At 40.8% G+C, this 72089-nt stretch overlaps 3 protein-coding genes across 4 annotated transcripts in view; 1 reads left to right on the plus strand and 2 right to left on the minus strand.

The window, feature by feature from the left end:
• The first annotated feature begins 6304 nt into the window (after positions 1-6304).
• angptl2b (angiopoietin-like 2b) lies at positions 6305-10886 on the plus strand. Its single transcript, XM_034541862.1, has 4 exons — positions 6305-7184; positions 9177-9370; positions 10289-10559; positions 10687-10886. Exons 1-4 carry the CDS (start codon positions 6305-6307, stop codon positions 10884-10886), a joined length of 1545 nt encoding a protein of 514 aa, XP_034397753.1.
• A 13512-nt stretch (positions 10887-24398) lies between these two features.
• Positions 24399-34937, minus strand: zbtb34 (zinc finger and BTB domain containing 34). Its single transcript, XM_034542211.1, has 2 exons — positions 34650-34937; positions 24399-27646 (listed from the first exon to the last, which is right to left on the minus strand). The coding sequence occupies exons 1-2, from the start codon at positions 34665-34667 to the stop codon at positions 26087-26089; spliced, it is 1578 nt and encodes a 525-aa protein (XP_034398102.1). The 5' UTR covers positions 34668-34937; the 3' UTR covers positions 24399-26086.
• A 28315-nt stretch (positions 34938-63252) lies between these two features.
• lmx1bb (LIM homeobox transcription factor 1, beta b) overlaps positions 63253-72089 on the minus strand; it is a 42892-nt gene continuing 34055 nt past the window's right edge. Inside the window, exons 3-8 of one of the 2 annotated variants that reach the window (XM_034541939.1) lie at positions 69032-69264; positions 66872-67047; positions 66322-66399; positions 65878-65944; positions 64518-64679; positions 63253-63410 (exon numbers count right to left, since the gene is read on the minus strand). In XM_034541939.1, coding sequence (XP_034397830.1) covers positions 63253-63410; positions 64518-64679; positions 65878-65944; positions 66322-66399; positions 66872-67047; positions 69032-69264 — 874 coding nt within the window. Of the gene's footprint in view, positions 63411-64517; positions 64680-65826; positions 65945-66321; positions 66400-66871; positions 67048-69031; positions 69265-72089 lie in introns of both variants that reach the window. The other variant, XM_034541938.1, reaches the window with a different exon arrangement.

Here is a 72089-nt window from a genome sequence, read left to right on the forward strand (position 1 = left end):
TAGTACATTTTTTACCCCTTCCTTTTCTTTCTTTTTTATGCGTAGTTGACACTTGCAAAGTTTATAGTTGACGGACATAAAGTTAGTCGCCATCTGTAACATCTTGAATGTTTATACTTCAAAGGGGGGATCGCATATATTATTTGTTGTAAAACAAACTCAACAGCCACATTTAGAAATTTTATTTAACGCAAAGCTACAATAAAACACTGAAATAGTTCAAGCCTAAAATCAACAAAATAACAACTGATGGACATATTGCCCATTTTGTGTTACTCCAAGTTGGGTCTAGACAATTTAATTTCAATAGCTGACGAAGCAGTCAGTAGATTAAGAAATACTTTTTTTGTAGCTGCTAGTAAAGTTCTTAGGGAAATGCTACTGTGAAGTTTCTATATGCACTGACTATACAACTATTAAATAGTAATAATCTTAGTAGAAAAAGGAAACCCAATGATATCATTATTGGCTGAGTAACATAATAAATGTTATTGAAAACAGGAAAACAACACAAAAGCAACAGACCGCCACGGCAACAGTATCCACACAAGTCTTTGCTTGAGAAATGTATATTGTATTGTCCACAAGTTGACATGACAACGTGTTTCATATCCTTTTGTCTATCAACACACATGGACGAGTAAGCACAGCTCTGCTTTGGATGACGTTACGTAATTATCCTCCTGCACGCTGTAGTTCAAGTGCGTTGCTTTGTACTTAGATCGAGCCTGTTTCAGACATCTCAACTCCAGACTATAAACCAGGGACAGCTGTCGCTCACCCAGAACTGGTCTAGGTCAACACACCTGGATCTGCTTCCTATCTGTCATCCTCTTCCCATCTCTCTCGGGACCAGCTTTCATTCACAGCCAATCAGGATCTGATCAGTCTAACAACGCGGTTGTCCACCACTAAAAGAACCATGCAGTCAGAGACAGAAATAGTGGTTGTATTGAACCAGCGGCCAAGGGGCAGAGGGTTGGAAATTTGAGACATGGGTGTGTGTGTGTGTGTGTGTGTGTGTGTGGCTTGTGTTGTGCATGCTTGTGGATCTCCTTTGTGCCATGGGGAGGAGGGGTGGAGAAAGAAGGCTGTTGCTTTAAACAAGAATGTGTTCATTTTTAAGGGAGAGGGGGGAGGCTCTGAGCTCAATTTGTCTGCCTGGTGAAACACTGCAAGAGGATTTTTCATCATTTAAAAGCAGCGAGGAAGGATAAAAGAGAGAGAGAGAGAGAGAGAGAGAGAGAGAGAGAGAGAGAGAGAGAGAGAGAGAGGTGCAGTTGAGAGAGACAGCCTCTTAGGGCTGTGAGGCAGAAGTGATGGATTCAGCCCACAGAAAAGTGACAGTCTTCTCCTAACGGGCCACAGGCAGTACACATGCCGCCCTGGACTCTCACCATTTATGAGGAAACTATCTCCACCATCCAACTTAAGTTACCATTTGTTGAAAGTGCTCCAACTTTTTCCAGTGGATTTTTAAACAATCTATTCTACTGTTTGCTGACGAATTTCCGGCAAGTTAAACTGCGGTTGGGCTAATGACGGTCTTTTAATAATAGCCTTTAAAACACCACCACCCCTCCACGGTTGGAATGGACAGAGGTGACAAAGAGTAACTATACAGGCAGAGCGCAGAAAAAGGGGGAGAGGAGGACGCAGGGGAGCAGCTTTCTCACTTGGGATGACTTTCTACCGGGAGAAACTTCAATCAATTCTGCCAGGAGGGCAAGGCATCTGAGGGAGCCTCATCAATACTCTACAGTTATCTATCTCGTAAGCATTGAGTAACCTTTCACTTATTTATACATTCATCTTATTCATTGGTTTATTTATTTCACAGGGACAACACACATTTATATTACATTATATCAAGCATAGCTTCAATTCATTGCATTGATCAATTGTCTGTAACAAGTAATCTCTCAAAGCAAATGATGACCTTTGTTGGCTTGACAGAAGTTGTTAGTGAGCTCAGAATCATTCAGCCCTGTGGCATTTCTAACACAATGGCGAAGCAATTATTTTGTCATGAAGTTAAACTGAGTTGGACTGTTCACTTTCAAACTGCTTCACTTTACATACTGATTTAGTTTGATCTTGAATTCAGGAGTTGTCCTGCAGCATCTGTTATCTGACTCACTGTTTGGTACTTAAAGGTCATTTGACTTGCTTATGACTAACCGGACAGATGACTCTGATCAACTTGGTTGAGGAGGGTTAATTCAGCACAGGGGGATGCTGGAGAGCGGGCTCTCTGGGCTAAGTGCTTCTTCACTACTAATAAAACACTCCGCTTGTCAAAACACAGGACCCTAAAGAGGTCAAATAAAGCTATGGGTATTGAAGAGGGTGTGTAGAAGTTGTATCACACATATGCCTTGTATGATATGTGCTGGCAGATTTATTTGCTAATGTCTAAATAGTACCATTCATTTCTAAAAGAGAAGGGGAAAAAAACTGATAACCTGACTACCGGTGTGTCAAGCCGTCTGCAGCTTCAGGATGTTCCCCTAGGCTCAAGAGGACAGACGAGCAGGCGGTTGAATCCCGTCTTTGTTTCTGTTGCCAGGGTAGTGTTTGGATAAGGGGGCTTTGAGGTAGAATACTGGAACTTATCGAAACAATTCCCGAGACCCCCCCGCCTCTCTGTCTTACTCGGATCACAAGTGTGGTATGGAGGAACTCACCAAGCAGCATGAAACACAGAACAAAACCTAAATATGAACAAAAACTCAAACCTCTCCTGCTCCATGGAGAGTCAAAACAAATATTGTCCTATGCCATCAAGCTGAGCAGGTAGTTGAGGTTAATCATGTTCAAAATGTCATGTTTCATGCTAACAAGCATTACATGCTTAAGGAAAGAATGAGGTCACCCTCAAGTAAATGTAATAGTGCAGATTACCATGACAGAATTGAATTTGACTCTGATCCATCTGTCATGCAGGAGACTGCCAGTTCTCAGCAGAGTTGGCGCTAATTTGAACATGCTGCACAAAGCCGCCCTGCAAAGTGTCCGCTCCTTTTTTTGCTACCGACAAATTAGGTACTGTGTAGTCGTGTTGTGATCTCCTGTTGTGGGTGATGATGTGATTATGAGGCATTCATACAGAAAGTAGGACACTGGGAATGAATTGGGTCAGTAGATACAGTACGTCTTGTGGGCATGGAGGGGATAAGGGGAGTAGTGGTCCTGCGTCTGGAGGGTCGAGCCGTCTGCCACCACCATTGACTCTCCCTGTGTGTATGGCAGCTCACTCTAATGAGGTGACAAAGAATGTGAGGAATGCTATGCTCACACTGAAATGAGAAGGGCTGGGGTAAGACACATCAGCCAGTCTGCCCACCTTCTAATTAATATGTGCTGAGCATGACCAAAAAGGCTGGAGCGCAGCGCTGGTCAGAGAAACCCTGACCTGCCCGCTGCACTCGCCTATCACACTTGATTTAACACAGTACAATCCCGGAGGAGGAGTCGTGTAAACACAGACTTAACCACCTGAAGACAGTAAAACCAAAACATTTTGGTGTGAAGCAGACTTGAAGAAATCGCCCAAGAGAAGCTGCCAATCAAGTTACAATGAGAGGTGTTATCCCCTGCACACTGCACTTGTTCATCTTCAGGCCATTTGTGCAGAGGAGACATATGTGACACTTCTCAACAGCGGTTAATCATTGCAGCTATTTGCCACTCAATAGCAGCCTGTAAAGTGAACTGATGTTAGGACAATGTTGAAGGAGGAGGAGGCTTTCTGTTGTTCCCTCTGGCAGACTGGGGATGGGTTAATAACAGGTTGTCTCTGTCGGGGCAGATGGGACTCTCTGAGGTCCCTGGGATACTGAGCCCAGCAAGTGTTGTTATTTGAAAACACACATTATCGGAGAGGCACTCGCAGACACGCACATACCGCATTCACTCGCACAAAAACACACATTTCATCACAAGCTGCAAACATTTTCTACTCAGCTTTGAAGTGTAGTGAAGCCAAGAGCAGGAGATGCCGGGCTAACAACGTCCAACATGGGACTCCACAGCAGCAGCAGCAGGGGCAAATCACTCTGCATTTCTTAGAGACAGAGCTCATGGTCCGGGGGAGAAACCACAAGAGCCGCTGGCCAAATACAGTCATCAGCACATTACAAGGCACACTCTGGGCTGCTCTTTTATTGTGGTATGGGCTTACTCGTAAGCTATTATTAGTGATGTATTTAGGGCATGAAGACTTTTAGATCATTTAAATGATAATAAGTATCCTTTTGCAGGGCGTGAAAAACATTTATGACACCGAATCAATCGGCATATGTTGAGGTGACGTCATACAGCCGGACTTTGTGTGAAGCATCAGTACAATTAAAGACCTCCTACTGTGCTGATGCAAAACACTCAATCAAACTCAATTTGAAACAAAAACTACAGTCTTTATTGAGGTTTTTCTAGTCATATTTCAATGACTTTTAGGTTCTGTTTTCACACAATCCATGGGAGAAGCAGACTGTACATTCTTCTGCTACCATAAAAATGACCATCTAGTTATAGGAGCATACAGTGGGGTTTTTCCCGGGAAAGAAAAATGTTTTCACATTCTACTCTAGACAGATAAAACTGAAAGGGTCGAATGTGCCAAGGGTCATGTTCTTGGAAAGCGCTGCATTTCTCTTCTCCATGTCTCCTACCTAATGTGCTGGCAGCACGCCCGGATTAACAAGACAAAAACATTTCTGCTCTCTTCCCAAATTTGTGCTTACTATTAGAGGTAGATTATCTTTCACACCAAGATAGGCTGTAACAAAATGTGTGAGGAGTTGTAAGCCTAGCAATCCTAACGCAGATCTTCAAAACCAAGTCAATAAAGACCTCTCATCCCCAGCTTTCTGACTCTGAGGAGGTGTTCCACAGGACCCCTCTGTAATCCAATATGCAGCAGCTTTCAATTAAGCTGCCCCAGGAGTTCAAGGCCTTGTTATCCTTGCACAGGAGTTACATTCTCCTCAGCACTCAATGGCATCGCCTAATAACACCACCATCATCTACAAAAACTACCTGCACTTAATTTTCTCATTAAAAAAAGTCTACACTTTAAATTCTGGGGGTAACAGTTTAGTATCTCATTCTCATTAACTCTTGAGGAAATGTACGAATTGTGCCACAAGGTCTAGTTATAGAGGACACAGAATTTCAGAGATACTTTAATCTAGACAGGGTTATGTAGTATCTCAGATTAAACAAATAAATGCTATATGCTATTTTTGTATGCTAGATGGTTAATGTAAGCTTTTAGTCTGTTCAAACAGTTAAAACAGAGACACACGCGTTGAAAGTGGATACATAAATGACAATAAATTGCCTTTCAGCGTCTGAATGCAACTCATTTCCCTCTTTGGTAAAGGCTATGGACAGGACTGATGCAACACGGTCAATATTTAAACCAGTTCCATTAATAGCATTATCTGGTAGTGTCTCATATTTTCCATAAGCAGAGATGTCCAGGCCTGCAGAGGGGAGCAGATAGGAGTGTTCCTGTGTGTGTCAAGGACAAGCAGTGGCACTCGCCCAAAAAGAACCTGAGCCAGCACGGCAAACTAAACACTCCCTAACAGCAATGAAACGGACTGAAGAGATCAGCACATCATTAGACAAAAGAAATATTTTTCTTAGGGGCAGTGAGGTGATGAGTAACTTTCAAATATGCATGTTTTGCACACCCTCGATAGTGGAACGCTGATATAAACAAAGGATCAAGACCAGATGTTTTCAAGGAATAACACAAAAATACCGTGTTTGATCGTGCCAGTAGTGATACTTGTAGTGTAGCAACCATGACATTCTTGATTTAAATATTATACATGAATATCATTTGGTTGCTGTCATGGAAAGTCACAGCAGCCGCTGTGGCGCTCAGCAGGGCAAGTGAGCGATTTTCTTTCAGATCTTATCTTTTTCAGTAGCCCATTTTTTTTAAAGCTGTAATGACCTCCAGCCCTGACTAAGTATAGATGTGCATGCACAGGGCTTCTGTGACCAACTGCTCCGAGTAGGTAATGGAGGATAAGACCAGTGTAACCTGATGAGCAGCCTCCTTCGTGATCTCAATACACCTAGCTGTGAAGGACTCCATTGATGCCCCATCCTGAGGGGTCCATTCTAATAGTTAGGAAACAGTTTCAGAATAGGTATGCTAGTACAGTCTTCTGCTTACTAAGTAGAAAAGTGAGTCATTTAGGGCAGGTTTTTCCTCTCAAAAACAATGTAATGATGTTCTTTATTTCTTTCCTCATTTTCCTCAGGCGTTGGTGAGTTGGGACACATGGAGCCCTCTTCAATGGTCCTGCTGGGGCTCCTTTTTGTTCATGGACTACTAGCCTGTGGTGCCCAGCAGACTCATGGGAGTCCGTCAGACAGCAGCCATGGCAGGGAAAGGACCCATGAATTTGAGAGTAGTGAGGATGATTTGGAGAGAGAGTTTCTCTATGCTGGAAGGACCAAGCGTGCTCCAGCTGAGCAGCCGCAGGACAAGTGCTCCTACACTTTCATTGTGCCTCAACAAAAAGTGACCGGAGCCATCTGTGTCAACTCCAAGGAGCCAGAGGCAATGCTGGAGAATCGGGTCAACAAGCAGGAGTTAGAGCTGCTAAATGTGGAGCTACAGAAACAGAAGAGGCAGATCGAGACCCTGCAGCAGTTGGTAGAGGTCGACGGAGGTATTGTCAACGAGGTCAAGCTCCTGAGGAAGGAGAGCCGTAACATGAACTCCAGAGTCACTCAGCTGTACATGCAGCTGCTCCATGAGATCATCAGGAAGAGAGACAATGCCCTCGAATTGGCTCAGATGGAAAACAAGATCCTGAACCAAACCTCTGAGATGCAACAGCTCACCAGTCGATACAAGGATCTCGAGCACAAGTACCAGCACTTGGCTTCTTTGGCCACGAACCAATCAAGTCTTATTGCTCTGTTGGAGCAGCAGTGCCAGAGTCGCCCTCCCCCTCGTCCCGTGCCGGTCCCCCAGCCACGGTCTCAACCACCTCTACCATCACCTCCTCTCACCAAGCCTTACCAGCCACCTGTCCTTCCACGAATTAGCAAAACAATCAGCAACGAGATCCAGAGTGACCAAAAATCTATAGTGCCTCTGCCAACGATGCCCACTGGCACACACAGCCCCTCCACCACTAACAAGCCCTCTGGTGAGTCTAACAAAGTCCATTATGAACTTTTAAATGATGGCACTCCAAGTTATATTTGATGCATTCTTACCAAAACATTTGCCGTCCTTAACAAAGGATTGTGTGTCTGAATTAACTATGTTATAAACCTCGTAATCATTGATGACAAGCCACCACTAAATACCCATTCTTCCATTCAAAGCCAATTGGAATACGTCCCACACATTCCCAGGGTATAGGGCACTCAGTGAGAACAGCAATGCTGTTGTTACAGCCTTTTGAGATGCATATATTGTCATTCCCACGACTCAACCCAGACAAAAACACAAAGAACGTTAGCAGAGTAAATACATGTGCCTAAATGGATGTCTGGATCCAAGCCTATATGGGACTCTTCAACACATGTTAGTGAATGATAAAGCTTTAAATTGATGTGAATGGTGTTTTATGGTATCAGTTGCAGAGAGTGGTCTGTTGCCGTTCCCTTTCCCCACTTTAATTAGGAAACAGTTTTTAAATGGTGGAAAAAGGGAACAAACCATTCTCAACATGACTAGTGGGAGCTTTTTCCATTGACATTGTGTGCTACGGCTTGCCATTTTCACTCGGCTGCATGTGAACGGTAGCCTTTGTACAGAATGTTTGAAAGGAGGCAAGTAATTTCCTGCCCATGGCCATGCAACTAACACCCCAACATGTTACATAAACCCACAACACGAACAGAGAACTGCACACAATGCAGGAATAGAGAGGAAGGAAGAGAGAGAAACAAAGAGATGGCGTCAAAGAAAAAAAGGAGCGGGGGGAGGGGTAAAGTACGGACAGAAAGAGATACCGAGAGCCAGTGATGTCATTTGTTCCAGTTGCACCGGGCAAGAATCAGTCATATGTTCCACCAAAGCAGCAGACTTTATCAGGCAGAACCAAGAAGGGCAGGGCTCTCTGGCTTGTATCTGCTCAACAGACATTCCTGAGAGTAAATGGATGGCAGAGAGAGAGCCGAGAGACAGATATCATCCAAAAAACATGTTTCTGAGAGCCAAACTTCTCTTCTTTTGCAAACCGAACCACTCCCTCACCTCTACTCCTTTGCATGACCCCCTATTCTCTTTTCATTTGTTTCCATTGTATTTAAACACTTTGTAATCCGGGCCAGTTGGCAAACCACACAAGTGTGAAATCTTGAGACCTTAAACACTTTCACAGCCAATTGAAGCCGAGGAGCCAGTGGCCCCATTAGTGTTTTTCCATATTTACTAGGTTGGAAATTTGGGGTAAAATCATAATGGTACACAGACAGGCAAACCCTGTTTCACTGATTTGCACCATAATAAAACAATCTTGACCTTGCACACATTCTCCAAAACATTTGCAGAATTAATTATATTACTGCAGAAAACATTACTTTTCTTTGATTCAGAGAGTTTCTTTCAGTTTTAGATAAGAAATGTGTCTTCTTAACACGTTGTAGATGCCACACTGTTACGTCACATAACCTTTCGTCATATTGGAAAAACACTTACTGACAAGGGTTTACAAGCTGTCTGTAATTTATTGTAGTCCCAGAAATCCTTTCTTCTAAACATGACGTGAGGCTTAACATGCACGCCTCTAACTAGAATTATGTGTGCGTACATGTATCATAAAGTACAAAAACCTAAGTGAAAGAAACTAAAATAATATTACTCCTGCAGAGTAGAGAACTCCAGATGAGAGAACGTTTTTCTTGTGTTTCATCATTCAGTAGTCAGGATTCCCTTTGCCCTCATGCCAGTGTTTCTTTTGGCTGCACAGCCGGCAGCCATTTCCCCTGTGAGAGGAGCAGCCAAAGTCAATTCCACTGTTAAAATGAGAGCCTCTGCTGAAAAATGGGATTCCCTGTGACAGAGTATAAACGCTTTTTGTGTCACTATGGCTTTCTTTCCATTTCCCTTTCTCACCTTTTGAATTATTGTTTTAACTGACTCAATTTCACATGCTGTACATGCATTGTTGTCATCTTTCTTATTTTAGGGCCATTTAAAGATTGTCTGCAGGCTCTGGATGATGGCCACACTTCCAGCGGCATGTACCTGGTGAAGCCAGAGAATGCCAACCGCCTTATGCAGGTGTGGTGTGACCAGAGACATGACCCAGGCGGCTGGACCGTGATACAGAGGAGGGTGGACGGCTCTGTCAACTTTTTCAGGAACTGGGAGACATACAAGGTGCGACAACCTCACACTAAATCAAGGACCTCATAGTTGAGAGGAAAACAGGTGGCTTATGTTAGTTGTTTTACCGTTAACCATTACTGAATAGGTAATTGGTCAGCTCTTAAAGTGTCTGATGTAGTAACAGCCTTGGCTACTGCCAAAGCCATGAGTCATTCATTCCTGCAACATCCGTTGGTCTTTCTAAATGAGTTCACAGTCAAATAAAATTGTGGGAATAATGAACATCAATTGTTTGTGTCAGCATTCCTGATGTTCTGTACAAATAACCCTTATTTTCTGAATATTGCTTTACAATGTATATGATAATCAGGGCTGTGGAGTAGTTCAATTTGTACTCAGGGGAACTTCTTTAACTTTTGAAAGGGAAACCCCTCACCCAGGGAGAAGCCGTTCACTGTTTGCTGGCCCATCATCCACATGGGTCCTGGTTAAATCTCAGCTAAAGGCAACAATAGTGATATATCCAAGACTTTCACAAAAACCTTAAAACCACACAAGAGCTGAAGGGGTGTTTCCATGATCCAAAGCATGTGCAGGGTACGGGAGCCAGAACAAAGCAGTAAGACAGAATCCAGTATATATCTGATCTTGTGCTCTAGATATTTTTCCTGCTGTGATTTCATTAACAAAAAAATTAGTTGAAAACTGGGCACTCGATGCTAGCTTTACACTTGACTCAGAGGGTCCATTTATAATATTGCTCCTGGACAATAACCAACTTTATTTGAGAGATGACAGTGTAGACATTGGGGAAAGAGATAGAGGGATGCAAGGGCTGGAATGGAATCTGGGAGGTTGTTTAGCAGTAGCCCCCCCCCCCTCCTATTAACCCTTAGCATTTAGAAGTTCTGAATTCTGAATAATGATTTCACTATCTGATTGTGATCTTTTCATCACTGACCTTCACAGCAAGGTTTTGGCAACATTGATGGTGAGTACTGGCTGGGTCTGGAGAACATCTACTGGCTGACTAACCAGGCAAACTACAAATTGCTGGTCACGCTGGAGGACTGGTCCGGCAGGAAGGTGTTTGCAGAGTATGCCAGCTTCAGAGTGGAGCCTGAGGCCGACTTCTACAAGCTAAGGGTGGGCCGTTATCATGGCAACGCTGGAGACTCCCTCACCTGGCACAACGGCAAACAATTCACAACACTGGACAGAGACCATGATACATATACAGGTAAAAATAAATAAATAAAAAGCACAGTGTTAGAAAGTATTAAACTAGGCAAACTCGTAGCTTAACACCAATAATATGTTAATGCATGCAGCGTGACAGATTTGTTTATTTTTTCAATGTTTTCTAGGCAATTGTGCCCACTACCAGAAGGGAGGCTGGTGGTACAACTCTTGTGCCCATTCAAATTTGAATGGAGTTTGGTACAGAGGAGGACACTACCGCAGCCGCTACCAAGATGGAGTCTACTGGGCTGAGTTCAGGGGAGGAGCCTATTCACTCAAGAAAGTGGTCATGATGATCCGTCCAAACCCAAACACCTTCCACTAAGGATCCAAGGAACACATCCTGTACTGCGTCTCTAACTAAACACAAACCATGACAGCTCCTAAAACCCATACAATCTGTAGCCTTTTTTCTTTCAGTGGCACCACACCAAGCCGGGGGACAGAGAGACGGATGACGTTGAAAGTGCAATATCAAAACGAGCTGGTATACTGGTACCTCCTGCACTTTGTGCACCAGTACACAGTTGTCTGTAGCTTGTTCCCCTCTACGTATGACTGATTGCTCAGGAGTTGTATGACTGTCTTTGATGAAACCTGTTTAGCTGACAGTGTTCTCATTTGACCAGAGTGAGAAAAACAATAAGAACATAATTTAACATTAGAGAATAAAGCCAGACAATATATATTTAGTATGTATGTAAAGTTGTTTTTTGCAATAACAAGCAAATGAGGTTGACACAGGAAACGTATCCGGTGACTTTTAATTTCATTCTAAATACATTTTCCAAATGTGTAATTTAACAGTAACATTTATTGACTTGAATACAGGGTTGATATTCTGGCCAGTTTGATTTATTACAGCAAGATATAGTATTAAAAAACAGTGCCATTTTCTTTTGTAACAGAAAAGCACAACTGTTAATAGCAATACCTGAAGTTATAAACAGTTTGCCTATTTAACAGATAACATCAAAGAACAAAATCAACATTTGAGGTGGTGGCCCCATTTTCCTGCTTTTTATTTTCTCAAAGAAACTTATTTTGAAATCTTGAATTGCTTGAACAGGTATCCACCAATTTGCTTGTATGAATCAAGTACTGTATTTACTGTATAAATTTAGTTTGTTGATGTCAATAGATCCAACACATTGCGTTTGTACATAAAAGATATTTGTAATATAATGTATTAAAACCTTATTACACTGCAGTAAATATATGTACAGTTTGTGTGTTTTTCTTTTTTTTTGGCGTCTCTTGGTATAAAAAAGTACTTAGTTTAGTTAAGCAGCACTTTAATAACAACAGTCATATACATTTATAACATTGTATTCATATCATTTTTTGCAACTTATGTTGGTGTTATGCAAGCCTTATTTATGCATACCTCTAAACAGAGAGGCTTGACACTAAGATTTTACATTTTTGATATAGGTTTAGCACCCTGTGGTGACATTACGTGTTTAACCGTCAGGTATTTCTCATGAGAACAAGAGACAGACGATGAGCCAATATTGTGATCCATCACTTAATTATCCCTGTGGGGAAACTAGCTGTTAATATTAGCACTTTGCATGCAGAGCCACGTGCTTTTCTATGATTTAGTCGACATGTTCTGTCAAAAGCATGAAGGTAATCTCCTCAATGCATCATTTTAATGCTCAACTTGTTTCTGTTAATCCCCCTAAAGCCTACGTGTCCCTTAATATATCGAAGCATGCCAGAGGAAAGCTTATAGAATATAAACCCATAATAATTGTTCTGACTGTATCAAATATGCTATATTGTATATTATTCCTTGAAATCTTAATTGAGTAAATATTCATATATTTTCAATTTTATTAGATATAAATTATTAAGTGGAGTACTTACATTTTTAAGACAAATTTAGGGCAAAAAGTTTGGAGTAATGTGAATATGAATTCCAAAGATTATTGCTTTGTTCATATGGAAAGCGAAAAAGCTTACAGTGCATGCCTCCACCATGCAGTAACCACAACTTTTAGCAAATATGGTTTTAATTGTGTCCTATTGAGCAACACCTTCATTTGTTCCTTTAATTCGCAATGCAAACAAATGAAACAGAATGAAATTATTTCAGTACAGTAGAGTAAAAATGAACGTGCCATTATGAAAAACTGCATTAAGTGTTTCCAATCAGAAAGATCAAGTTGAGAGAAGTGGTTGCATACACACATGTTGTCTCAAACACCATCAGGCCCAGTGTTAGCGTAAAGAGTCGGCACACCAGGGACTGACAAATGAAATGTGACTGGCTCTTAAAACTAATGCATCCAGCAGTCCCCTTCCTTGACAGCAAAAAACACCTTTTCTTTATGCGTGTCAATGGGATTTCCAACAACAGCTGGAAAATGAGGCAAAAGTGACTTTACACTGCAATGAACCAAGCTCCATTAATGTCATATTTTGTAACCAGTCTTGAGCAGAGCAAGTTTTAGACAGTTTAGAGAGCATTTGAAATCAATTCAGTACAAATGCCTGTGACTGACAACTTCAGAGACAATCTGAGACCAATTATCAACAGAGCAAAACATGGTTTGTGTATTTACACGCCCTCGCTCCACATAAAAACTAACTCACCATGTTAGCACTATGTGATGCCAAAGTAAAGATGGCTGCTTATGTGATGGTAGCTAAAACACTTTTACTACATTACATCTACAAACACTGGCTGCTAGAAGAACAGAAAAGCTAAACAACCTTATTGCCCATAACAAAGAGGCTTTGGATGAGACAACGGAAGAGATTCATCATCACGACTGTCACTCTTGTCAGCTGAGTTTACACTAAAGATGGTTGGGACAGTAAACACACTGTATATTGATCTTCTGCCTTCCCAGATAGGTCAACACTTTTTTTTAATGTATAGCATTTGCATCTTAAAACCAGTTCATGCCTGTTTTGTCAATTAACCTTCTCGTGGTAAAACCGAGGACTGTGTTTCACCGTCTCCATAAACAGAGACGACAGACTCCTTGGAAGCCGTGTGTGTCTGAGGACTCACCGCGATGGAAAACCTTCAGTAAGGGTGGCCTCTGCAGCCCCCACTCCTCAACCAACATGGAAAACCATGAGCTGACACAGTGCTCACTCAGCACAAAAACAACCGCATTTCCTGGCCCTTCAAACCTGAGCCTTCAAACTGGCGTGTATTGTTGTTTCACATCTGTAAAAGTCCATGTCCTTGTACTATTAAATGGAACCATTTTTATTTTCCTGTGCTCCCACGAATCGTTTTCACTCCACCTTTTGAGTAAATGTAGTCCAGGAGAAACCACTGCACAAATGATTCACTTGGGACTTTAACCACCCACATTTCAGGTTTTTACTAGAAACAAATGCAGGCATCCCTAAAGAGATGCATCATAGCTTATAATGTATTGTTAATTATTTGGAAAGCTCTATCAAATATAATAAATTAATTGGGGTAGACATGATCGTCTAATTAAGGTCCGCGCTTGTGTTTAGGATTTGTTACATATCTAGTAGCACTAGGACAGGGCTGTGTGGGGGAGGTGGCTTTTCCATTGTATTCTTTGCCAATTTTCCAGTGGTTATGAACCGCGAATGCTACGATATGTTCATGCATGTTGCCAACAATACATCTTTAGAAACAAACACTAACTTTGAAACGGAATCCCTCCTCTTGTAAGGAAACAACAGTAATCATGAACTGTCTTCAAAGAGAATATGTCAATCCCCTTTTCTTCTCTTCAATGTGATCATGCTTATCATTATGTCATAACTAACCGCAGACTGAACACATACTGATGTACCACACCATGCAATCCGTCACTGTCACATCTCGACATTCCACTAAGGTGACAACACTCCTTCTTGAGCACAACCTATAATTGTCACACTTCAGCTTAATCCCAACTCTATGGAATGCTGTATAGTGAGATTCAACTAAATGTTGCACAATAAAAGATAACCGACTTCTTTTCCCAAGTAAACTATTCAAAAGGCTCCCCATTACTGCTGCAACATTATTGTGATGCATATGGGAGTTATTAAGAGGTGCTTAAAAGTAGGAACACATACTAATGTGGTGAGGCTTCTCTTAGGGAGAATAGTCACTTCATGGTTTATTACTTACATAGTGGAACTTTTTCTGTTTTCCAAAAGCTCAGCGTTTGAACACAATTCCAACAGTGGAGATGTGCAGCTTTGCTTATAACTTTAGGGCCACATGCTTTGGCCATTGATTCATGTTCTTCCAAAACGTCTGTGAGTACTCTGCAGGGAACTTGCAGGAAATCTCAAAAGGAGGGAGGATACAAATTTTCTTTAGCACAATGGAAATTTGTATTTTGTAAAGTATTACTGTGGCTGTTCCAGTGTTACAGCAGTCCACTTAGTCAACAGCATGTTGTTAGCGAAGTGTCCTTACTCTGAGACACAAATGTCAGCATGTGACCTTCAAGAACTCTCTGCATGTTCATTTCTCAGCTCTCTGTATCAACATACAAACTTAATCTGTAGCATAAGAAACACGCTGTTACGTTCACAAACGTTTCTGAGGGCAGTGGCAGAGACTCAGGAGCAGAGGAAAACACAGGAGTCGAGGTGAGGTGAAAAAACTCTCTTTACTAACAAAAGGTCACACGAGGACTTTCAGGGAACTCAGGCCGGAAGGCGAGGCAACACAGGCAAGGAACAAAAACGATGTGGCCCAGAACAAGGTGTAGACACAGACTAGATACACAGGGGAACGAGACACAGGTTGAAACAATGAGGGCGGGGCTTGCAATCATACAGGAGGCAGAGGAGTGGCTGAGGGCAGGTGAAGGGAATGAACAATTAGGGACAGGGCAGACGATCACAGGGACAGGAAGTGCAGGGAAACAGGAAGCACACAGGATGTTACACAAGCAGTGGTCTAACAGCGCAACACAGAAGCAGCCGTACACTAAGAGCCCCTAAATCTGTAGGCTACTTCTGTGAGTCAAAAAGACTGCAGCATGGATCAACTCCAGTATAAAAGATTGACTCAGCTTTAATAAAGGAAAATATGAATGACATGATAAAATGAGTGGTTTCTCAGAATCTGACAGATGTTCCTCTTGACAAAAATACAGATTTAATTTGTCACCATACTCTATGCTAAGAGTTGCTAATAATTTTATAAAATACCAGCATCCAACGATAACTATAAAGCGACCAGTGACATGCGTGAGGTTCAAGGCTGGTGAGGCACTGACTCTTACAGAGTCAGATTTACAACTATATGAACACAATAGAGTAGCTTAAATCACCATTCAATTGGCAGCGTGCACGTTGACTACTGGTTGTTTTTCATATTTCATATCAGCATGCTTTACACACACAAAGGAAAGGTACATATTTGATTCCACCAAGTTATAGCAGCTCAGAGAAAGAGTGCATTTCCTCTGCACCACTGTGTGCTTTTTAATTTGCCTTCAATTCCACAATTCATACTCATTCAATACAAATACAAATAGTCTATATAGCCTACTGCATTGTGTGCATGGTCTTACTACCTTCTGGACAAAAATATCTGTGACTTTGTTGTAAAAGTCCTCCTTATCTTCTTTTTGTTTCTAAAGTGTAGAAGAAGAGCAGCGGCAGAACAAGTGTAAACCCGTGGGCTCTCGCACGCCCCCTTGCTTAAGGCAGAGGTACTGCCCTTTGCTTTTTCATTGCGGTTTTGTCAGATCAGCAGGACTAAATAGGTTTTACACATACGTGAAATACACTACCTATTCTATGGAAAGAAAGGGTGTATAATAAAAGTGTCTACAAATATACAGTGGTGACAAACAATGAGAAAAGCAAAAGGCACAGTTTGTGAGTAAGTGCGCAATCTGAGGTGAAGCACAGCTCGTAGCTGCCTCACCTCGCTTGTCTCCTCTCGGTTTGAACAGGACATGCGCACATTCAGCGATTTTTATTATAAAATGCTTGAAATGCTTGGAATCCCACAGCAATTACATTTATAGCACAGATCAGTAGAGAAATAATAATATTTATTTGATTTGATTATTATTTGTTTTTTACTTTTCAGGATACCAGTGCCTCCCTGAAAGAGTAAAAGTAATACAGTGTAATAAAGATCACAGCAGTAGTAGACGGCATTGTATAAAAATGGCATTATATACACTTTTCCCTTGTGTTCTAAATAAAAAGCTCAATACTTTGGGTTACTGTTATACTGTTTTCACTGTTGTTGTTCACATGAATGTGATGCAAATTCTTATTGTGTCCACCCAGAAAAGTGCAGATATCAGCAGAAAAATTGCAAGAATCATGCAAGGTTATAAACTTGAGACAAAAATGTTAAACTGCTTCAAGTGCTACATTTAGCAACAATAAGAGACGAAGACCAAAAATATATTTGGTATATTAACAGGAGTGTTATGCCTGTGACGGAAGATGTGTTGAGTTGCTGGTGTCAATGGGGAGCTTAGGTTGCAGCAATAATAGAAATAATGAACTTAAAAGAAAACAGCAGATAAAACCAAAACAACAGACTAAAATGCAAAGAACAGTGATTTCCATATGGAAAGCATTCCAGTCTGGGGCCTCCAACAACAGCAAGATAGGCTGATGCCTAAATGTCTTGAGATGCTCAGAGTTTACTCCTCAGTAGCGTGGAGAACAAATCTTTGAACAAACAAAGGATTTATGAACTTCAGGAATAGCTCACTAAGATAAGGCGCTAAAACAAAAACCTGAGGTGAAAACCCAGCTCTGCTGAGGGGGAAAATCAGTGGGCTTTCACACAAGGATTTTTATAACCGCAATGTGCAGACGAAGCTGTCATACCGAAAGGTTGTTGCAAATTAATAGTTTTTCCAGAGTGATTGAGTTGGGTGGAAGTGGTCCAACACGCAAAATACATGAAGAGAATAGTTCTATGGGTGGTTAGAGCTCGGTTTGAAAGGCACCGACCGGGCCTGGGTTCAACTCCACCACGGAATTGGACATGGGAGTGCATCTCCTGGAGAGACAAGGTTATGGAACAGAGCCACAAACTTGGACACCCTCAGGTTTGGTACGGAAACTCTGCATTCATCTGGGGAAGAAAGAAGATGAACATCATAAGACATACCTAGACATGGAAGAATGCGACTATTTGAATAACTACTATAACAAGCATACTATACTGGTATTTATTACGTTTGTTATGACATACTATGACTTTTGAATGCTATTTTCATGGCATTGTATATACTTTTTTTGACAGACCACACTCATATGACATTTATTTGGCATACTATTAAATTTATTTTGTGTAGCCCAAATCAAAAATTAGCTTCAGAAGGTTTTACAATCTGTACAAATATGACACACACCACACTACTCTGATGGGGTTTGTGTTAGCTTCCAGCCTTTCCTTCGTTTGGCCTCCAGCTAACACCGTGATGTAATCTTGATTTCGGCTCAGGTTAATCTCTCACCTATCTTAGTGAAAGCACCGTTATGAATATTATATCCAAGGACTTCACTATAACGTAACATTAGCTAACGTTAGTGACTTCCCTGGCGTTACAGTTACTCAGTATCATTAGCAGGAAACATTCAGGTTAAATCAAACAAACCCATGTTGTCAATCTACAGCAGCTAACGTCAGCTAACAAGCAGCTAGATTCACAGACAAGCTAGTGGACACCATTCCTTGTTGGTTGCTTAACATCGCCAAAGGTCATGTTTTAAGTGAATACAGTTGCCTTAACTGTTACCTGTTGTGCTTTGTTGTCTTTTGCATTTGGTCACAGCCTTGATTGCAGCCACATGAGGCCTGTGCCCTGCAGCCATGGCACGCGGGGGATCAGGCTGTTGTTTGAGTGAGTCAGGCCGAGAGTCACTGTCAGACTTCCATAAATTGTCACTTTGCGTATTTCCTTATTTTATATTGCTTACGTTAGATGTATACACAGCTAACCATATTTTCGCATTACGGAAATTGGTTACTTTTGCACTCACGAACGTCAGTTGACAGATCTCGCAAGTCTGTTGCTGAGACCGCAAAAGGTCTCGAGCGAAGTGTTCTCCGGATATGTATGGAATGGAAGCCCATTTCTGACACTTTGATGAAAAGATTAAGATCTTCACAGAGGTGGAAATGGGCTTCCATAGATTTTGTCCGTCGGAAAAGTGCTAATCCTATTTTCAAAATGTTTGGAAGATATGTGGCTTGCCACAAGCTTTACATGAAAGAATCAGCCATAATCGGTATTCACATTCACTTCTCCCATTGGAGTTAATATACTCAGGACTTCTGAGGACCTGCCACAGGTCTCCTGAAGGGGCATGGCAGTGGTGATACCCATGTGACACATAAAATAGAGGAAAATGCCTTCTTTCTGAAATGTCTCTGTTCGCACTCTTTTGGTTGAGATGCAGTTTCCAGTGGCTTCTTAGAAGGAATCCCTCCATGAATAAACAAGCCTTCAAACCACAGGATTGTATTTTCATCTTGTGTAGGTGGGAACCCTCCACCTGTTTTCCTCTTCTTCCCCACAAGCTGCACTCCTAACTACCAAATCCATTGTAACGTGGCAGCATTATCTCATTCAGGGAGCAGAGAAATACAAAACTGTTAAGCAGGCCAATTATGCTCCATTGTCATATGATATGGTGGATTGTGATTATCCTTAATATGTCAGACACAATTTGATGAAGGAATTGTTTCCACATCAGCCCTATTACAATAATGTCAAATGGCATATATGGAAAAATATTTAAAGGCTCCATCTTTTTCAGAGACCACTCCAAATTATCCTAAAGGGAAAGTAAGTTATGGACAAACAGCTTGCTCCCATTTTGGATTTAATTAACTAATGGGTCACATTATCAAATTACAAGGCAGCAAGAGAACCTGCCTGCTACAGGGAATAAATGACACTTTCTTAACTGAGATGTGTGAGAAGGTTGGAGCTTTAGGACTTTGTGGCTGCATAAGACAAATGAAACAAAATTGAAGGATCCACCGGCCATGTCCTAGTTGCAAAACTGCAATAAGAAAACTAATCCTGATAATAAAAGTATCAATAATTAAGTAGATATTATCAGATGTTAATCTCACATCAGTCCAACTGTTAAAGTTCATTATAGAGAGCCCCAATACGTCATAACCATAGAATGCAGTTAAGGAATCATTGTGCAAATGTGACAACCTCAGGTTTCCTGGCCTTGTATTCTGTGGGTCTTTTTATACTCAAACTCTACGTAATTGAGCTCATTATTTTAGGATTATAATGCTTACATTAAAACAATTCCTTTATGTCATTACCAATTTCAGCAAAGAGTGATACTTATTTCCTATCACATGTTTCAAGTATTAGGTCGTTACTGATCAGCAAGTGACACAATATTTGACTAAATGTTTCGGTCTAAACACTGGAATATTTCTTAATAAACTCAGTGACAAACTGCAATATGCAGTCTGAAAGAATAGTTAGAAACTATTTCAAGAAAATGTCAGTGAAAATAAATAAAAAATGTCAGTCTCAAGAGAACTTTGAAATTGAAAAAGGTATTTTCAGACATCTGGTTGGTGATTATCATAAACAAAATGTGTATAGCTTCATTTTTAAACCAGTAACCTATCAATTAAAGCAGTTTGGTTTTCAGACATCTTGTTTACATTAAACTGCAGAGCTCTTGGCACTAAAGAGCAACCTTTCCAAGGTGTATTTATTAAGCTCCAGCTCCCTCTGGAGGGCCAAAGGTGCACATACATCAGATATTCCCCCAGATGGTAGTCATCTACCGTATGTCAGAAACACATTTGATATGTCTTGTTGTTAAACAGAATTAATGTTGTTGACAGAATTAATGACTGTCTTTTTTGTTTGTTTTTGCTTTGGCTCATTTGAGTTTGCAAGCACATGTAAATATATATAAGTAAATAAATACATTTTTGAGAAACACAAAAGACAAATCGGAGCCAAATGAGCGTCTTTATTTTACAAACGCATTATTATATTGACATTTTTTATATAATAAAAAAGCAATTTACAAGCTTAAAAACCAAAACAAAGCAGCACAGAATGATTATGAGTAAAATATATAATTTGAATAAATATATTTTATTTCATGCTATAAAATAAATTCATAAATGGCAATAGATACAACAAATCAGCTCGAGCTAGCTTTATTTACTTCATAGATGTACAAAACAGTAGAGTTCTGAGGTTCACAGTTGGGTTGTGAGGTTGTGTGTAGAGTGGACAAAACGGGTTGGGGCTTTTCTGCTATCATGGTTCAGTTCATGGTCTCCAGGGCTCCTCGAGCTTCAGCTCTGTGGAAAGTATGGGCTCATTGAGACATTGAGGCAGATTGTTTGGGAACCACTGACTGAGGAATTGTCTCCCCACCTGAAGAGAAGTGTACAATTATACTATGGACATAAGCAGTATGTCCAATGAGACCACTTTTAACACTATATACCCTGAGTTCTAAGTTGTTTTTTTGCCTTGTCACCAAATACATATGAGCCAGAAACATTATAGTGCAGAGTTTAGGGAGTTGTAAAAGTAAAAGGAACAATAGCTTGACTGAAAACGTCCCCCTTGACCAGAACAACTACAACTAGTCTCAGTGCCGTGGAGCCAAAGGAAACCAATGAACCCCGACATGACAACAGGTAGCCGGCTCCCAAACAGTGGCTATAGAGCCTAAAATCCCTTTCATTATCGGACAGAGCTGGAGGTGCAACTCTAAACAGTGCTACTGAGTTTGATGACTGAACCACACGCTCAGTCCTTGTGTTGCCGTTTACTGACTACCACTGGATTTTGATGAGCATTTAGAACACCAGCAAGCAACACCGCTTTTTATATTTATATGTTTTTCTGAAGAGGAAAGTCAACCTGTCCAAAGTTTCAGAAAATATATAAAAAATTAAATCAATATCAAATTGTCCTGGTCCTATTTCCATTCAACGGCTCCCTGACATTCAGTTTGTTTGATATACGACAGGCCAATATTTCAATAGGCTTGATGATTCCAATACACCACTTTTAAAAAGGTTATTGCTTTTTCTTATAATACACAGTGGACAGAAACTGACAGAAAAGCTATGGAAGACTTAAGATATTTTTTTCTAAGCCTGTATCAGTGTTTGTAAACTACCTGAAGTGAGTTTATTATAAAAAGAATAGGACGAGCTGCAATTTCAAAAAGTAGTCTGACAGCCTTCCCTGTAAACGCTTCCTTTTGATTACTTGTGGCCCACAATGCATCTCCTGTTCTTCTTAGAAGTGTGGAACTAAGAGGTGACAAAGTCGATTCGAGTGTGTCAAGTTCAGTTGGTTGTGTAGGTGTGTATCACATAAGTAACTATAGTTCATGAAAAGCATTAAAACAATTTCCCCTCTATTCACCTATGATGATTACATGGGTTTGTTTAAAAAAAAAATCGGACTAGTCTAAAAGCACCATTTAAGGGGAAAAGGTCCCTCCTAAAGTGGTTGAAGCCATTATAGCTGAATCTCTTAATTAAGGGTAACAGAGATAAACTGGACTTCCCGGATGGAATTGGTATTTACTATTAAAAAAATAATAATAAAAAAAACCTAAGTGCACAATTGATGACACAAATACAAAAATAAAGTTACAGAATTATCCATTGGTATTTTCATACAATTTTGTGATTGAGCAATGTGCAATTCAGCTACAGCATATGGGGGCTTGTTCTGTTTTTCTCCCCAAATATTCAGTTTATTATCTGCTAAATATGCAAGCAGCTGTTCCCCTGACAGATGCTCCGAGAGAACAGAGAGGAAGTAGATCTGTGTTTCTCATGCATCTCCTTCCTACATTGAAATGCCTTAAACTACCATACATTGTTAAGATTGTCCTCAGTGGTTGGCGAGGAGTGAAACAGTGTAGTCTCTGAACACGGGGCAACAGCTTGTGGGGAACAAGTCTGCCTCATTTGATTGTAATCAATTGCTACAAAATCAGTTAAACCTTAAAATCCATTCCGTGACAATAAACAAAACCAAAAAAACAGGTTGAATGATAAAAAGCAAAAATGAGGGAGCAGGACTTGAGCTGAAAAAAACAACATAATGGACAAGAATGACATGAATTAATTTCTATTCATCCTCAGTAACACCTCCATTACAAAATGAAAGAGGCACAGGAATCTAAGTGCCAGAATCTAAAATGTAAAGCTTGTGGCAAGGCACTAAGTTCAAGATGCCACTTTTTGTAAAGTATTTTCTCTCTTTTTTTGTTTACATTGGCTTTAAACAATTATAATACCTATTGCACACCTTTTATATCATCAGCTTTTGTATGGCTTAATATTAATATTATGTTATTTATGACTTCACTTCTTAATGTCTTCTTAGCAAATTGTTCAAATTTTACACAAGTGATTGTTATAAAGCTGGGAAACGTACATTCCTTACAAATAGCAATGAACTAGTCCTACATTAAATTAAGAACCTAGTCTTCCAAATGAGCATTCAATTATGCTGTACAGTCAAAATGTACGGTTAAAAATCAACTATTAGTCTTTGGTGTGAACTATTGGCACAAAGTCCTTTTAGCAGTTTGTACCCATTACTCACAAAACATAACTGACAAGGAGGTATGCATGTCATCCTTTTTTTCTAGGTGAAGGGCAAGAATCATCAGAGGCAGAATCAAGTTATTCAGCTACTGATGTTGGTGAGGTCAGATCAGCTGCCAAACCTGCAACATCAACATCAGCGGTTGACAGAAGAAAAATAAAAACATAGGAAACATTCTACTGTACAGGTTGACAGACTGTGGGAGTGAAGACCAAAAGTGTTGGTGTGATAAATCCTTACATACAAAGATAAAGAAAAGCTAGCTATACAGATTTTTGCAAAATTTCCCTATATTTTGGTTTGCTTTCTTTGCTGTCAATGAGTGAAGACAATGACCGCAGATTCAGTGGAATAAAAAGGGACTGCGCTCTCGACAATCGACATAAGCAACAAAACACAATAGTCACCTGCGAAACGCACACAAAGTAGAAAATTATATGGAAACTGTAAATTAATAAAAAAACAATTCATTGACACAAATTCAGCATGGACCAGGTGGGACAGAATACAAGCGTATAGCAGGTGCTCTTCAAAAAAAAGTATTAAACAGCTGGATGGCAGATAAGAAAGCAGGATAGCACAAAGAGGACCACCCAGCTGAGCTTTAAATTTCTTAAATATCACAAGATAACCATTCAGGCCTTCTAAGTGCCTTCTTTTGTATTTACTGTGAAAGCAGATTCCTTGAAATCTCAATGGAATTAAACCCATGTCTCTATTTACTAACAACACCCCCGTCCCTGATCCCCACGGTTCAAACAGTATCGCTAAAATGCTTTCCATGCATGACTTGAAGCTAATAGTTTTCATGTGATTGCAGTCTCATCAAAGTTCACAAAATGTTTACTCAGGAGCAAGATCACTACTGTGAAGCTAGTACTACTCTGATACTACTGCATTGGTATTAAGACAGAAATTGGCACATTTTCTCAATGGCACAACACCCATCTCGCCCACTAAACTCTGCAAAGTGCATCAATACTTTGGATCACCAGCTAGCGCTAACAACCTTTACCTATTAGCCTAGAGTGCGTTCACACCAAACGTGTTGCGAATATTCGCAACGCTTTACTCGCGTCAGTTTACTCGCCAGACAAGTTGTGTTCATTTGCGTCTTTCGCAACCAGTCGCGAAAAGGGGGCGTGGCTTATCTCCGTGGCTTGTCTCCGTAAAAACAGTTATAATTTCCGCCATTGACCACGGAAGAAATAACCACTAGTTCTGCTTTATACATGTTGTGGACATCCCATAAACTTCGGAACATCTAACGCCCTTGTGTCTGGGTTCATAATTTCCGCTTCCAGCGCTACTAGAGCAGCAGCAGCCAGGTGGGCGGAGCATCTCAACGCTGATTGGCTTTCACAACTTCGCGAGTTGCAAAGGTTTTGCCAAAGTTTAAATATTTAAACTCTGGCGAAAATTTCGCAACACGCCATTCGCATCTATCGCACCGCCCGGCGAAATTCACAACAATTCGCGTCTGTGCATTGACTTTGCATGGGTTCTACTCACGCGAAAAATTCGCAACACGTTTGGTGTGAACGTCCCATTAGCCTAGCTTTGGCCCATTTATGTCACCGTCATGAAGTAGGATCAACAAATGAGGATAACTTGTTCCAAGTCTGTATTTGACCACGACCGATGCAGAGAACAGATCAATCGTCCCATCATAAAAAGGTAGGACAGAAGGAAAAAAGGAGACAAACCAATAGCTCTTTCAAATAATGGAAGAAAAACCATGTCGAAATGGCTGAGATTCCTTTGTTCTTTCTATTTGCATATTATTCAGACTAGTATACTATATTGATATATGTGAACAGATACAGAGCTGTTCTTATTGTGCTGAGTTGACAATGAGTACTCCTGTCTCCGACAGACGCTGAGTATTAACCTAAAAGCCTACATCAGGACTAAACAATTTACACATACAATAATTCAGTATAAGTCTGCCATCAGAGTATAGAGGAATAAAATGACTTCACGGTTGGACGTAATTCATCCATTACATGGATGACAGTATCTAGAACCACCCTTTGGCTAACAGATAGAGATCTCCAGTAGTGATAAGAGACACACTTCTTGAGTGTTGTGTCGAACAAATGTTATAAGACAGCAAAACATATGCGGGCCATTTTCTTACTCTATTGTCTGCATTTGCGAAAAACAAACACAAGAAAGCTAGCAAATATTATGTACTCCAAACATAGCACCTTCTTAATCCTGGCTGACCATGAAATATTTTTCAGGAACTATGTCCCTGATCCATACAATCAGCAAGGAATATTTCCCCGAAGTATCAAGGCTTTGTGTTGAGAGAATATTCTTTACAGGGTTTGGCAATAAGATAATGCACATACAACCTAAAACGGATTTCAAACGGTAAACACATCTGTGCCTAGTAGGTTCTTGGCTATGAGGTAGAACCTGGTGAGTTTCATTTAAGTTAAAATACTGTCTCTTATGAGTATGTAGTTGCATCATGAGGTATTGAACGGATATGTCACACGAAGCTTTGCACTGGCAGAAAAATCATTCCTTGTGAGTAAGTGACCTCCTGTGGCCACATGTGCAAAAACAGGTCAGGTAAAAAGGTGATATGACAAGCATCTTACCAGAGCTTTCACATTATCAATTATTGCAACATGCCTATATAACTCTGTAAATATGTTTTAAAAAACATGGAAAGATAAAAAGATAAATCAATCAGGGGGTCTTGATTATTGGGACCTCCTCAAAAATAGTAAGTTGTTACTCCCTTTGCTTGAAAGAATCAAATTTCTATAAAGCACCCATTTACTCTCAGCATTCAACATCTAAATTTCACAAAATTGACAGGAACCCTTGACGCAAGAAATGTCTATAGTAGAGGGAGCTGATTTAAAAAGAAAAAAAGTCCTTTAGTTGAGTTAAGATAAACATTTCTTGAAGCTTCCTTAAGCTGAAGCAGGAGCTAAAAATCACATCTTGATGCTTGAGCCTCCTCTGGACTGCATTTTGAACTCTCCTCCATATTCGGGGCTGGTGCCTCTTCTGCATATTGCGCCTCAAAGGCCATCACCTCAGTCGTATCCTCTTGGTCCTTCTGATCTGCGCTTCCCTCCGTTATCTCTGGAGAGTCTATATGATTGCTCCCGTCTGTTGCTCCCATGTGCTTCTTCCTCAGGTGCTGGTTAAGGGTGCCCTGAAATGGGAAGCATTTGCCACATATCTGACAGTGGAAGGGCTTGTTGTCCGTGTGGCCACGGATGTGGTACTCCAGCTGGTCTTTCCTTGTGTACTTCTTGCCACAGAACTTACAAACAAATGGGGTGATTCCCATGTGCAGGCGCATGTGGCGATCCAGGCTCCCCTTCTGGTTGAAGGTCTTTCCACAGTAGATGCAAATGAGTCTCTCATTGTAGGGGTACCACTGGCTTCGCAAGCTACGCTCTCGCACATCATTCTCCAACCCTGTGGCTCCCACAGCTGATTCGGTGTCATCTGAGCCGGGTTTGATATGACTCAGCACTCCTGCTGGGATGGCCACTGGGCGCTTTGCCCTGGCTCGTCCACCTCTGTAGCCACTGAGCATGGAGCGGGAAGGACTGGAGTTGGTGAGGTTGACAAAGCACGGGGAGGACAGCCCTGAGTAAGAATAGGCAGCAGACTGGATGACAGGACCATAAGAACCCACACTGACAGCCAATACCTGCTCTCCATCTACCAACTCTGTATGGTAGCCATCATCACCGGCTGAGGAACTATCTGAGTAAGTGGGCCTGTCGGTCTTCTCTATCTTCACATGCACATCCGTTACTTGCCCATCTTTGCCGATCAGTTCCACTTGCTCTGTTTCTGCCTCCATGGGAGCATCATGCTCGGAGACACTATCACTACTGCCTCGGTCCGACTGGCCTTCCTCTTGCTGCTGTCGACCCCGGCCCAAGCTTTTTCCTGGCAGCTCAAAGCGCGCTTCGTGTCCTGCCTGAGGCTGCCGTGAGTAGTAAGGGGGGGAGATCTGGGTAGGGTTTACAAAGAGGTTGCTGTCATTGACCCCATTGCCGCTGGTCTGCAAGGCATCCTTCTCTGTGCTACAAACACCAGCTGGGAGGCTGATCTTGGAGTGGATGCTCTCCAGGATCTGGGTACACTTGTCAATGATGACCTGCATCTGCAGAAAGCTGGCAGCAGTGAGGAAACTGATAATATCCTTGAGCTGCAGGGACATGTGACCTGTGTAGCAAAACGAAAGGAGCTGCTCAAAAACCTCAGGGCTTTTGATGACTGAAATGGAAAGGCCACTCATGGTGTTGAGAGCTGAGTGGTCACGAAAATAGGGTGAACTTGCTGCCAGCACAGCCTTGTGGGCTCGAAATGGCTGGCCCTGAATGTGAACAATGATGTCACACAGCTTCCCTTGCAGCCGCAGCTCATTGAGCTGGGTCAGAACAGTGTTACTGAACTCCGGCACATCGAACTCGATGTAGCTGCCGTCGTCCATTTCTTGGATATGTTTCTCCAGTTTGGCTGCCTGATGAGAAAAAGAAAAAAACATTAGGTTTTGAAACATTTGCGATGCACTGCAGCATTTTTTTAATTTCACAGTTAACGAAAACTATTATATTGTATGATTAAGAAAGTTGTTTAAGATGACAAAATTACTTTTATATGGTACTGTATATGACCATTTATATGCCAAGCCTTTTATAGAGCACATCTGAGTAGCCTACAAAGTTCATCCTTAACTCAAGTCTGATATATTTAGTTGGAGTTACATTTAAATGAGTTCACATAATTTGTACCGGCTCAACGTGCACAAAGGCACTTCAAGGCTGACAAGATTATTAATGAACCTTTTACTAACATGAACCTTATTACCCACAAGGCTAACTGTGAGACCAGAATGGGCTGAAGCAAAGGTTGTCCAATCCCTGGTCACGATTACATGAGAGGCGCCCAGCCTGGGCACACAAGCCCAGCCTGTAGCTTTTCTAACATGCACGCAGCACTAACTTTGCTGTAAATGATAATAAAATTAGCTCTACAGGAGAAATGCTCAACTGTAGAATGACGTTGGACCTCAGCGAACTAAACAGCCTAAACTATGCTGTGTGCTGTCACATTAACAAACTTGACTGTCAACATTTTAGTGAACATATTATTCTGGCCGGGTATGCTGACTAATATGTATGTCGATGTGTGTTGCCTTTAGCGTAGGCTGTTTAAAACATAATATCAGATAGCTTACTGTGTAGTCAATAAATGAACAATTGTATTAGCAAAAGTAGGATAGATGAATATATACACTATCTCCAAGATCAGTATCAGGCCCAATAAAGACATTTTTTATATTGGCTATATTGAGCCCTATTCAATTCTTTGTGTTTATATTTTGAGTATTAAAAATTACATTAGGGATATCTGGAATGTTTTTTCAGTTTGGAATGACTGAAATTAAATTAGATAAAATCTGGGTTGTATAGATCTGAAGTGGAAGTTTGACTAGGAGATATATTGCACTCTGGATGTAAAAAATGAAAGTATGGATACTGTAGTTATTTTCCTACTTTCTAACTTAACTGGCTAAAAAGATACCAAGACACTCAATATCTGTATATTTTTGTCCAATGTGATATACCCCTGACTCTCTTGTTCCATTTGTAATCTGCCCACTGTATACTGCAATACACTGAAATCTGTGTTCTTTTGGGGAGAAACAACTAGTGCAAAATAATAGGATGCCGTGGGTTGGTTTCTCTTCTGTCCTATCAAATGTTTTGAATCACCAGTCGCCATTAAACTATTACCATTATTGCAACACAGGAAAACTGAGAAGTAAGTTGATGAAACAATTGAGAGTGGTGGAACCAGTCATATAACAGCGAAGCCATGAAAGGTAAAGGCAATGCCACATTTGGCAGCGAAAGAAGAAAATCTGGTTCTGTTTGGCAGTTGAGCATACATTAAGCGTTCTTAAAATGCATCTTACAAAGCCTTTTGTAAAAGCAAGTTTTATATTTACTATATTTACATAATATAGCCAACAACAAGAAGGAAACATTCAGGCAATCTCACACTAGCCAGCTGCCACCTTATTTCCTTTTTTCAGGCATTGCTCGACCATTGCAAGCGTTCAAAGTGATTAACAGGAATAAATAGAAACAGGGCGTCTGATAAGAGCTCAGCACAGAACGATCCACTGGACAGTGCTGCATCGCTCGTGGCAAGTTAGGACAAGGTTTCATGGACATAGTGCGCAAAATTAAATATTTGAATAGTTTTTTATTTTACAAATAGTCAAATGTTTTTTTGGGTACATTTTGACAGCCCTAATCATTAGTGACTGATGCAACCAGTTTGGTAAGTGCCTAATTGTGGCTAATGCTTGTCAGACTCTCCAACTGAAAACAGCCCATCCCTGCATTAAGAGATTTCATAGCACACCAACAATAACATTCACACTCTGACTGAAACATATTTCAAGACTAGATCCCCCGTGAAAGGCATTGCTGCACAAGTAGCTGCATATTACCCTCAAACAACAGTATGCTGATTTGTGCAGCTTCATCAACATTAATAGACATAGACCCTTCCTTCTCAGCAGAACTAATAACACTGTGAATCATATTTTACTGCACCTACTGTGTGATTCTGTGTTTGTAAGAGCAAATATTCCTGTGTTGCAAAACCATGTGTCAGTTCTCCAGCTTAACCCTCATCTCCCCCCACTCCATCTGCCCTTCTCTCCTTCTGCACCTCCTGCTCCCTCCCAACCCCAGCCTGGCAATTCAGCATGATCTTCTGCACAGAGTCCCTATCAGCACTTTGGTTACGTAAACACTTTCTCCAATTGCCAAAGCTTGCCAAGACACCTGTCTTACAAACCATATGTTCTCATCCTGGCACAGGAGAGGGAAAGATGTAGCAAAACAGAGAATCGCAAGAAGGTGTACAGTGTATTATTCTCACTCCCCCATTACCAGCCTTCAAATTCAACATGTTCAGACACTAAACACATCAGTAATGGCTGCCAACAGCATGCATACTAAATGGAGCCAAGTTGAAGGGCAGCCAAAGAATGTATGCTCAGTAGTGGAGATGCACATGCTGGGTGAGGGTCACATGCTTGGCTCACATGGGAAAAACTGAAAATGTTTAAACTCAGCAAGAAATATTCCATACAAGTTGCCTGCGTGGTAATAAACCTTCTTTTTTTTTTTACACAGCTGCTGGAGGTAGGCAGGTATAAAGAAAGCAGAGTACATTGTGATAGTTATGGTCAGCAAAACTCTCGCGGTAAGACATCAACTAAAGCCGATAACTTAAGCATGTCACTCAAAAAATGAAGAAAAAAAAAAACGTGAGTATAAAAATCTAAGTCAGCAAGCGGACATTGTATGCTTTCTTCAACATCAGCAGCATTTTACATACTTTAAAAAACAGCTTGAGGGGCAGAGCAGACCCAGAACAGAATTGCTTAACAAGCAAAGGTTGAGAGAGCAATTTTAAACAGATAGTTTAAAAAGATGAAAATAGACTAAATTCTGATACAAAAGGAAAAGGTATGATGTGAGGTACATTGCTGGTGTGAGGATAAAATGCAACTTGCATTGTGGAACTTGTTAAGCCACAGTGGGAGTCAAGTATTCAGAGCTAAATATTGTATGCTCAGCCTTTGGGTGAGTTTTCTTATTTTTACGTAAATAACGTTTTCATCTTTTATTTCAGCCTACTCACATGCTTAAAAACACAAGTGGAAGACATGAGGCCCTCCTTGTTTTCTTTATACTTTTCCAACATATTCATTCTCAATAGAATTACACAGTACGGTAGTGCGGTTAAGTGAATTAACTTTGCCATAATCACAAGATCGTGTCTTTCTTGGTTGTACTGTGTTGCTCAATGCTAAGAGATGGCACAATGGAATTAAGTGTATGAGAGTAACTAGTTCAAAGGGCATCTTGTTGATTCAAAATAGTAGTCTGACCCTGCCCGCCATAATTCACCCGGCAATATAACGGTAAATATTGTCAAAATTATATAAAATATATTGTTTACATTTTTCAATATAGTTTCTATCATGGTATCAAAAAGAGATGTCCGAACAGCGTTATGTGTGATAGGGTTATCGCAAGAAAGAATCCGCCATGTTTAAATGTGACGTCACGTTCTTGCTGTCCAAAAACGCAGTTGAAAGGGATCCGCAGTTGGCGGGAGAGAAGATTGTTTCGTTGTTTAAATGTTGATTTCACTTACGCTAAACTGGTTATGAAACCGTCTATATGTAACATTGATGCCTCTAAAGATTCAACTTCCCTATAGTCAGAGTTCCGGAGGGAGGTGGCGAGCTCAGCGCCAACAGCAACACCACACTGCTGGAAGCCCAAGCCATATTGCTGGCAGGAGGGAAGAAAGGCAAGGGAGAACCAGAACCAGGGACAGAGTATAGGACCCTAATCGAGTAAAAGGAGAAGTTTCCCAAAGGGGAACTGGTATTTGGAAACACTACTGCTTTTGTCCACATGAATGCCAAAATCAACACAAAATGAAAGATCCTTGTTGTAACCATAATATATAACTAAAGCTTAAACTTGATTCATGACTTTATTACATTAAAATAACCGTAAGCAAATTACACACTGCATTCAAATTAGCATGTCAACATGTCAAACAGAACTGCTAATGCAACCTTCCTCCAAGTGTAGAGATACAAGATTGCTCAGACTGCAAGGCTGCCTGCCGAATGTAAACACATGAACACAAACTCTGGTGAATACATACAAACTCTCTCAAGAGTTTTACACAAAACGGATTATTTCTAACCAAAACCATGAGAGAGCCAAGCTGGACCGAACGGTCAAACAAGAAGAGCTTGTACCTAAGTAGCGGCTTCTTCTGTTGTTTGACACCAAAAAGTCAGACGAAGAGCGGAAAACATTATTCTGCTAAGTTTGACACCTGCTGGTCTCCAACAAAGCACTATTTGCAGTGCAGGCAGTTCGTTGTTATCATTACATGTCATTTCTTTTTTCATATCAACCGACGAAACGTTACTTTTCTCCACTCTTCAACTTAAACAGACTACAGACTACGGTACACTGAAAAGTGTCAGCAGTGTTCTGTTTGTGGCTGCTTTTGTGGGAATAGTTTTATACCGTGCACACCCCAGATAACAGATAATTATTAAATGTATAGCAAACATTTTCAATTGGTATGAATGTTCACAATACATGTCCGAATACATTCTAACAACACCAAATTACCACAAAGTAGGTGTGAAATCTGTGCATAAAGCTACTCTCTACAGATAACGTTGGTTATTGTAACCAGTGGTAATATAAACAGTGAGGTTACAGAGAATATGCATCTTCCATGAAGTTGATTCAGACCAAGATATTATTACAATCATGTTACATTCATACACTGTAGACACAGCTACAGGGAACAATTCAGGGTTAAGTGTCTTGCTCAAGGACACAACGACTAGGGCAGGGATTGAACCGCAAACCCCCTGATTGAAAGAGGGACCTGCTAACCACTGACCCACAGTCGCCATATATATATATATATATATATATATACATATATATATATATACATATATATATATACATATATATATATATATATATATATATATATATATATATATATATATATATATATACACACACACACACACACACACACACACACACACACACACACACACTCACAACAGCTTTTTTCCTTCAGTTAGAAAACAGTAAATATCTATAACAATAATTAAGTGAGAAATATCCCATATCATAGACATGAAATATTTTTTTGGAAAGGTTGCAAGAAGAATATGAGGAAATTATGCATTTGCACATTTACAGTGTGGCCTGCTAACTGCTTCCGTCAAACTTTCCACAAACAATAACCTCTGACAGGTCCAGATTACCAGGATATTAAAAATGCTGTTGTCTCATCAATAGAAAGTTAATATGATCCAACACATATTTTTGCCCTGGCAATGTTATCCATTTTGCAGAGCTCTGATAGGTTGAGTAGTAAATTGGAAAATAGGAGCATGTTGAAACTCCTTTAATTTTCCTTGAGTTTTTCATGAATGTAAAATTAGTCAACTGGTCTCCAGGTTTTCCAGGATGTGTTGAAACTCTGACAAGAGTCCTGTTTTTACCAGAAATTACTGTATGCACCCGAGCATCTGCGTGTCTGGTTTTGTACAATAACTCATTTCACCTGGCGGTTCAAACTAAAATGGGACAGTACACATAGGGTTGAATGGTGCGAAGCCACAATGGTTGTTGATGCAAAAGCAGTAATTGGTTTGGCTCCACTGTGTTCCAACATGCCTTAAAGTGAACATATTTAGGCTAGTTTCAGATACAGTTGTCCTGGAATACAGATGCCCCTCCCTTTCAAACTGAACTTTAAACTTAGTGGATTGTTGGATTTCGAGCAAATAAATGTCACTGAAATAAGAATAAATAGTAAAGGTGACCTGGGTGAACCCAGTTGCACAGAATAACATGCCAGGTACCTGCACTTTGACCTTTCGTGCCATAATTCGCGTACAATTAGTTTACTTGCACAGTCATTGTTGGCAGACAGCATTACGAATAATGAATCTTTAATCTTTCGGCCGAACAAATGCCCTCCAAAAACGGGCCCGATGCCACCGCATTAATGTAGAGTGGGTTTACATTACATTTATTTTTTCGTACCTACTCACACACACGAAGACTCGCATTTACCCGTGTTACGGCCACTCAGACATAGTAGCATGTACTGTTGATCCCATAGTACGTACATATGCTGCCGATATCTCGGGGAGCAAATGTGGGGCGTCTCAAACTTTATTGCCAACCATTCCGTTACTAGTTAACGTTAGTTAAGCTAGCTGTTGGTGGTCGGGAGGGGGGCTACCCCACCGAGCTGAGCAGCAAATGTTAACGTTAGCTTGACAGTCACAGCCACCTGCTTTTGTTTGTCGTTTCCACCATGTTTCATGTATACGGTAACTTGTATGTAGACTAATGTCAGTTAAAAACCTGCATCGGTTCAAAGGGCCAAACCCGCAAACTATCAAAGCTAACTACAGCGTTAGCTCCACTAGCTCGTCCTCGATCGAGCAATTATTTCCGAAAAGAAACTTTCAGACAGACTTCACACTTTAACGCGCTGTGGATTGTTCTGCGGGCTGGTCATGCTTGTTTTCTTAGTTCGTTAAAAGTCTTTCCAGCATTGTCTGGTGTAGTAGATAAGTAACGTCGACGGCGGGGCGCAAACTATGTCGGCTGTCATGAAATAGCTGACGTTACTATGCTAGCTAGCTTATGCTAACAGTTAGCGCTAGTTTAGCTCGCAGCCGCCCTATCCCAGTCGGTGTGAGTAGCGGCTAACGCTAGATAGCCTACCACTGCTAGCGTACAGTCGCCGACAATGATGTCCCTTTTATGCTTTCACTGTCAGGGCAAAAACGCGCCGACGTTGCGAACGCATTACGGTCATAGGTCCAAGCAAAAGTAGAAGTCCATTAAACTCACCGTTTTGCAGATTAGCATTACACGTTGTCCATTCCCCTCAGTAGTTCGCTTACACTACAGCCAGGCCTCCCCCCCTCTCCAGTCCAGATGTGTCAGACAGTTGCTGCTGCAATTTTTGCATCAACAGGAAGTGTTCTTTTGGCTCTTTGCATTCATTCTATCGGTGTGTTTTACGGCAGCCCCTCCCTTGCTCATGTCAGTGTTATGCACTAAGACATCATGTTCCGAGTATACGACGTGATGGAGAACATACACGCGCATACATAAATGTGATGCACCCTACAGTCGGTTTACAATTTTTTTTTTCTACAGATAACGTGGCTATCGTATATTCATACTCTTATCTACTGACTACACCCGCGGAATGGTAGCATATAGTTCAGTCGTATCTGCTTCCACTTTACACTGACAGTGAGAGGGGCACACAATGTAGTTGGATTTAGTTAGGCGACATTGTTTGTTGTTGTTGCTTTCATGCCAATGAAAACAAAATGTATTAAATTTAATTTAGTATTTAGTGCATTTTTTTTGTTGTAAATGGTGTAGGGTACTTATTTGATCACTTACGTTTCTTCATTAAAATCTGAGATGACATTGGTCTATAACTTTCCAGCTGTGCACCTGTGCAGCTGTACCCCCCACCACCAAACACGCACGCACGCACGCACGAGAGAGAGAGCGAGAGATTGTTGGGTCACTATTACAACCTCAGAGACATTGGTCAAGTATACACCCATGACAAGCTTTCATCATCATATTCTAGTTGTCAAGCCATTTGAAGTGTTTTAGAAAAGTGTGGGGAATTAGTTGCACAATCTTTTTTCTGAACCGAAAATGAATGAAGTCTGTTCTGCATAGATACCACAGAGGGGCGCCAGAGACTAAATTGATGATGAAACAACATCTTTGCGTCCCATTCCTCTCTTTCATTATAATAGACAACTCTCAAAAGGTTGAGGTGGACCAGTATTATAAGGAAACTATGTTATCCAACCAATCAGATTGCATGATACAATAAATATATATATATTTTTTTTTTTACCACAATGATGACCCTATTGTACGGGTTTTCAGGTTCTGGTCTCAATTATGTATAATAACTAACTTTGCACTTTAGGATTGATTACGTATTTGCAAATGAGGAAAATGTTGGACCTACAGCAGGGTTTAATTAAGAACTTCATGAGAGAGACCAAGGTATTTCCTCAAGACAGTGGACAAATATTTCTGATCATCCGCAAGGTTTTTTTTTTCATTAATTGAATAAACTGCAAAAATAACACAATGGGAAATTATTGCAAGTGTAAACCTCAAGGAGGATCCTAAGAAAACAGAACTTAAATTGAGCTTCATGTTGTTTGGCCATCACCCAATGTATACAAATATAATTGTTTATTGTTGTCAGCACTTTCATGTAGACTGCAGACTGCTGTTGGAATATAATAATCAAGCACTACAAGTATAATTATTTGTAAGCACTTTGCACCTACACAAAAGCTGGGCGTGCAATATTGTATATTTCATAATTATGAATTTTGTTTATCAACTTTTATATATGTAAATGACAGATTGTATTGAATTGTGTATATTTTGACACCAACCAAAGATTAAAGTTCGTGGCTATATTTCACCTATTTTATTATAATAGCTGCTTGCAAACATGTGTATACAGTGGCTGTTTTTCTGTTGGTAAAATAGACAGGTAAAGTCCTGTCTGCTGTCTACTGTTAGGAGCACTAACATGAAATGAATGTGTGCTGTGTGTGTTTCTTTTTTTTATTGAGTGTGAGTGACAGGTTGGCGGCTCAGGTGAATATCTGACCTAATCTGTGTGCAGGTGGGTGATCAACATTGAGAAAGGAATCGCTTTGTCATTGCACGTGCTTCTTGTTAAACAAGTCACTCCTCTATTCTCCACCGTAATTTGCTTTTTTCCCCTTTTTTCTGGAGATTGATGCACAACTGAAGGTGCAGCCAAGGTATGGTGATTAGAGATGGTTTTGTTGATCCGCAGGAATGATCATGGTATTGATAACATTTCAAACAAACTCATAATCAAAGGGTTTCCTGTTGAAGTTGTAATCTTTTCTGAAATGGAGCTTTGTTAGCTCTGTGTCATTTGGTTGACCAGGAATTATTCAGCGGTAAGCTAATGGGGCTGGTACTTAGTGGTGCAGCGCCAGGGATCGTATAGGGGCTCCAGGTGGTGTGGCCTGGGGCTCTGATGTGCTGCTCCTTTTTAATCCCAGATGACATTGCAAAATCCCCAAACTCCCTGCCCCAGTATAAGACTGTATAGGAGCAGAGGCCAGATGATTTGTTTAAAGAGCACATATCATGTATCAAACTGAGGGAATAAGGACCTCCACTGTTTTATGTTAAGCCTGAGACCATAGGTTATGTTTAATATGAAAGATAGGTAGCTATTTTTGATCTGAAAAAAACATTTCTGTCATTCTTTTAATATACAATAGCCAAACAATACACATTTGTTTTTTCATAATTCTGATCTTTCCATTTCTCTAATTTTGTTCCATCAGTTGCAGTTGTATATATATACTGTATATATACTGTATATATATATATATATATATATATATATATATATATATATATATATATATATATATATAAATATATAAACATCATATGTGAGCTCTTTATTTGGAATATGCACTATTACAATATTAAAGCCATCAAACAATTCTGCTGCAATTAACAAATACCACTCTAACTGCAGTTTGTTTGGTAACGTTGAATAAGTAATCCAATTTTTAAGCTTAACATGAATAACACATTGTTTGCTATGTGTGCCAAGAGTCCCAGAATACCTTGGCTGTCAGTGCCGAGGAGAACAATGGTCTCCCAGTGCTCCTGTCCAGAAATAGTCTATAGCTCACTGATGGAGAACATATTTCCCAATAGCAGGTGTCTGAGTCAGTCAGTGCCTGATCCTCACCATGACTGTAAATGAAAGGGCCAGCTCGTCCAGGTGCGGAGCACCTCTTTGGTCCTCTCAGGTTTCTCCTTGATGGAGGAGCTTTTTGTGGAAGAATGAACAAGAGAAATATTGGCATTAAAGTATGTATATTACAATTAAAATGGTATACATCCTCTCCTTTAGCATTTTGAATATTCTATATAAGAGCTATCTACTCTAGATGATAGACAGCCTTTTATTAATCTAAGTCTTATTCTTGTTTTACAACACATAAGGTATATGAAGGTGTTACTCTTCAGTCCATGCTTTGTAGTGGACAAAAAGTACAAACAACATGCCTCACAATCATTTTGTGTTATTGGGAGTGTAGTATTAACCCAAACACAGCATACGCTTATGACATATTACACAATGATAGTCAGTTTGACATGTCTTCATTTAAAAAATCAGCTGGACTCCAACCAAAGCCATTCAAGACAAAACCTCCAAAGCTAAGAGAGTTTTACCAGTAAGTGCAATAATCACTTGCATTGCAAGGATAATGAGCTCTCATATGTGTCATATATTTTGCCTGAGAAATTAAGCCAATTTGTGAAAATGGTGGCCTGGGGTTGAGGGAATACAGACTGGCTTGTAAAGATGAGTGATATCTGGCACAGCATGAAGAGAATGAGAGGTGTGCTGCCCGGTGCTTAGCTCAAATGAAAGCTCTGATTAGTGGAGCAAAGATCAAAATGACAGAGCGGTGGAGGCTTCAGCTGGGCCTTTGTTATTGATAAGTCTGTCATCTCTGCTGATATTGGAGCAGTAATGGCAGCTGATGATTAGGCCACTCCTGAGCTATTAACTACATTTCTTATCCTTTTACTGGGGCCCAAGAGAGCCTGTTTGAGAGACAAAGGCGTCCTTTATGAGGCTGGCTCCTTAAACGGCATCCACCTGACCTAAAAGGCACAACTGTTACTGTCTTTCTGCCAGGCCAAAGAAGTCAGAGAAGAGATACATGTCAGAGGTCGCAGTGTGCCGCTGTTTGAAATGAAGGGGTTCTGAGTGAGTAAGCTGCTGAAAGACGGCTGCAGCAAAATTACAGAAAATTGGCTGTTTTGTCAACATTTCATCAGAAGATTTACAGAAAGCTGACCCCGACCCTTTCTCTCCCCCTCTTTCACAAGGCTAAGGAGATTGAGTGGGTCAGAATTGACTGACAAACAAATCTCTTCTTTATTTCTTTCTCGCTTTCTCTTTCCCGCTCGAGAAGTGATATTCAATATGATCTCCTTTTAATGATCCTAAGTGGCTGAAATTACATATACTCAACACATATTGTTGAGGTTGTATTAGCCTGATTCAGGGTCACACAAAAGGGCACAAAAAGCTGTCATCAAAATGTTTAAATTCTCCAAGGAAAATAATAATATGTATTATGATATCGTAGTGAACATAGATCCAGTAAGCCTACATTCATTTGAATATTTAGCTGCTAATATAAACGTACAGTATGATGGCATTGAATGATTACCATGTGTGACCTGGGAAAGGTAAGAAGGCTTTAAGATTAGGGATTCCCAACTACTTGTACTCCTACTGGTGCAAGGATGTACATTGGAAGATTGTAGAGAAGCATTACTAATAAAAAATGTTAAAAAAGACTGTTGATCAGAAAATATACCCGTAGTTGTAACACTTGATCACTACGTGCTGCAATTGAGATTGCATGAAAACTAGCAGGCTAAAGAATTACGAGAGCAGAGAAGCCTAAACAGTAAGAGGGATGGATGAAGGTTAAAATAGATAACTAGATAATCATAAACTGTTCACATATTTAGCTGAAAGTAATATATGAAAGTGAGAGACAAAGGTAAAGTATAAAGAGTTAAAATAAGTGATTGATCAAACAATGGATAGAAGGTTTAAATACTTAGCCTTAAGTAGGCTAATGGATAAAATAGAAAGACCAAGCTAAAAGTATAGGCTCATATATTGTAAAAGCTATTGAATGGTTATTATACACTGCAAATGGATAAATAGTTGGAATAACTGACCATAATGAATAAATGGTTTAAATTGTTTGCTAAAATGAATGAGTTAATAGTTATCTAAACTTAACTGATAACAGATAACATCCAGCATCTGCGTCTCCATTGTAGTAGTATGAATGCAGTTCAGTTAAATACAAACAATAGCTTACTTTAGCATTATCCACTTACATAATTAGACTAATAGCAGGCTATTAACATCCAGTTTAAATCCAGTTAATATTAACCTGTTTGGAACACGGCAGGTGGTGGCACTGATGGGTCAGGCTACATGTGACAGTGCTGTGGGAGTACATCTGACAAAAGAGATTTGGAACCACTGCACTAGATTGCCTACAAGCTTGTTTTGGGCGCAGCATTTCCATCTTCAGCTCCCTGCATTGTCTCTGACCTCTGCTCAGTCCACTCTCTGCCTTTGGTATTCCCCTACAAAGGCCAACAGGAATCCTAGGCTTGTTGATTTAGCCCCCAGTGGCTGGAGGCAAAGCATCTTTCATTAACGTCTAAAACCTCAGGAATGAGATACTGGCCTCACGATAAGATCTGGTAATGCAGTAACATGGAATTATGGAAAAAGAAAATTGCCATTTTGTATATAAGCACCTGTGATCTCCCATGAAAGCCCTCTGTTCCCCAGGTTGGGTCAGTCCCAGGAGAGGACAGGGTCCTGGAACCCAATCCATCCTGCAGAGGAGAGATTTTCAGGCTGAAGGCCTGGAGCCATTGAAGGTGCTGCTGTCTGTGGAAGGTTAGCTAAGAGCAGCAAGACAGTGATCCTGTGTGCCTGCTGGAGAAAATCATCTCCTACCCACAGGAGAAATGCCCCCGTTTGTAGTTCTGTTTGTAGTCAGCAAATGCTTTCAGGTCGATAGAAAGCATTTATGAGACACTCCAGAGGTATTGTCACAGTACTTTATCAGTTTACCAGTAAGTGTGGACAAATCAGAAAGGTGCTGTGAGAATATGGGAGTTCTTGTTTCTGTCTATGCTCTATGAAAGGTATGTCAGCCTTGCCGCTTTAAGACAAGTGTTTCTTTATCTGAGCCTCTGTAGAGGGAACATGTCAGGAACAATAGAGTTATGTGGCATTTTGACATTTTGAAGGAGTTGGATACTCTTTTACTTGTACGCCGAGGTCAAATTCAGAGTCCTCGGGAGAGCATGGAAAGAATGCAGGTGTTCTGCTTGCAGCAAACAGCCTGAAGAAGAAAAAGAAAAACTCCATTCACCATCCCTGAGTCTCCTTCAATCTGCAGTCTGCAAAGGAAAGCTGTTCACATGGCAATTGCAATGATGAAGTTCTCAATATCTCTGGTGTGCAATCTTGCCATGTAGAGCTTATTGGTCATTTACACATCGTTGTATCAGAGAACTATCCTATTGGAAGCTAAGCCAAGGATTTTTTCAATTCATCCAAACTGGGGGTCCGAAGGGATTTTACATAGAAAATTGTATCTGATTTTCCCAGGATTTCCAAATACACATAACCAACACCATACATTTGAATGGCCAGTTGTCTTGATATAAAAACACGTTCAAATGGCTGGCAATTAGTGTTCAGGGTAAACTGGAAAGAAGAAGCTGGAAAAAAGTGAAGGAAGGAAGAGACAAATCTTATTGTGGCAGAACTGATGTGTTTTTGTCTCCTCTGGATAGTTTCTTCATCACCTCTTTAAATTTTTAAAGCATTTGGCACGCAGCCTGTGGCAGGTTCCCTTGAGGAAGCAGCAAAGCAATGAGGGTCAATGGTGCCATAAATCTTAGACTGTCCACTTTGGAATCAGACGTGGACACTTGAGATATGCATATTTAATAGAATGTTCATGTCTATGTGACTTGAATGTCCAAGTCAAATGCATTTTATATAAGGGAACTGTTGCTAGACGCTAACAAGTGAGAGCAAGGCTGTTTTTTCCATTGGGATCCCGTGTTGCTGAGGGTTCTTTGTCTTGTGTGATTTCCTATGATGCAGAATGAATAACATGCATGAAATGCCACATAAGTCCGGCCTCTGGGTTTTGAAGAGCCTGAGGGGGAAGAGAGCTGGCAGCCATGTTTTTGCACCTCATTCCTGAGCAATGCAATAAGTGACATAACTTTGCCTTTAATGTCAGTATGAGACCTGCACTCGAAGACGAGTTTTCTCCCTTCAACCTTTGCCCACCTCCCCCACCTCAACTAGATCACAGCTCTAGGTTTACGTTCTGTATGCCCTCATGAGTTCAGCTTTATTGAATGCATATAAAAGCCATTTTAAGTAAAACATATTGGGGCCAAAACACAGCAGGTGTTTAGTTCAGTATAATAAAGTAAGAGTCTACTGACCTGCTTTGATTTTTTTGGATTAAGCCAGCATGCTCTTTTATCATACACAACATAAGAAGGACTCTACCATGTGGGGTTTATTCCTTCACAACCTACTAATTCTGTTATGGTTGCCTCAAAGACGTATGGTGCAAGAAAATACGGCCCAATTGTCTCGTTGATGAAGTAAAACAACTGTTCTCTGTACCAAAGCCTCAAACTAAATTGCAGTCGAAAGGAGAAACATTTTCATATAGAATGTAAATAGTTTCTGGCAACAGAGAGGGGTATAAGTTCAAGACAATATTTGGAGGCTAGGAGACTGACTGTAATTCAATTAGACAGGAATCCTCACCCGTTCTGTGGGTCAAAGTTATCCATGTTAATCAGTAGAGACCGGAGACATATAAGCTGCTGGTTTCCTGCTGGGGCTGCTCTGTCTGACTGTGCACTGTGACCAGGCTTTGCATTTAAAACGTGCGTCAATACAAACTCATTATTCACAATGGATTTTTTTAGTTACACCCGTAACCTTTCAAATACATTGACCAAGTAACTTGGCTATAATATTACTATTATTAGAGAATTTAAAAAAAGAACAATTGAGTAAATGTTGAATCACAAACTAAAGGCACTTTTAAGAGACATATCATAATAGGAAATTACCGTTTGGTAGTTTTAAATGCATGACATATCCTCCAAATTCTTTTGGATTCTTGTCTTCATAAATAATAGAAAATATGTATTAGATGGAAGAACATGGAAGTTATCTTGTTAGTAAGTTTATTTTGAATTATATGTTTGTAGGTAATCAATAAGAAAGGGCAACACATAATATGTTTTCCAATCTATCTGAAGAACAATATTCTCATTCCTTTGTGTACATTGAAACTGAAAATATTCCATCCTGCCGACAGTGTCAAATAAAAAAAATCTCTTCCTGTGCAATATTAATGTAAGAGATCGAGGACAAAACCCCAAACTGTGTCTTTATACACAATTTGAGAACTGTGGATTTCACAACTTCCACTGCGTTATGAAGAGCCAGTATGGAAAGTAGGAGCAATTACAGTGACACATACTAAATTTACACCTCGATATGTTTTAAGATTTTATTGAATAAATAGTTAACGTACCTGGTTTGATTTTATATAGATAGTTTTTATGTTGGCCGACATTAGTTATGTAATATATTGATAGATGAACAAATTAGCCATCCAATTCCTCCATATTCAACAATCAATTAACCATTTGTTACTATATTATTTTTTACCTGAAATAAAAATCAATAAAGTTACTTTTCTTTATTGCGACAGTCTCAGCTTTTCATTTCAGAATTTCTCAGGTAGTCCATAGTGTAAATGTGTTATTCAGCACTCCTGTTATGTCTCATTCACACCTAAAGATGTTATGTGCATAGCTGTTTTATATCTAATTTAACGGCACATTTAAATGAGGAGACTCCTTTAGACTCTGCCGGCTTGGTCGCACATTTCCTCTAATTACCCGCCTTGGTTGTGGCAAGTTGCGTCACAGTCTTGTTATTTTCATAGTGTAAAACCTTTCTAGCAGGGCTAAGCGGTTAGCTCGATAGCATTTAGCATTCATTGCAAACAGCTCCCCCTCTGTGACTGGGAAAGTGCCAAGAGTATTATCTGAACACATCTAGTGAGAAAGTGACACTGTGAATACAAAGATAGGGTTTCAAATGGTATCCTGAAGAGTCTCGTCGGGTACCAGAGCGATCTTTGAACATCAGAACGCCAGCTAAAGAATGCGGCTGGACGCTTTGCACCCTGGGAGATGTCTGCCAAAAAGTCATTACTTAAACCAGGGTGCTGTCGGCTGCTCGAAGCAAATTATATATTATCAAAATAATAATTAATTAATTTAAGCTCTATCCATTATTAAACAAACTATCCATCCATCCATCCATCCATTTTCAATACCGCTTATCCTCATTAGGGTCGCGGGGGCGCTGGAGCCTATCCCAGCTGACATAGGGCGAAGGCAGGGGACACCCTGGACAGGCCGCCAGTCCATCGAGGGCACATGTAGGGACATACAACCATTCACTCTCACATTCACACCTCTGGGACATTTAGAGATCAATTAACCTGCAGCATGTCTTTGGACTGTGGGAGGAAGCCGGAGAGCCTGGAGAGAACCCACGCTGCCACGGGGAGAACATGCAAACTCCACACAGAAGGACCGCTCCGACCGGGAATTGAACCCGCGGCCCTCTTGCTGTGAGGCGACAGTGCTAGCCACTACACCACCGTGCAGCCCCTAAACAAACTATAGTTTAGAAATAGGAATGGGGTATTGATAGTTTGTTATGCGTATTAACAACAATATTCAATTAGAGTAATCGAGTGTGAAGACCCCAGTTACTCCAAAAAATGATAAGTGCAGCCTCCCCACTCCGAGAACAGGTGGATGCTGTTGAAAACCGAAAAGAGCGAACACAAACACAGAGAGAGGACAAGAGCCAGAGCTGTCATCCTGACTTTCAGATGAAGTGGGGGATTAGGACGGAGGTGAAAGCATGCTGAGGACCATGGTGACAGCAGATGAAGCGGAGATAGCGCAAACTCTCGTGGAATTCACAAGCAATGGGCCGGTTTGGGGGGATTGAGGGTTGCTACGAGAGAGCAGAAGCATTTTGGTGATGTAAATGTCATCACAAAATGTCAATAGTAATGATTGACTTAGTTTTGGCTGCGGAGAAAATTACATTTTGAAAAGATCTGAAAGGTTAAATATGCTTTTCAGATGACAAAGTCCTCCAGGGAGCAAAACAGATTGTTGACGATGCCTCTCTGCTTTGAATTGTTATGAAATGTACCGTGTGTGTGTGTGTGTGTGTGTGTGTGTGTGTGTCCAGAAACCAGGAACACCACCAGTCGTCACCACTGTCAAACCCTGATATTAATACCAAAAATGATATGGTACAAATTACAGCTTGTGCTCTGGATATTCTTGTGTGTATGTATGCGTGTGTCTCATATGTCTTTTTCTAGTGTTATGGCTGTGCAGGAATGTGCTTCTCTGTGTGTTTCTTCTCCTGCTGGGTCTAGCTGCGGTGGTCCCGCAGCACCAGCCATTCGTCCTTCCACAGACACGCTGACTAGGCCAGCCTGAGCTCAGGTATCTCCACTAACCTCCCCTTTGTCCTGCTTTAAAATAGGCTCTTTTGTCTGCTGTTTTCTGCAGGTCATTGTGAGGAGCGCTTCTTAGTGTCAGCTTTAATTCACACTGTAACCCTAGCCGTGATGCCTCCCAACTATCCACGCTGCCTGCCTGGCATTCAGCTGGTCCTTAGAGAGCTGAGGCTGCATTACACACACCCCAATAACTGCACCCAAGGGACGACTTGCAAACTTTGTTGCTTAAATATTTAAATAGCCCTTTAATTGACATATGTCAGACCTCCCCCAAAGCTCCAACCTGAATGCTGCTCTGTGAACGTAAAATAAAATGCTGGTGCTGTATTTTTTTTAGTCATTGTCTCACCAGTGTTGTAGAGATTATATTATAAATAAATAATTATAACAATTCTTTTTTTCCAATATCAAAGATTGAATATCCAAAGCCACAATTCATCAGTGCACATTGATTGGTGTCTTATTTGTTACAGTCCTGTTTAATGGTAACAGGAAAAAGGTTTGCTTCTTTTCACTTCACTAAATGAAACTATATGCAAGTTGCATTGACAGTATTCTCATAACCTCTGATTAAAAAGCTTAGACTAAAGGAACCTCAGTGCAAATTACAACAACAAAATCATGGGATGAAAATGACAGAAATGCACAAAAAGAGTCAACAACGGTGATATTTGTTCTAGTCGGAGCTTAACCCAAGGTCTCAGCCCCCAGGCTCTGTCTGCCTGTCTAACCTTGGAGAGGAGAAGAAACAACAGGAGAAAAGAGAAGAGAGGCTCATGTTAAAACAGCAAACATCATAACCTGATATTGACACTCAGCTGGGGTTCGCTTTACTTCTGCAGTCTCTGTTTATCTCTCCTGGGAGGGTGCAATATATAAGGGCTTCCTCAAACTATCTCCATGGCTAAAAATAAATCAGACAGTACAGCTGGTGTCATAAGTTCAAAACATGATGTGGTGAAAATCTAGATATTATAATGATATATGTATATCACTATATCAGTGAGACAGATGATTAGCTTGTTTTATATCCAAGGTATTTTCCTCAGTATGAACACTTGGAAAGCTATATGATTTATAATGTCAAGGGGAATATTTAACACAAAAAATAGTGATTGGAACACACACATTGAAATAAAATACAGATGAAGGCATGGCACAATGAGCTCACTTGTTTTTTCAGTCAGGCCTGGTTTTAAATTGTTGCCTGTAAAATAAATGTCATAATTGAGTGGCAATTTAATACTGCATGTTTTATAGCCATTAGATGGTTCTGTGGAATTGAAGACAATTATTTTGTTCAGTGTTCAGATTAAATATTATATTATGGTCAAAAGTGTGTTTGTTTTTACAACATAAGGAGGAAGTGATGCATTTGCTGGGAACTATTTTCACCTCCACTTCTACATCAGCCATGTTCATCATAAGGAAGAAATATGTCACCCAGTGCAGCAGTTTGGCTGATTAATATGTTCATAACATTTTTTGGACAATAATTGAACTCTGTGGCACAGATGTATGAGCTATATCAGACTTTGAATTTCATGAGATTTTTTGAGAAAAAGAAAAGTAAAGAATTCCAACATACGTATACTTCAAATACCAAACAACAAGTGAGGCCAGTTTTGACTTAGGACCTGTAGATATTTAATGCACTGGTCCACTGTGAATCTTTACCGACATCAAATCAGACGTACATTTATTTTGGACTAAATAAGCTTTACATAAAATATACAATAACTATCGAGTCATGACATATTCTACCGATTTTAAACGTGCACCTAAAATGTGAAGAAACCAGCCTAAAAACACAGCAATTGTGACAAAGATAGTAGATTTAGTTGTAAGTCAGATCCCAACAAGTAACCACAGCAAGATAAAGTTTCCCCCTGACAAGCGAGAGCAGAGTCTCTCAGATGGGATTGCTGTCTTGAGGAATGGAGTGGAGGTTTGTGGGAGCCCGTCTCGGCCCAGTTCCCTTGCTCGGCTCACATTCTCCGGGTGAACCCGTGTCCTGGGGCCAGTTGGGCGGCACAGTCTCATGTCTCAAGTCCTCACAGTTCACTGGGCCCTTTAAAGTGAGCACACCCACCAGGGGCCTTCAGGACGACAAAAACTACAAACACTGGGCTGTCCAGGCTCCTATCTGAGACACACAGATGCTCACTTGCATGCTCGCACGCACACGCACACACACACACACACACACACACACACACACACACACACACACACACACACACACACACACACACACACACACAGCCCATTTATCTTTGAGACAATGAAGAGACAATAGCAAAGACAAAGATAGTATCTGCATCGTTTGTTTGCAGCTGATTTGTAATGTTGCCCCTGAAAGTTGTAGTGAATTCTAGACAATATTTATCTTTTTTTTTTTTTTTTATGAGTTTTTTTTTTTTTTCTTCCGCAAAGAGATCCTAAAATGGTTATGGGAGGGAAATGTCAGAGAGGGGATCAGTTTACAGACACGGCACACTTCGGTGAACATGCGCACCGAGATCAAAGCGACCCCTTTTGCCTACCGCAGTGCATCCCCAACAGATCTGACAAAGTGCCCCCATTGTGTGACCCTGACCCATTACTGATAATGGATCGCCTCCAGAACCGCCCCCTCGGAGGTCGAACTGGTCCTGCACATGGACCTGCGGTCTGCGCTCCGAGAAGAGCTGCGGTACGCTGATGAACACACATGATATGACTTGTCAACTTTCATGCAGTAGGACAGCCTCAAACCGACTGGGAGCAATGTGAAGTTGTTCTTCCTCTTCGGTGTCTCCCTTCAAAAATGTGGCTTTTAGATCTCCACTTGGGAATTGGATTCGTACCATCATGATTAATTCTGATCACTCTTTAGCTACAGCTATGCATTCATCATAAGACAGGAGTATGTAGAACTTCAAAGACGAGTGGCGATTGCCAAGTTTTGGGGAGTTCCTTCCAATTGTTTGATATTTCTGCTGAAGCAGCAATGCACAGGATTTGGTTTCCATCTGAGCTATTTCTTTCACTTGCAAGGAAAACCTCCACACATCTGTGACCGTTCAGCGTTTAAAATCGGCTTTATTTCATTTAGTTACTCAGCGGTGCCACGGATTCGGTGTCACCGTATGTCATTATGTTGTTTGTTGCCAAACAAGCTCTAGTTGAACAAACGTTGCGCCTAGATACAGTAAGGCACAACAATACATAACCTATACTATTGTGGTCAGTCTGATCTGGGTTAAAGTGTGAAATATTTAAATGATGTGTTTGGGTGTTGCTTGCCATGCACACATATAAACATTTACACACCCGTCACCATTGTGCTCTGGTACTCTGCCACGTCCATGGCCTCAGGTATGTTCTCCGTCCCTCCCTCCCTCATAACTACTTTGGTGATCAAGGTTGAGCAGTAGTAAAGCATACTAACCCTTTAACCTTCCGTGAACTCTCCCATTAGTCCACCTTGGAAGCTGATGCACGGTGTCAAACACTGTCGCCCACAACAAGACGGCGAATTAGTCTTGGCATGAATCTAAGAGACAGGTTTAAATGGCTGCCGATGCCTCCACGTGAATCAGACGCTGCGGCAGAGACAGCAGGAGCATTAGGGGGTCAAAAATGCAGCGTTATCAAACAATCCCCCTTCTCTGACCCCCTGCCTGGGCTTACAGAAACAGGACAGACTCCCACAACGCACCCTGCCATTCTGCCAGCCCCAAGGGCTCCTCCAGACAGCTCAGGAATTCAGGATAGGGATCCGACAAGGTCTACAGCTGGGAGGAGAAATTCTAACTTTTTCGCCCTCTTATTGTTTGGTACTGGCATCCCAGTGTTCCCCGTCTGGCTCTGTTGTCCTCCCAGCTCAGGGTTTTGATATTATTTTTACTCAAGGGAAACGGTCATGTTGGTTGTGACATCTTCGTTTGACGGGAAATGAATTGCAAACACTGATCATAATAGAGGTGAAACTTGAAAACTGCAGTTCACTCTGACAAAAAGACAGATTGAATGAAGGGAGCCTTTGTTATTAGCAAGCATGCTAATCAAAAAGATATCACCCCCACAGTTACTATAGATAATCCTCACAGTGAGCACACGATTAGTCTGGCTTTATATGTGTGGTTCAACAGCCATCTGGACATAAATGTGTCCTAAAATGTCCCAAAATAAAGCATAAACATACCTGTTTAGAACTTCAATGGAGGCAGATGGGGAGACTAAGTGATCAGTCCAGCGGGCTGCCATCTTTTCACACTGATCCAGCTTTGTTAACTGCAGTGAACACACTTTGTTCCAGGGGGCACTATTGAGCTAAGAGAGAGACACACTTTTGACTGTAACAGAGAGAAACACTAGAGCTGTGTGGAGGCTGAACACATGGAAGGTTAAAGGCAAATAATCAAACCCTTATTGATAATATTCCGCCTGGCTATTTGCAAAAAAAAAAAAAAGGAGGAAAAAAAGAAAAACTATACTGATTCAGCCGCTTAAATAAGTGTCAAAGTTCACTTTGTCACAGGATAGCCTCCATCATTCGACTGAAACAACTTTTGTGAAATATAAACCTGGAGTTTGTAAAGTCAAATGCTTGAGTGCGACTGTATGTTTCCGGGAGGCTTGATAAACCACATTCATTTAAGTGACTCATCATTTGCTTAGATAAGATAATTGATGTTCTGACAAACATGACAAATAAGTAAGATGAGTTTACTGAACATGTATAAGTGCTTTTGACATTTCTCCTCTTTGACGCTGCAAAAACATAGGATATTATATGAACGAAAACAAAAAACAAAACAAGAAAATTAGCCACCAGATTCTAATTTATACCAAGGGGACATTAAAATCTGACGTGAAAAAAACCCAAACAATTTAAATTGAAATCTCATGGGGAGATTAAAAAAAAAAGGTGCACAATTCATTGTCACTGCTGAATCTTAAAATCAGCTCGGCAACAGCTCGGTGACAGGATGAAAGGAGTGTCCACAGCTGAGGCCATAGTGTTGCCGTCACATAGAGTTTAGACTGTGTGATGGACAGATCAGATTGACTGGGCAGATATTAGGAGTGGGAGTAGGATATGACTGGGATGCAGATGAGGCTTGTCAGAGCGGGGTGAGAGGGGGTGGTAGTTGAAGTAGCCGAGGAAAGGGGGGGTTTCATATCCAGGGAGACTGGGCGAGCAGCAGAATGCAGGTGGTGGCTGGCTGCTGCTCCTCAGCTGGGACCGCCGCCAGCTTGGCCCCTGGGTGCCCCGCTTTGAATTCAGCCCTTTGTACTGCCCGGGGAGGTCAGACAAATTCACGTCTCATCATACACTGAGATAGCAATGATACCGGGTAATGACTCAGCTGCAATTTCAACCCTGTCGCCTATGCTGTAAAAAACGTTCATCAAAACAGCTTATCTCATGTGGTGCGATCAGCTAATAGATTTCTTTTGTAGGTGAAAGACATTTTAGAATAACTTATTTGCATGTTTTTTTTAATATATACTGTGCTATGGAAACACAAGCAACCTCTTTTTATCTCTTAAATTAAATGCAACACGAATAATTGATTATAAAGATAATATGTGCATGTGATATTCAATACAATATAGCAATGTAATTGGAATTACAAATGTAATTTTAGCCATGAATTAATTCCATGCTGCTCGGTTTGGTCCATTTAATTGACAAAAGTATATTGTTTTTCATATTAAAGCAGTAAAATATGAATTTACTGTAATGCTGCTTCATGCTAAAGTAAACTGTTTAATTTGTGGAATTTTAATTTCAGTAAAATATGCATGCATATTCATTTGATAGTAAATTGAGATTTCTATGAATAAAATCTTCTTCACTGATAAACTTGCTTGAAAACTCAAGTCACAGCAATTATGCACACACACAGTACGTTTTTGGTTTTTAAGGACCGGTGCGTCAGTGGACTGGGTGGCGGCCTACTTAGACCCAGTCAGACTAGTGGACAGGCTCTAATGAGAAGCAGGAGTAGTGAGGTGGGAGTGGGACTGCTCTAGGGAAGGGTCACATGGGGTTAACTATCAAAGATGAGTGCAAACCTATCCCTGTGGAAAAGACTCTGAAGAAAACATCACCCTGCACATGCTAAGCTCCCCAAACTGGGAGTTCCTCGTCTTAATTAATCCAAGACACAACCTCCCCTCCACCCAAACAAAAAATTTGCTTCACTCCAGAGAAGAGTGAATGCTAACACACTTTAATGTCATGGTCACTTAGCTCGTAGATATTTCTTAGGCTACACTGTTCATTTTTATCAACTTTGATTGTGCCGGACTGGAAACAGGTTGCGCTTTAAAGCTTTAAAGTAATTATAATTGTAGAGCATTACTGGTTTATTGTCAGTACACTTTTATGATTTCTATTTATTTATTTTTAAACACAAAAATAAGTGAATTTATATATTACTGAAAACATATCTGGAGGAAAGACTAGGTTAACCACAGAAAAAATCTAAAAGTAATTGGAGTCCACATTGTGATAGACAGTTAAAACCCAAAATAAAAATAAAGACAGATGTGTAAGTCAAGAATTAAGTTTGTCAAAAACAGTGGCTGCAATGAAGTTGTCTCAACGGCTGATTTGTATGATGAAAAGCTGTCTACTGTACAATAATAATTATAATAATCATACAGTACAATACTTAATTTTAAGTTTGCCAAATGAACCATAATGATCTAAGCTGTCAGCAGCTGTCACCAAATGTAAATGTGTGAGCTACTGTGTAAATCTATTCTCAAACACATTTATCATCAAATCTAAAGCGTGTGAAAACAAATCTATGAGTCACGAGACGTTCATTAGCATTATATATGTTTCTGCAGATTCCAATTGTTGTAACAAATGTGAACAAATACTGTCAACCCAATAGGGGGAAACTACTGCAGCATTTTGAAGGAATTAATGAGCAAGTAAACCAATTGACATACACCTAAAACACGTTCTATTTTTTAATGATGAGAACTACATGCAGTAGCAACACACACGCTACACTCACAGCAACTAGCTTCATTTGCAGTTGATCCTATCTCCCGTGTTCGGCTATTTCTGCAACCCTCACAATGAGAACCTTTCGTCACAGTAACACATTAGTTTCCCTCCGCTTGTCCAGACAAGGATTTCACTGGTAATGGCTCTGTAATGGCCTACAGGTCCTTGGGCATGGGCTGTAAAGTCTATATTATTGAACAGTCACTCCTTGACTGACAATTTCTGTACATCTTGTAGAAATTTCCAGGCAGCGACTCCAACCGTCTGCTCAATCAGCCGCATTGAAGACGGAGCCGCCAAGAATGAAACTGATGAAAGAGAGAGTATAGAAGAACACATCAGAGAGTCAGAATCAGCTCAGCCGACACAACTCTGTCAGCTTTCTTTATCTGGAACAAGTCGGCTTTCAGTTGCCTTGGAGCACACAAAAGTGTTCTGTTCAGACATGCAGAAGTTTTCTTTTTCACACCTCCTTTCATATCAAAGAAATGCAATGGAGGGCAGGCAATGATCATCAACTGATTGGATTTGTGAAAAGACAGAGAAGGACAATGTCTTCGGTGTGTTTGTCCAATTTTGCCACCCAGTGTAAGAAGTCTCTTCTCATTACAACATTGCTCAGTACTGACAGTTTACCGCATTCGTACACGTAAGTACTCCCCCATATCCGCCTCAGATTACTTTATTGTTATAGACCGGGGCTCCTCCTGCTGAGATCATTTACTGTTTCAGATTGGTTTCGACTGAAGTCGAGTTGAAATTCAAGCTCCCAGGCATCATGTATTAATCCAGTCTGATCACCGTGATGCCATTTGCTGGAGGATCTTTGTCGTGAACACTAAAGATGGCTGGCACCTGTCTCTGCAGATGCAGCACTGCAGCGGCACCCCGTGTACTTTGCATATTTATGTTTTAATTGTATTACAACCAGCATGGTCTATTAATGTTGTTCTGTTCCAATTGCTTGAGTGACAAAAATATGCTATGTTCCCCGTCAGCTCCTGTGTGTCTGTTTGCTCAGGCATGCGGCATACAAGAGACTATGTAGAAGAGTGGAGTGCTTTTCTGCAAATAGGAATAAATAACAATGTGCATAATATATATTTTCAGTAGGGATTATAAATCATAGTCTCACCTCAAGACCTCAATGTGGAGACGCCAGGCATATACATTTTTTGGAACGGTTAATATTGACTTTAAGGATTAATGACTGTGTAGCTTCCCTGAATGACATTGAAGTGGTTTATATCTTCTGCATCATCCCAGACAGTTTGAACACAAACTGTGGACCAAGAGGATGGAATACAATGTTCCCAAGGCAAGTTGACAAGAAACGTCAAGAAGAGACATGCATCTTCAAAGGGCAAGCCACAGGCAAGGGTTTGTGGGTAGGTGTCTGCTGTGTACAATGGCAGCTCTCTGTCAGGGCATGCTGTCTCCTCCTGTTCCAAAACACCTGAAGAAGAAAATCAGGCTGGTCTGTCAATCTGACGGTTAACACCACTGCTGCATGGCTCACAATCCTCTTTGTTATGGGAGTTATGAAACGATGAAACTATTTCATCACCATGCATGATGGTAGGACACTGAGATCCCAATCTTAAAGCAATATAATTTGATATTTTAGGAAATATTTTATTCACTTTCATGTCGAGAGTTAGTGGAGAAGGTTGATATCACCCTCCTATCAGTTCTAATTGTCTGTATAATATCAATACCAGCAGTTGGTTAGCCTAGCTTAGCTTAAAGACTGGTCTGATACGAACTCCAATGTTAATCCATCCGTGTCAGTATTAAACGGTTCAAGCTAATCCATGTAGTTTGTTTGAATGGTCAAACAAACTGAAGACTTTCACCCACGGTTGTTAGTGTCCCGTGTGAACACAAGTCCACATTGACTTGTTTTACCTTTGTTTTGTGATGCGACTTCCGCACTTGACTGAAGTCAACTACATAACAAACTGATTATATTCCATGAACAAATTACTTATTTTACCTTACAATCTTCCTCACACTAACCAAGTACTTGTGTCCACAACTGATGCTCGAGGGGTCCCTAGAGTGTCATAGTTGAGACATACAACTACTGACCAAGTATCAGTATTCATAAGTAGGATTAGAAGGTGTTGCTGAAGGTAAAAATCTGCATAGCAGTGGCTAAAGGCTCTGCTGATTTCCTTTCATTTACACTGCTCGTAGAACAACCAATAAATAATGTGTTAATTAGTGAGCTTTAGGAGAGCAGGGAGGAGGTTGCCATAATTATAGAAAGGTGGTATCAATCTTCTCATTTAACTCGTGTCAAGAAAGAAAATAAGGGTATTTCCCAAAATGTCAAACTATTCTTTTAAGGGATTCAGAATCTCTTGCATATGAACGAAACGTCACTGCCCGTGTTTGATAGAGAAAGCCACAGTATGCAATATATCATAAATTATTTCGCAAGGTAAAATATTCCATAACAGAGTTGTACTTATTCTATTTCAAGGCCCCGCTCAGTGGTTAGCGCTCAACGCCATAGAGCTGGTCACGTCTCGCTTGTCAGCAGAGGAAGTCAACAGAGAGCCTTCATTGAGGCGGGCGCAGCCGGTCCGATGACATGTATGAAGGCGTGGACGAGGACCATGTGGACTCAGGTACTGCCATACCATCTTAGGAGGCTGGGCCAGTCAGTGCCCCGAGGAAGCCCAGAGCACGAGGACTTGAAGATTCAGGAGCCTATTGAGATGCGCCGCCGCGAAGGTCCAACTGCACCAAGCAGGAGCTCTGAGAAACCCGAGCCCGGCACGGAGCAACACATGCTGATATGCACAGCAGAGAGAAGTGCACCGGCTGGGGCGAGGGCAGGGCTGAGGCTGGGATTAGGCCAGATATTACTCCTTTCAAAAAACACCACAGTACACGGCTGTGTTCTGCTCTGGTGGCTCCACTTAGCTGACTGACTGTAGTGTAATCAATATTTACTCATCACGGCCACACCGGGAGGTCATGACCTCTCGGTGTTCATGACGGTTATAATCTTGAGTTTGAGCTCACAGATCAAAGTGGAAAAAAACTCTCACTGAACAATTACAGTAAGGCGTTCAATAATAAATATCTGTTGCCGATTAAATATGGTGTAGTTCTACTCAATCAGTAAAAAACCTTTTTTTTTTACTTTACTTTTATTTGTCTGTACAAACCATCAGTGTGTTTTTCGACTTGTGGCAAGGCCTTAAAGGTCACGCTGTCTTTATTACACACTACACTTCATCTCTAAATCCATCTTCATTAAACAAAGAGGAAGGACAATGGCCTTCTTTGCACTCCCAACACTTAACCTCACCAGGAACAACAATATTGTAAAGGTGCAAATCTCTTTCCAAAATGGCCCCACAGTTAATAATTAAGCTGTGACATTTGGAGAGACACCAAAAAATCCATATGGTGAAATGTACTAACCTTTTGAAAAGCTAGCTAGAGGAGGCTGTTTGTATGCAGGTTTATTTGGGTTGTTTTAGTACTTATAATAAAACTGTCAAAAACACACCAAAAGGCCGGGGCGGTGGACAAAGGATGATTGTCTGCTGTTAACTGGAGGAGAGCATGAGGCTAATCAATGCACTCCAAATCAAAGCTCTATTAGAGTAGCGCCTTCTCTAGGGGGTTAGGGGGGTGTTTAGACAGAAAGACACGACTGACAAATGATATTCATATGTAACATTATGGATTATAATTGTCGTGATGAACTGATAATCATGTTGGTTCTTGCTACAATAAAAAGGTCACACTAGGGCAGAGTAGCACGACCTCTGTCTACTGAAAACACTGATTATCAAGTTAGAACGGGTCACGCAGGAGGTCAAATGTGGCCCTGTGGTCATTAGATGATCTCTGTGCAATAGTGTGTAGCACTCACCAGATACTGATTTATAGTTTTATAAAGGAATCTTATCTAGGAATCAGTAAATTGGATCTAATTTATATAAACAAACCAACGATATAACTTTCAAGCTGAAGGACAGAGGTCAAGCTTCATTTTCAGAGCAAATTTATGTCTTATAAGTTGTTGATGGCAGCCAGAAAGCCTCTCATTGGAGTCATTAGGGTATATAATAAATAGGGCATACTGTACATGACAGGAAATGTGCCATATACAGAATTCCTAACAGTTTGGTTAAGCCCTCACTGGCTGTTGACTTTCAGATTTACTGTCCGTGCTCTACTCTGAGCGTACACTGCGAGTGATTTATTGAGCCTCACAGGTGAGTTCTGTCGAAACAGCAGGGCTTAAACGTAGAGCTCAGGGCTCACCTTGTCCTGCAGCGTGTCCCACGTCCAGAGGTAATGTTTTTAAACCATGTGTGTGAGCCAGAAGAGACGGCCTCCTCTCCTCTACAAGTTCACCCAGACAGAAATAAAACGAGTTACTCTGAAGTCAAACTTTAACAAGCTTTCACATTAGACTGATACAATTTCTCTTTTATATGCAAAAATGTTTTGGGGAAGAGGAGTAACACACGTAAAAGGGGATCTTTATTGACACGATTAAATTGTTGAGTAATCTGAACTGCCTTGCGTACTCTCCTCCAACTCTTGCGGTTAATGTGATTGCTGCCTTTATCTGCCTCAGTTTAATTCTGTGCTCCGGTTTGACATGTAGGCCCACGCTACACACACTGACAAACAACAGTTGGCTCTGTCAATGCCTTCCTTTCGCTAGAACGTAATTTAAGACAAGGAACAATTATAAACACCCTTAACAAAGTATCGGTTGGCTGCACACGTCAAGAAGGGAAAAAACATATCAGTGCTAATTACCAATCACTTTCTACAAGTGGAGTTTCATAAATCTATGTTGACATTGAGTTCTTATTATTACATTTTTGAGAGCATATGCACAGAACGATGATTACACCACCGCACAGCCCGGAGCTGATGCACTGATTAGAAAAGCATCTGTTAATGGACAATTAGAACGTTTGGTAGAAGTTTAACTTATTTAAGGGCCTTATAGTACCAAATATCACTTTGCTATTAAAAGTTCTGAGAACTGAACAAATAAACATGGCAATGACTTCTTTTTTGAAGTGTCTTTGAGTATTATAAAAAGCGCTGTATAAATTAAATGCATTATTATTATTATTATTATTTAAATGTTCCATTATATTTGCTTCATGGCTCAGCAATGACAATATTCTTCTGTTGGCTCACAGTTCCCAGATCATTTATTCAAATGACTTGTGATCCACTGACTTTTCCTCCAGTGTCACCTTGGAGTTCACATTTGTGATTTTGAGTGTAATGTCCCGACAACTATGGGATGTGCTTGACGACATTCCCACTTATTGAATCAGATTTGGTGATCCCTGCAGTTTACAAAAAATCTCATTCCCATATTCTCTAGTTGCGCTTTGTGTTTAGTGCTAATTAGCAAATGTGAGCATGTTAACACGCGTAACTAATATGGCCAACATGGTGAATGCATGCTAAACACTCGCATCATAACATTGCCATTGTGCGCATGTTAGCATGCTGATGTCAGCGTTTAGCTCAAAGTACCACTGCGCCAAAGTACAGCCGCACCGAGCATCTCTTATTTATTGCTCTTGCTGTTATACGCTTAATATGATGACACACATCATTGTGGTAGCAGATAAAGTTCACTGGAACGTATCGAAATAGAAACATAAAAGTGGTTATAGTTTTCTGGGAAAGACCACAAATCACATAGTATTTTTGGGATTTGATTATGAGACTTGTATTGTGAGAGGTTTACATCGTCATACCAGAAACTCCCATGACTATGGAATTACTCAATTGCCAAATGAATTGGCAAATTGAAAACTCTACGGCGTCTTAGGCAGACAAGAGTGCAGGACTTGGATTCCAACTTCAAGGGAGAGGCTCCTGGAGGTTAGGAGTGCTGGCTTGTGTTAGACCTTAAGGTCATCATTCCTTCAACTAATGCCCCTGGCATCACCTTCCTCCTTGACTTCAAACACCCTGGCTACATTCCTAGTCCATGTACCAATAAGCACTAATAATGCAGAAAAATAAAAACCAAAACAGATGGGCTCCAATAGTGGTGGGGATTACTGAGCCCTACGCAGGGCTCTATCTGCACCCCTGGGCTCTGAGAGGTGAATCCCACACCATCTTTTTCTCAGCACAGAAACAGAAGTAGGAGGGAGAAAAAGAAACGTTTACAAGTCCGAGAAATGACTCGAGGTTCAAATGGTCGTTTGTTCTTGGACATGAGGAATAAATGTAATGGACTGCATCTGAACCTTTGAATTGTGGCTTTCTAGTAATTGTATTATGTACATGCTTTTGTGTATTGCCATTGCACTCTCCTATATGACATGTCATTTAGCTGACGCTTTTATCCAAAGCGACTTACAATAAGTGCATTAAACCGTGAGTCCAAACTCAGAACAACAAGAATCAAGCAAGTACAATTTCTTCAATAAAGTTAAACTACAAAGTACTATCCGTAAGTGCCATTTAAGTGCTACTAAAGTGCTATCGGTAAGGGACATTTAAGTGCTACTACGGCATTTAAGTGCTACCTATTCAAGGTATAGTCGAAAAAGATGTGTTTTTAGTTTGCGCCGGAAGATGTAGAGACTTTCTGCTGTCCTGATGTCAATGGGAAGCTTGTTCCACCAATGAGGAGCCAGCACAGCAAACTGTCGTGTATGACTAGTGTCTAAATGTCTGTATTGAATCACTTGTGGTATTTCAGTTAAATGGTTTCTTACTGTGGGATCAATAACGTAACAGTAAACATCTATGTTGGACCTGTAGCATGCACACAATGCCTCATACCGTTGCAGTGTTCAGTGCTGCTGATTGACACAATAAAGCAACACTGCTGTGAGGACACGCTTGGAGGTTTGGCGGTGACCCCTCTCTATGGTCGAAACCACAGCATAGTCTGTCATTTGATTGTGCACAAGCCCTCAAGGCTCAACGAATATGTGTCAGACGTTGGTTCAAAAAAATCTCCCGTAACAATTAACCACTAGCCATGGAAAATGCCCAACAAAAACACCCCAAAAGCCCCCCTGTCTCCACTGGGGACTCGCTGTGAACTCCTGTGAATGAAAGAAATCTAGACTGTACTGAATCGACAAACATCTGAGTGTCTTTGGCCCTGCAAAACAACACTTAATTAGGCTTGGTTTGTTTACAAAAATGTAATGTAGGTCTGTTGTAATTGTGATGTTGAGAAATGATAGTTGGGAATGCCAATTAACAGTACGGTTCATTCAAAACAATGTTGCAAGTTTTGAAAGAATCACTCCCTGACTGATTTAGTGTGATGAAGCGATGGTGGGACATGCAGCTGTTGCTTACTCTTCTGCTACTGTTTTAGGTCATGCTGTGCTTTTATGGGGCGACTAGTGAGAATCTGGCTTTAAATTACCCCAAATAACAAATCCAGTTCTGTATGTCTTTCAAGGGCAGGCCAGGAGGAGCTAACAGTTAAGAGAAAAAATGAATCACAAACCTCCAATTGTGTGGAAAATTTCAGGATGTTGGTTATCTAATGAAAATATTGTCACTAGGCTCATTTCCTATGAGGTGCCAGAATGGCAGAAGAGTAAATGTGTGAACAGTTTACTGAAGGCCGACTCTTAACTCTCCGTGAGTTTGTGTGTGTGTGTCTTCAGCTCGGGTTTCAGCATGACTGTTTTCATATTGAGGCCACACTTACCTCAACTTCTAAGTGTCGTCTTCGGGTCGATTCACGCTCAAGTGCCAGCGAACAAGCAGTGACGGAGGTACAAATGGTGAATATAATGCCTCCCGGGAAAAAAACTCGTTCTACTCCCCACTACTACCGTTTACCCAGAGCTTGAGCAGAGTAGAGGCCTGATTCATTATTGGTAAAGAAATGGTTAATAAATAGTCATAAAGTCAGTTTTCACTGTTTGTTTGTGATTCTTGACCTGATGATCTTTTTCCCCTTTCTCATGATGGCCTCAATGAAAATATGTTTTGTTGTGTTTTTAGCCTGGAAAAAGTCATTGTATGTCAGAAGTGACTGCAGTCTTGTATTTACCTATATTATTGCACACATATTACCTTTTTCTATAACTCTAATATAGGACCAAATAAGTTTGAATAGAAATAAGAACAACAATATTTTGGAAAAAACATCATGTGGGAGAATGTATGGTTGTTGAGGGTTTACTCTCACATTTCCACTTCAATGTCAGCAGCAGAGCCTTCTGTCCTGGTCCTAAACACCTCACTGTAAGCTCACCTGGCCTCCCCTGAAAAGGGAGAGGTTCAAACCAATTGTACCGTCTATCCTGTGCAAACACAAAGTGTGCGTAGCAGCCTCATCCATGTTTACTGTAAATGTTAGCCTTTGTCGCATCTGTTTACTCAGTCTGTCACACTTTAATCAACATCCATACTAGAAACCTGACACTAACCCGCTCTTTGTTCTCATAAGTCCTGCTTATGGTTACACACATGCACACCCTTACACAGACATACAGACAGACAGACAGACAGACAGACAGACAGACAGACAGACAGACAGACAGACAGACAGACAGACAGACAGATTCCTGTTCAACATGCTTTTCTTCTCAAACAAAGCAACTTCATCCAGGTAATGAAGAAAAGAAATTAAAAGTCAACAAACTCAGATCTCATCCAATCAGGTTCTACACTAAAATTATATCACAGTGGAGTGCTTCTGGCTGTTCTCACCTACAGGTGTGACAAGCGAAGATAAATGACATAACCTTGCTAACAAGTCCAACACCTGGCTGTCAGATTGAAGACTTGATAATATATATATATATATATATATATATATATATATATATATATATATATATATATATATATATATATATATATATATGCTCATGCACTCCTTCTGCCCAGGCATAGCAGCCAAGATTATTAAACCCTGTCTTGAGCAACATATTGAGTCATAGTAAAACAGAACCTCATAAATGCACTGTGTATCTGCGTGGTCATGTGACCACACAGACAGTGGGTGGAAGCTTGCCTGGCCACATTGAGGAGCTGTCAGAGAGATGAAGGAGCACCCAGATGGCACTTCCAAGAAGCCGCCACAAGCCCTGAGGTTATAGGTGGGGTTCGCACTCTAGTTGTGCAGCTGTATTTGTATGTCACCTGAAATTCACGCCGACCTCACCCTCACTTCATGTACATGTTTCTAACACAGCCTAATTAGTATGGTTACAAGTTTCTAATTAACATTAACACAGCAGTGCTAACATGTGCGATATTTATAAACATGTTGACACATTCCCCCCCATCTGATTTTAGCGTTAGCGTGCTTACATTTGCTAGTTACAGTGCCACGAAACAAGAAACACAAGGTTGTGAGTTTCCTCATCGTTTGTCACAATAACATATTTGTGCCACATGACAAGTCAAGGGATCATAGGGTTCATGGTTACAATGAATGTTTGTACCAAATTGTGTGGCAATCCATCCAATAAGTGAGATAATAATGTGTAGGATTGAGGGACATTCATTAGCATACATTTAATAAAATATGTATGACTATTTTTTCATTAGTGTACAATTATCTCAAAATAGGAATTGGTTTCCCTTCATATCCAACAGGGAGCATTAACAACAGGGAATAGTTAACTTCAATGTTTCAAATGCGTTTAACAAAGAGCGGGTTAGTGTCAGGTTTCTAGTATGGATGTTGATTAAAGTGTGACAGACTGAGTAAACAGATGCGACCGTGAGAGAGTTTCTGAACCGGCCCAGAACGGACAAATCCTGACTCCAGAGTCTTCCACGTCTTTCAGTTGGATGCAATAAGTGTAAGTTCAGAAACTGATTTTTATATATTCTATATTAAATCAGACACTGATGGCACAGCGCTGTGTATTACATCCTTTTATCAACCAAACATTTGTTGCTCAGGGGGTACTTGGCTGAAACAATATTTTACAGGGGGTACATCACTGAAAAAAGGTTGAGAACCTATACGGACCAACATGCCAAGACCTTTATGCTTAGAGCCACACTGCTAGCATAGCTAACACATCCGGATGTAATTAGTTGAGAATACATTTAAATAGGTGATATTTAGGACTTTAACATGTTACCATTAGAATGATCACTGAATGGCATTTATTTAATGTTATCAGGAGAAAGACATTGTTTATTCATCAAACCAGTCAACTTTGGTCATTTAGCAACTTTAACATTTTGAGAATGCACATATGACAATGACAACAAAAGGTGTATGGTCTGTACGAAATAAATAGCAACATTGCTCATTTACAGCTTGGCTGGAGAAAAAAACAAAACAAAAAGGGTTAATCTTCATATTAAAAAGGCATACAGATAAGTCGAGATACTCATGAACTCACTAATTGCTCAACGAAAAAAAGAAATGCTCTCCTTTTTTTTAAATAAAGCTTTTCATGTTTAATATGCACCTTCAAGAGCCTGTTATAGTTAAATAAATAGAATGCTTTCCATTTTGTAACATGCACATCCAATTTGCCTGGGGAAAGTATTTACACTTCACTGATCATACTTGTCCAACACATTCTCCTGTTTTACTCTCGTCTAAACAACTCTCTCACAAACTCTCATACATACACAAATGTACAGTCACTCTTGCAGACATGCTGCACCTATTTACTATTAACACAATATCTAAACCTATTGAAAGTGATCAAAATGCTAACGGTGAACATGGAAATCCATGTAGTGTAAAGAAGAAACAGTCCAAACACCACATCTTAACCAGGGGACAGGGGCTTACAAAAAGCTTTAGTTTACAATTGATCATGCACTGTATGAATTCACTGTGTCATTTGGTTTGAGAGTGTGTAATCAGTGGCTTCAATATCTACTTGTTTTCTTTACGGGACCAAAGAAAAGACTAATATCTCCTGTGACAGATAAGCAATCCTACTGAATAATCTCTAACAATATTTAAGTCTTTTCCCCAGGTATTGCCACTGTCCTACATCAAGTGGTTTTACTATCTTTGAGTATTCAGCACATAACCAGGAGCTACTGCAAGGTTTCTTCTGTAGTGTCCGTGTTGGTGTGGAAACTCCTGGCCATTGCGCTTTAGGTTGAGATGGGCAGTTTATTCTTTGCTGATTTGTTTCGCTCTTCTCTTTCATGATGCAAAGTAAGAGTTCTGCATGGAGTAGAGGCGGTCGATGGGGTTCCCCACGCGGGCCTGCATGGAGTTGACATCCGACGAAGCCATGAAGCAGTCGCTGAGGCTGGTTAAAGACGTGTCGCTGTCTATGTCATGGAATGCAGAATCATTACCTGTGAACGATACGGAGATAGCCGTCAGGATTCGGTGGCACAGGCGTCATTCAACAGATACGCAACAACAACACCCCACTCTGACTGCAAAATCAATGCAATCTTATATTTGAGATTCATAGCAGCGTTGGGAAATTAGAACTACTAATAGTCACTTTGAGAAATGGCTGTTGTGTGTCATCACAATTGGAAAAGCTGTTTTGTTCGATATCAAAGCTCACTTTTTGCTGCCCTCGCTGGGACAATTGCGGTGTATGAGGGAGCATGTAAACAAGGGGCATCCTCCTAAAAGATCTGGTTAATAGCAACTGCTTCCGCCTTTCATAAAACCTCAACATGTTATTTCTCTGGAGGGAATAGTTAACTTTATTACACTCTGGATCTTAATGATAGTGTTGCACAAAATGGGGACAGTGTTTTGAGACATATCTTTTAATGCCTTGCCAATATTGTTCTTTTCCCCAAACCAAAGGAGTGATGAGACTGGGGATTTGGGTTCTTACTACCGAGATGAACTAAATGGAGGCAAATTATAAGGACGTTATGAACTTCAGGAAATGGTCCCTCTGGGGCTTGTTGAGGACATCATTCAGAAATGTGTTATTCCAGTTACATCCTGTGGACTAATACTTGATTGACTTATTCCCCCTCCTTCTTTGATTTCTGTGTGATGTAGGAAATAATTAAAACGCAAAGACTTGTTGTTTTCCCCTATTGATTCATTAGCTCACACAACCCTCAATCATTGTCAGGATTGCACTTCTTCTCAAGCTGTCCACACTGACCACATGTTTTTACCACCAGTGGAAAACATAATCAGTAACAGGGCATGTCTCCGAGGTGGAGGCGGAGAGTTAAAACTATTAAACAGATTTGAAAATAAACTTCAAAACCCAATAGCTTCTGAGCGTGCGTGTGTTATCTCATGTGGGAGGAGAAGCCGCTCGTACGTCTCTGTGAGCGGCTTAAATCAGGGGAGCTGTGGCCTGAACACATGTCCCCCACTAGGGAGCTATGAGGTTGATCAAGGGACAGGCATGTGTGCGCTTTTTTTTTTTTGGTTTGGTAGAGAGGGAGAAGGTGGGGTGGGAGTTGGTGAATGCTCACCATATGGGTTCATGTGGTCCCCGGGCATCTGTGGGGGGGTGAGTCCCTGTTGGAACGGGTCTGTACTGTAACCGTTCTGATCCATGGCGACCAGCTGCTGCTGCGGCGGAGCCAGCGGTGTGAAGGAGTTCATCATCCCCTCCATCCGATTGGACATCACCTCTGCAAGACGAAGAGAGCAAATGGGGAAAAACATTACAGAAAATGAAAAAAATAACTTGGGATGATTTAGCAAAAAGCAAATGGAGCTGCGCCCAATGGGCTGAAAGGTGTGGTGGACAGGGGAAAAACAGGATGATGAGAGCATTTACAGTAAGGACACGTTTCTTGGTAATCTTGGGATTCCCATCCTAATTTTAGATCTTCAAACTCACCTAAATCTAAATGTCTGTGCCGTCAGAGCAAGAACCTTGGACGATTAAAGTTCTGGTTCTTGTAAAATAGACACAATACCCCCAAATACCTGGATTGCTTGGCTGCCTCTGTTAGTATTTCCATGGAAACCAACAGTAGTCTTTCCTGTGGCTTCTCCCACAATTCCCTTCACAAACACACTGCTCTTGGCTAACTGACTTGTGAGAGAGACACAAAAGTCTTGTGGCTTCATCCCTGGAACCCCCCCTCCCCCTCACCCCCCCCTCCCTCCCCTCCCCCCATTCAGTGGCCTCACAGAATGACGTCTGCCATTAATTTCGTTTGGCTTCCAGAAAGACTTTCTAATGCGTTTAATGTTTAGTGTTCTTGTTTACACATTGACATGTTTGTAATCTATTATTAATCTGTTATTGAGTGCAATTATTGCACTGAACTATTTTCTCGCAACACATTTGACTTTACGGCCTCATATTTTCTGATTCTGTGTTTTCAATGATATTGCAGTTTAGCAGACAACAAAAGAAACACTCATGTTCAGCGGCTAACTAGATTTATGTCAACATTTATAACAATGTATTGCTGTGATACAAAACAACTTAAATACTCCCATCTGACATGTTTTATGACAAAATATCTGCGTTAACTAATAATTTGTGTCTGAAAGCACCTGGGTAAAATATATTGAAATAACATCTACTCCTTCTGCATTGTGTAATGCTGCTCTGCTTCCAGTTGTACTGATGTGATTTTGCTCGTAAGCACAGATTAACTTTCTCCCTCAGTGTCAAACTCTGCCCAGTGAAGCTCATGCAATAAAATGAAATGACAATAAGCAAACTAAGTGAGTGAAAAAGTCTTTCAAAAAGGTAGAAAATGTTCAAGAGAAAAATGAGAATGAATATCTAGCTGCTAAATAGTTTCCCAGAGAAAGAGCCTTGAGACAATGATCTTCCATTGTGTGTGCAGGGTAAGTACAGTCTCGTACCTTGGCCAAGTCTCTGAGAATTCTGTTGTTCTTGTTGTTGCTGCTGTCTTCTTGCCAACTTCTTCATCTGAAACGGAGGAGTCAGAGTGGTGAGGAACCCCCAAAACTAACATGGGCTCTTTAATTTAAAAAGGATGCTCCTCGCTGTTCACCCTCAAATGAACTGCACAGAATCCGTATCTGAGTGCACTTCATTGTCAAGTATCAAAGGTTTTCACAAGATAATAATCAAAGAAGAGGAGGGCGTAGACATTTAATGCGAGAGTGAGCAAGATTTGCAACTCCTGGTGTTTTTTTTTGTTTTTTGTTTTACATTTGAGAAAGGAATGCAGTGATAAGTTTAACACGCATAGTTGTGGTGATTTATTAGCTGGACTCTAAGATGGAACAAGGCTGTTGTATGCGGACGCAACATCTAATTTATCCCGTGTCAGCTGCTCTCACCTTAGCCCTCTGGTTCTGAAACCACACCTGCACCACCCGAACACTGAGTCCCGTCTCTGCAGCCAGCGTCTCCCTCACCTGAAAGCATCAAGACAAAAACATTTCCAGCATCACACGAGAAAAAAACACTTCACAGCACACTGAACTACTTTGCCTCCTTAACATATCTTCAACATTTCCTGATAGGCACATTGCTTCTTTGATTTCATTGAACTGTTGAATGAATAGTGGTTCTTTTTGGACCTCTTGGTTAATGCCTCTTCAAAGCCTAGGACTGGGTCCAGCGCCTGTTTTAGGGCCCGGGCTATGGAAGCAGTTCTCCTATCTCAGTATGACATTTGGTGCAGGCTGTCTCCGTTACACCAGCCTGCCTCAGTTAACACAGAACAGAATGCTGCTCGCCACTTCAAAGTGAGCTCTGAGGAGGGGGAGCCTTTTTTAATTTGAGAATTTAATTTGTGAAACTACTGTAGGGCTCGTGGTCAAACACAGTCCAGGGAATATTACTTTCTTTTTTTTCTCCTCACAGATTATTTAAGCTTGGTCTTACCTTTCTGCAGGGTTTTGAAGACACCTCAAAGGAGGCCTTAAAGGCCCGTCTCTGTTGAGTGGTCAGGATGGTGCGTGGTCTTTTGGGCCTCCTGGGATCCTTCCCATCATCCCCCTTCCCCTGGCCTCCTATGCCTTTCTCCGGCTTGATATCCAACTCCTCATCGTCGCTTTTCTCTGCAGAGGGAGACATTTTTCAGTGTCATCAGCACAAGCTTGAACTAACTACACCCTTTAGCCAGTGACAGTCTGCTGATAAATATATTTCGTTCTTCCCTATGTCGGGAGATTCACACACCACAAGTGCATAATCAAAGGAGACATGTGTTTTTGATACTTTGTTATCAATTTATTACAAAAGGAAAAGGCTTACAGAAGTCTGCAGCTCTTGCTCTTGGAGAATGCAGTTAAATATGCACATTTGTCATTGAACTGGACACTGCGTCACATGTAATTTATTGCACTCAGCTTTGTCTGATTTACACCAAATCAATCTCTGATAAGAATACTACATCAAATGCAACATGAAAAACCAACACGAGTACATGTGACAAATGCATCTTCCACAACACAGCAAGAAAATCCATTTCAGAACTTAAAATAATGATTGGATTGCTAGATTTTTACTGTCAGCAGCAGGATATTACAGTTTTAGGTTGTAAAATCGGTGTCATTTTTTATGCTTCTAACATACCCTTAAAATGTAATAACTGTGTTATTACATTTCTCATATTAAGAAAATGCCTGTTAGGTAATTTTAAGTCTTCTTGCTGTTTGCAACTGCTATATATATATATATATATATATATATATATATATATATATATATATATATATATTAATTATTCTCCCAGAACAATTCATTACTTATGGAGTAATCCTAAAAATGAATGCAATGATTTTGAGCGCCGATGCACTGAAAAGTGCATTAAAACAACATGAAACTTGAAAACTTGTGACACACACACACACACACTGTAAAATGTATCCTCTATTGAAGGCAAATTCATTATAATTTTACTATTTTAGTCTGTAGCTTAAAATGGAAAATGTGTTACTTAATTCAACATTATCATTATCATTCTGCATCTTAGTTTTACCTACCACAAAGGCCACAGCGCTATGTAAACATAACATCAAAATTAATTAATTAAAATAAAAACATAAATTATCCATCTATGTAGGGCTGAAAATAAGTGTTTCCTGATCTAAACCAGCAGCTTTGTTCATAAATCCGAATGATTTTGAGGTCTACAGGCTGTCAGGAGGAGAGCACATGATGGCCCAGTGTCTCCTGGTGTCTGGTTCTGATGAGTGTCTACATTTCTCCTCTGAAAACCTACATTTTGTCTGTCGCAAGCCGAAGTTAACCTCTGTTCATGTCAACATTTTCTCCATCTTGAAATCCGGAGACGTGCACAAAGGACATGCCTGTGCGATGCACTGGGACACAACCGAACGAGGAAGACGCAGAGCAAATATTCCCACAAGTTGACAAAAGTTGACATAGGCACAGATGTATTTGACAAATTCCCCGCTTTTGTGCATGTTTAAATGTGAGCCAGATGGTAGTGAACAGTGAGGCTTGGCGAGATGCCTCATTGTGTGTGGAGGCTATAGGCGAGGAACACTAGAGCTGATAAGAGCGGAGGCGCAGGCTTTCTGCAGAAAGGCCCCAAATCCCTCTGTCACTCACCATGATACAGTGATTTAATTCTTTCCAGCACCAGACCCTGCCCACGCATGGAGATCCATTAATACAGGGTGGCTTGGCTTCGTCCTGTTTCCACTTCCTACTGTATCATAAAACTACGCTCCGCTCTTGAATTAGAATGCTACAAAATCAGCCATTGAAAAGTTGCAGATGGAGTCATGTTTTAGAAGTTTTTACTGTCTGGGCTGCACATGCAAGATCTCTGAATGATCTCAGATGTTCAGCAAATTATTTGACAAACTAGTTTAAGGACAACTTAATAATTATTTTCTTTAAATATTAGTAACTAAAACCAGTTTGATTGAGTTTAGATTCATTGCGGTGGATGTCTATGTTGGCTACCACTGTGATGGAACACAGCGTACAGAATACAGCACCCTGGTGCCACATGATGATAACACCACCGTGTCGCTCTCACTCTCGTGTGAGAGGGTGCGGAGGGCTCACCTGAGTCTGAGTCATCCGGGCTAACCGAGCTGAGTAAGTCCTTCTCCCTCTCATAGTCGATCTTGCACAGCAGCTGACCCTCCTTCAGGACAAACTCGTCGCCCTTCCTCAGCTGCCGGTCGCACACGCAGCAGCAGAAGCAGTTCAGGTGGTAGACGCACTCCAGGGCGCGCATCACAAACTCTGTGGGGGCAATTTTTTCCATGCAGCCGCTGCACTTGGTAGCAAACAATCTGTAAAACACGAGAGAAAGAATGATTACAGGTGTGCTGAGGACACAACAAATGGCGTTGTTTAAAGAAAACCTTCCTCTGAAAGAAGAAATAGAGCATTTATTATTTTGCATATGAAAGTTTTAATTCATAAGAAATACAAAGTACACCCTGGCTCACATCAGGAAATGATGTGGTTTTGTTGCTACAACCGTCCTTGGTCTCGTATGAAATGTCACGTATAGTGGCTCATGTTAGGAAACTTTATAGATAATGCAACTGTAACATCAATACTCTTATCTTCTTTGTACTATTATACTATATTTGAGCACTTTTCAATATCCTACAATTGCTCTTTGTCACCACAATGGCTGCTGTTCAGCAAAAGTAACAGAGGATCGCTTTAAAATGAGACTATGTCTCTTAAGAAAAGAAACAACACACTCTGTATCTCTCAAATGCAAAGCAGAAATGATAAGCCATATAACGCATTGTTCCTGTGAATTTATTTTGTCCCGTGGCTATTTTGGAGTTGCGCATAAAGAGTCAAGTTGGCTTGCTGATCCTGCAGGCAGTCAATGAGGTGACTCCTTTTGGCAGCAACTCATCTGTTAAAATTTCTAGGGTTTTGGGCTCGGCGCTGCGTAATTCCATACAAGCTCAGTCATGGGCACCCAAACCTCCTCACAAATCTAAAAGAGAGGCTGGATCATGTTCTAGTGCAGTGATTCCCGAAACCTGATAATCCCAATCAAGCCTTTGCTGACAATCTACACGTTTCTCTCCTATCCACGACACTCTATATGCATCAGATACCATATCAGAGACCATGCTTCATTGCTGACTACTGGGCTGCCCTCTGGTCTGTTCATATTTCATCGTACCGTCTAATATCAAGCCTCTGTGGTACAACACTGCCTCTATCACCATTTCTTCGACAACACCTCCATCTTCTTTTATATCCTTTCAGGAAGATGTTTGCATTGTTTTATTGGTGACTGAGAGGCATTTAATTTGTTCTCTGTTGTTCAGAAGAAGCCACATTAAATAAAGCAAGAAGGCAGGGAGTGTGGTTGATCTTGTCCAGCCGTAAAGCTGGATTTATTAGTGGCCTCTTTGTTTGCCCTGGTCTGGAAGACAGCTGGCAACCGCCTATCTATTTGTGGTGAACATCTATTTCATTGTGCAAGGCAGGGAGGAAGCAAGAGGAGCAATTGACATCATCTGCTGGTTCAGGATGGGGATGAGCGATAGTGATGAATATATTGTGTAAATATGAGCGGAGGGAAACTAAAGGATGGTTTTGTTATGGTAATGTTGTTATAGGTGCTGATTGAGTACTGATACCGTGTGTGTGTTCATACGTGTAAGTGCATGTGTGTGAGCAGCTGTATGCACGCTGGAAACAGGATAGTGTTGTTTATGTTGTTGTCTATGCAGCGCTCTAAAATAATTGCTTCCCTTCTGCTCATCAGGTCACCATTTAAGTTTATGTTATCCTAATTACATCCCATCAATTGAAAGATTATTGTACTAGATCCTTTTATTATGATCATCACCTGCATCTGGCACTGAAAAACAAATTTCTACCATCATGCAGGAGCAAAACAACAGAGATATCAGAAGCTGGCACTCCCAGGGTTCATAAAATCCTTTAATCTTTCATTTATTACAATAAGTTAAGAAGATTATTATTCAACTATGGAAAAAAAACTCAAGGATAATCCCTTGAAAAAGAAATGTTGGCATGTTTCTCAAACAAGCAGGGTTCTAGTTTAAGTGGCCTGCCAACCTGAATCGGTCTTCTAAACAAACCTCCAAGTTTGGACGCTAAAAAACAAAAGGAAAGAAACCACACTACTAATAAAAAAAATCTGCAAAAAAAACCTTGAAAACTAAAAAAGGAAATCTTGGACACACTCTTGTAGAGATAACCTGAATATTCTGGGACTTGTTTCTAGTTTTTAGGGGGATTAGTGTGTAACATGCTGGGATCAGGGAAAAGAGGTGATGAATCTGTCAAGACAAGTTCCCAGCTCTAACTCTAATGTTTAGCTAATGATTGCCGGCTTAGGGCTCAGAAAGAGAGGAAAAAGTTGAGGAAATGACTTGTTAACGCGGTTTTGATACGTCCAGGGCTCCGCATTCACCTACGACCGCTCTCTCAAATCTTCTCATCTAGATGAAAACATTCTCATTCAGCACTCTTTCCTTTCTTCTTTCTCCTCGCCGCGTCTAATCTTGTAAGCCATTATTTTTCTATTTCCCCTCTCTGTCACTTTGCATTATTTTTGCTGCTGTAATTCCTATTCGTCCCTTCTGGAATCTTCCTGTCCTGCTTTGTCCTCGGGTCTAATCCGGACTTTCTGCCTGTTTTCAGTCCCCGGTCCCCATTATCAGCGGGGTTCAGATGGAATAGCCATGCATGACGCCCCTTCTATGGCAACCACACCTCCACAGGAAGGCAACGGCGACTTTTCGGATGGGCAGAGAAGGCCTTTGAGAAGCTGGCAGCAGAAGTAAATCCTTCTCTAAGGAACAAGGAGAATTAGCAGGGAGCAGTGGACTAGGGATTTAACCCTACCCCTCTCCTTTGAAAGGCACAGTCAGTCCCACTCCTGCGGCTAGCCACAATCAAACAGAGGAGGAGTAGGGAGGTGGCAGTGGGGAGAGGAGAACACAAACTCCCTGAATGACACAAGCAGTGGATTGTGGAGGAGCCTAATCCCACTTTAATACCTTTCCAAGTTCAGCTGCTAAAGAATGCTCTTTAAAACAACACCACTGTGTGAGCAGTGAAGGTTGACCAGGGGGAGGCACGCCATTCAACCTCCCCAACATTACCT

Source organism: Cyclopterus lumpus, chromosome 9, assembly GCF_009769545.1.
Source record: "Cyclopterus lumpus isolate fCycLum1 chromosome 9, fCycLum1.pri, whole genome shotgun sequence".
In the NCBI taxonomy this organism is placed as follows: domain Eukaryota; kingdom Metazoa; phylum Chordata; class Actinopteri; order Perciformes; family Cyclopteridae; genus Cyclopterus; species Cyclopterus lumpus.

Coding starts and splice junctions, on each gene's coding strand:
- angptl2b (XM_034541862.1), top strand. CDS start 6,305: ATGGAGCCCTCTTCAATGGTCCTGCTGGGGCTCCTTTTTGTTCATGGA. Junction 7,185..9,176: donor CACCACTAACAAGCCCTCTG/GTGAGTCTAACA, acceptor TTCTTATTTTAG/GGCCATTTAAAGATTGTCTG. Junction 9,371..10,288: donor GGAACTGGGAGACATACAAG/GTGCGACAACCT, acceptor TGACCTTCACAG/CAAGGTTTTGGCAACATTGA.